The sequence below is a fragment of the Vombatus ursinus genome, unplaced genomic scaffold (genome assembly GCF_900497805.2).
Source record: "Vombatus ursinus unplaced genomic scaffold, bare-nosed wombat genome assembly UNPS02014801.1, whole genome shotgun sequence".
NCBI classification, from domain to species: Eukaryota; Metazoa; Chordata; class Mammalia; order Diprotodontia; family Vombatidae; genus Vombatus; species Vombatus ursinus.
Genome location: NW_020954579.1, coordinates 530,741 through 602,252, shown reverse-complemented (window position 1 = coordinate 602,252; position 71,512 = coordinate 530,741). Strand labels below are relative to the sequence as shown.

At 38.3% G+C, this 71,512-nt stretch overlaps 5 protein-coding genes across 6 annotated transcripts in view; all 5 read right to left on the bottom strand.

Annotated features, from left to right (window-relative positions):
- Positions 1–2,140, bottom strand: part of KRT25 (keratin 25) — a 14,475-nt gene extending 12,335 nt beyond the window's left edge. Inside the window, exons 1-2 of the mRNA XM_027873294.1 lie at positions 1,668–2,140; positions 339–421 (exon numbers count right to left, since the gene is read on the bottom strand). Of these exons, the coding sequence (XP_027729095.1) occupies positions 339–421; positions 1,668–2,090 (506 nt within the window). The 5' untranslated portion in view covers positions 2,091–2,140. The remainder of the gene's footprint in view (positions 1–338; positions 422–1,667) is intronic.
- Positions 2,141–8,558: 6,418 nt separating this feature from the next.
- On the bottom strand, positions 8,559–21,214 carry LOC114050803 (keratin, type I cytoskeletal 26-like). The gene is made up of 8 exons (XM_027872732.1): positions 20,728–21,214; positions 19,744–19,826; positions 16,160–16,316; positions 15,877–16,038; positions 15,657–15,782; positions 14,156–14,373; positions 11,097–11,164; positions 8,559–9,000 (listed from the first exon to the last, which is right to left on the bottom strand). The coding sequence occupies exons 1-8, from the start codon at positions 21,172–21,174 to the stop codon at positions 8,849–8,851; spliced, it is 1,413 nt and encodes a 470-aa protein (XP_027728533.1). The 5' UTR covers positions 21,175–21,214; the 3' UTR covers positions 8,559–8,848.
- Positions 21,215–26,498: 5,284 nt separating this feature from the next.
- Positions 26,499–32,205, bottom strand: LOC114050805 (keratin, type I cytoskeletal 27). Its single transcript, XM_027872734.1, has 8 exons — positions 31,722–32,205; positions 31,149–31,231; positions 30,608–30,764; positions 30,135–30,296; positions 29,690–29,815; positions 28,124–28,341; positions 27,294–27,352; positions 26,499–26,737 (listed from the first exon to the last, which is right to left on the bottom strand). The coding sequence occupies exons 1-8, from the start codon at positions 32,157–32,159 to the stop codon at positions 26,595–26,597; spliced, it is 1,386 nt and encodes a 461-aa protein (XP_027728535.1). The 5' UTR covers positions 32,160–32,205; the 3' UTR covers positions 26,499–26,594.
- An 11,660-nt stretch (positions 32,206–43,865) lies between these two features.
- Positions 43,866–54,976, bottom strand: LOC114050804 (keratin, type I cytoskeletal 28-like). The gene is made up of 8 exons (XM_027872733.1): positions 54,436–54,976; positions 53,764–53,846; positions 52,037–52,193; positions 48,983–49,144; positions 48,777–48,902; positions 47,223–47,440; positions 45,988–46,043; positions 43,866–44,176 (listed from the first exon to the last, which is right to left on the bottom strand). The coding sequence occupies exons 1-8, from the start codon at positions 54,898–54,900 to the stop codon at positions 44,034–44,036; spliced, it is 1,410 nt and encodes a 469-aa protein (XP_027728534.1). The 5' UTR covers positions 54,901–54,976; the 3' UTR covers positions 43,866–44,033.
- A 16,068-nt stretch (positions 54,977–71,044) lies between these two features.
- The window catches only part of LOC114051160 (keratin, type I cytoskeletal 10-like), a 6,764-nt gene continuing 6,296 nt past the window's right edge, over positions 71,045–71,512 (bottom strand). The window contains exon 8 of one of the 2 annotated variants that reach the window (XM_027873370.1): positions 71,045–71,325. In XM_027873370.1, coding sequence (XP_027729171.1) covers positions 71,213–71,325 — 113 coding nt within the window. In that variant the 3' untranslated portion in view covers positions 71,045–71,212. The remainder of the gene's footprint in view (positions 71,326–71,512) is intronic. The other variant, XM_027873368.1, reaches the window with a different exon arrangement.

The window sequence follows — 71,512 nt, the reverse complement described above, 5'->3', positions numbered from 1 at the left end:
TCCTTGAGGGCAGGGACTATTTTTCCATTTATCTTTGGATCACTAGTGCCTGGCACATGGTAGTCACCTAACAAATACTTTTCGGGTTGGGTTGGATTTTATTTTTATATTTATCTTATTTTTTGAAATGAGAGTTGGACTTCATGGTTCCTAAGGCGAACCTATGGCCCTATGATCCTATGAGTATACCATGAGTATCCTTATTTTATATACATTGCAAATTTTAACTTTTGTAAAATTTGGGAATAATGCAGCCAGAAATATTTAATGAAAGGATCAGCAAGGTGATTAACTTTGATGGTTTCGGTTACTCCTGGATATCTTTTCCCCACACTTACTTCAGTCTGAAGTCATCAGCAGTGAGCTTGGCATTATCAATCTGTAGGATAGCACTGGCATTGCTGGTAGTTGAAGCAATGATCTAGGAAATAGGAAGGTTGACAATATTCTGACAATGTTGTTGCATGGGTAATTATCGAAAATTCTATAGTTTTTCCCTTTCTTGAATTGAAAATGGAAGGACTTCACTTCTCTCATGGAGTACTCAGGTTCATATCAATGTGGACATTCCTTCTATTGGTGCAAATGCCAGCCCATCTAGGCCTTCTAATCCTGTAAAATCTCTTCCATTCATGTGTTAAAATGATGAAAATAATCATCAAAATTAGAATAAAGGTATATGATCACTAGGAAACATTTTCATGATGGATTAATCAGTTCAAGTTGATGACAACCAGTTATGTTTGTTGTTATATCAAAGTTTCCTCATTTGTTTTTAAACTTTAGTAAGGGCATTAAGGGAGCTTAGATGGTACGATGGACAGGTTGCCGTGTCTGTTGTCAGGAAGATTCATCTTCGTGAGTTCAAATCTAGCCTCAGAAACTTGCTAGCTGTATAACCTTGGGCAAGTCACTTAATCTTGTTTTCCCTATTTCTTCATCTATAAAATGAACTGAAGAAAGAAATGGCAAACCATTCCAGTATCTTTGTCAAGAAAACTCCAAATGGAGTCACAAAGAGGCAGACACAATGGGAAAACAACCAAACAATAAAGGGAATTAACTTTTTTTTAGAACCCTGCCTCCCAAAATACCTTTCTGGCTAGATTCTATGACTTTGTTTTGAAATAAAGGGTAACAGGATTATTGATCTAGAGTTGGAAATCAACTCAATTGAATTCAACAGGCATTTATTATTGTATTAATTGGAAAGGAAGTTATAGCTTACACTTACATGGAGCTTTGAAGTTTGCAAAACATTGTATATATATACATATTATATATATATATATATATATATATAAAATTGCATTTGATCCAAAAAATAATGCTCCCTGGTAAGTCCTATTATTATCCCCCCCCCACATTTTTTTTTTTACACAGACAAGGAAACCGAGTTCTAAAGAAATTAAATGACTTTCCCAAGGTAACAGTAGTAATGTCCAAGGCTGGATTCCAATTCCAATTCCCTGATTCTAGGTCCAGTAATGTCTCCACTCACTGCACCAAGCTGTCTCCATTTGGTCATATTTAAAGATGGGGAATGTGAGACCTTGAGAAGTTAAGTATAGAGCTGGGATTTGAATCCAAAGTCCTCTGAGTCCAAATTCATCACTCTTTTCATTACAATAGGGTCTCATAAAAATAACTCCAAATTATTTTCTTACCTGATTCTTAAGATCTTCAATTATTGGTAAGTATCGGCTATAGTCGTGATCAAGACCACGGCAAGATCCAGGACCAAATTTCTCATACCACCCCTTGATCTTCTCCTCCAGATCAGCATTTGCCTCTTCCAGAGCACGCACATTATCCAGGTAAGAAGCCAGGCGGTCATTAAGGTTCTGCATGGTCACCTTTTCATTGCCAGAGAGAAGCCCTCCTTCACTACCCACAAAGCTAGCACAGGAAATGCTACTATTTCCTCCAGTGGAGCTGCTCCCAAAAGCACAAGAGAAGCCACTTCCAATGCCAGGCACCCCACATGCATTTCCACTCCCAAAGACTGACCCTCCACTAGAGAGCCTGACAGAACCTGTTGTGGGCCGGGAGCAAGATCTCCTGGTACCACTGGAAAGACAAAGAGACATGGCTGATGGAGTGCGTGTGCAGAGCCTTCTTGTGTAGTCAAGGAGTCCAAATAGAGTGTTGGTGTTTGAAATTATTTGGTTTGCCTTTTTTATAGCCAATTCCTTAGGGTGTTTCTGCCTGAATTATGCCTACCAAGAGTAAAACACTGCTTGCCTATTCAGCAAGTTAACCTAATTAGATGCTTTTTTGTTTTCATAATTAGTAAATAACTTTGTTGGGTCTATTTCCATAGGTGGGTGGTTGCCCCTAGGTTGGTTGTTATCTCCAAAATGGTTTTGGGTGGAGCATTGCAGATTATTATTATACTTTTAATTTTGGATGAGTAATTCCTCTCTTATGATTTTTGGAAGCTTAAAGTCATCATTCCAAGGGCAGAATGAAAATTTGGCTTCATGGTCTCATAGAATCGAAGAAACTCAGAGCTAGATGGAACTTCAGCCTGACATCTGATGGAATAGAAATGACCTTGAAAATATCTCCAATAACTTTCAACTCCTGCTTTGTGATCTCTAGAGAAGGGAAACCGATGACCTTTCAAGACAACTCATTTCACTTTCAGACACCTTTGGATATCTGAAATTCTAAGAAAGGCTTTCTTTGTATCAAGTTTAAATCTTTCCCTAACTTCCACCCTTAGCTATCAGACCTTGTCTGTAGGGCAAAACTGAACAAGTCTAATCTATCTTATACATGACAATGTTTGTATTTCTCCTATGGTCTTTGACCATGTCTGATTTGCTTTTTTTTTTTTTTTGATAACTCAGGATTCCTTTCCCTCTATTTTACAGTTAAGATAGACATTCAGGGTCTTGTATGGCAAGCCTACCTTTCTCAGTGTGCTGTATAGATTATGCAAACCCAGAAGACTAGGACTTCATTTCCCTAGAGTCTTGTGCAGTAGTACTTAGTCATGGAAATCCTCTACATCCGGGTACCAACCTCTTGGGGAATGAAATCCCAAATGGATGGGTTTGTATCTGCTGCACAGCACATGGTAAATATCAACTTTCCCATTGTTTCCTCTCAACTCAATATATCAAATGGAATTTTTAGAATTGGAAGAGAGCTAAGAGATAATCTTCTCCAACCCCATCATTTTATAGATGAAAAAACTGAACACCTGAAAGGCCAATCACTTCTCCATAGAAGTCTTAGTTAAATGGATTTTGTTCATCCCAAGTTCCTCTGGTGGTGTCTTTTTGTTGGTTTCTCAAAGGGCATCAACTTAAAATGTGGTTGCTATGGGTGATGTATCCTGTTGGTTCCTATTCATGCCTTGTTTTAACCATATTGATAATGAAAAGCAAACCCATAATTGTCATTTGATAGGAATAAGAAAGGATTTGGGCAGCTAGATGGTACAGTGGGTAGAGCACTGGCCTGAAGTCAGGAAGACTCATTTTCCTGAGTTCAAATATGGCCTTAGACATTTACTCTCTGTGTGACCCTGGACAAGTCACTTAACCCTATTTACCTCAGTTTCCTTATCTATAAAATGGGCTGAAGAAAGAAATGGCAAACCACTCCTTTTTTTGCCATTATTTGCCAAGAAAACCCCAAATGGCATCATGAAGAGTTGAACACATTTGAAATGACTAAACAACAAGAAAAGATTTTATGTGAATACCTGATCCTGCAAATTTAGAGGTATCCTTAATAGCAAGTACTACATCTTCCTTTGCATGGTTGCCACTTAATTTGGGTGGGGAGTTGGAATCTTAGATTAGTTAAGCACTGGATGTAAATTCCCCTTCTATTTCCTGAAGAAGTAGAATCTCAGCCTCAAAATCAGGCAAATTTGTAATATATATAGAAATAGGCATATGTTCACAACTATCTCAAATATGGTTTCATTATCTTCTGACTTTTAGCAAGATCCTTCATTATTTCATGGTAAGCAGACCACTCCCTTTCCTAAAAGTTTATGCCTTTAAAATCATGGCTATTGACTTATAAGGAACTTTCAAGGGCCATCTAATCCAATCCCCTCATTTTATAGATGAGGAAACAAAGACACAGAGAACGTGTGACTTAGCCAACATCAGATGGGTGGTAAATGGTAAGAGTAGGATTTGAACCTAGGTTTCTGACTCCAGAGTCCCTCCAGAGTCACTGTTCTTTTTACTCTACCACCCTTTGCTGGAAACTGTCCTTTTGGGTATGAATGGTTAGAGGCACTTGCTATTTTTGTCATATTCTAAAATTTGCATAAGCTCCCTCTCTTTGAAAATAGAATACGTGTCAGCAAACCATCACTAGGTTAAACATGGAAGTTCATATGGATGTGGGAAATTGAACTGGCAGAGAGAGTAATGACATGGGTGAGATCCCAGATCCATTTGAGTCTTATATGAAGTAGCAGGGCAAATGGAGGGGGACCAGTCTCATCTATCATATGGAACTTGGGAAAGCTGGCCCTCATCACTTTTCTTGTATGCTCTAGTGATTTTGATGATCTAGGACAAATTAATCCCGTTGAGAATCACAGAATCATTGAATAGGAAGGGATCTTGAGATCTCATCTGATTTGAGCCCTTGCCTTTAGGCAGATGACTCCTTAAACTATTCAGCACAGATGCTTATCTCTTCTTCCCTCTTGCTGCCAATAGCACTATGGTCTGTCTGTGTTCCTATGTTCAAAACTTTGGTGTTTTCTTGAATTCTTTACCCCAATTCACCTCTCAGTCACATCAAAGAGTTAAGATGTTGAGTTGAAATTTTCCTCAATGGAATCTCCACTCACTATTTCTGGTTGTGCCCTTGGATACTGTCAGTCATGAAGGCTTATGGAAAAATTATGTCAATATTTGGTTGCCCTGAGGAGTTCATCAGCATTGTACATCTATTTCATGATGGCATGCTTGCCCAGATTCTGGATAAAGGACAATGCTCTTGTGCTTTCCCAGTAACCAATGGAGTGAAATAAGGCTGTGAGCTTGCTCCCATGCTTTTTAGCATAACGTTTTCAGCCATGTTGTCAAACACCTTAAATGAGGACAAACATGGTATCAAGGTCAGCTACTACATTGATGGTAAATTCTTCCATTTGAAAAGGCTACAGACTAAGACCAAAGTGGAGGGAGTGTTGGTGCATGGTTTTGTTTGCAGATGATTGTACACTCAATGCAGCCTCTGAAGTTGAGATGCAATAAAGTATGGATCGATTCTCTGCTGCTTGTGCTAATTTTGATCTAATAATTAACACCAAGATATACTGGTGTTCCATTGCCGACATGACATCATCCACATGTGGAACCATTGGTTACATACAGCAAATGGAGAAGTTTTGAATGCTGTGGATAAGTTCACTTACCTTGACAGTATACTTTCCAGGGATGTACACATTGATAATGAGGTAGACACATGCATTGCCAGAGCAAGCCAGTGTTTAGGAGGTTATGAAAGAAAGTGTGGGAGCAAAGAGGTATTAAACTGACTACCAAGCTGAAAGTCTACAGAGCCATTGTACTGACTTCATTGTTGTTTGCTTGTGAAACTTGGACAGTATACCAATGCCATGCCAGGAAACTGAATTCCTTCCATTTGAATTGTCTTAGGAAGATTCTGAAGATCACCTGGCAGGATAAGATACCAGACACTGAGGTCCTTTCTGAAACTAAGTTGCCAAGCATTCAAGCTCTGCTTCAGAGAGTGCAACTCTGATGGGCGGGCCACATTGTTCGAATGCAAAATATACGCTTGCCAAAAAGACTTTTATGGAGAACTTACACAGGGCAAATGTTCATATGGTGGTCAGAAGAAGTGGTGCAAGGATATTCTCAATGCCTCTCTTAAGAACTTTGTAATTGATTGTGTAACATGAGAGATACTGGCACAGGACCGCTCAGCATGTTGTGCCCACATCAGGGAAGGCGCTGTGCTCTATGAGCAAAGCAGAATTGAAGTAGCTCAAAAGAAACGTGAGATGCGAAATTTAGAGAATCTACCTCAAATGTTCACATGGATTATTTCTGCCCAATTATTTACCACCTGTATTTCTTGGTGTTAATTGTTAGAATATTTCAAGCTCATATTGGTCTGGTCAGCCACAGCTGGACACACTGTAACTTGAATCTAGCTAGCATAGTGATGTCATTTTGGTCTTCTTCGAGAACAAAGGACAACAACCAACCAACCAGTTCTTCATATGCTGAAAACAACCCAATCTCATCTCATCCAGTCCGGTCTAATCCAGTCCATTTCATTCCAATCCAGTCTAGTCCCATCCTATCCCATCCCATACAACCCAACAAGTGTCTGCTAGGTCCAAAGCACTTCGGTGCTAAGTGTTGAAGACATAAAGATATAAAGACAAATCAATACTCAGTTGCCCTCAAGCATCTTATATCCTACAGTGGGTGGGGGAGGGAGATACAAATAAGTAAATAGATAAATAAATGCCAGTTAATTGGACAGGGAGAAGGCACTAACAACTAGTTAGTATCAGGAAAGGTTTCCCATAGGAATTGGCATATGGATTGAGCTTTGAAGGAAACCAGGATTTCAAATCCTGAATAATATTGTCAAGAAGATCTGACTAATACTGAGCATAGAGGAAGGATACTCATCTGTCACATATATGTCATTCTGTCTTTCAAAAATCTGAGGTTCATTCTTAGATAGCTTGGGTCCAAAAACTCCCATAGGACCCTTCTACAGATCACAGAAACTTTATTGAGCTGGGAAGTGTGAGAAGGCTCACATGGTACATTTTTTTCACTTGGGCACTGTTGTTGTTGCTGCTCAATTGTGTACAACTCTGTGTGACCCCATTTGGGGTTTTCTTGGCAAAGGCACTGGAATGGTTTTCCATTTCCTTCTCCAGGTCATTTGACAGATGAGGAAACTGAGGCAAACATAGTTAAGTGACTTGTCCAGGTTCATACAGCTAGTAACTGTCTGAGGCTAGATTTGAACTGGAGCCTAGCACTCTGTTCACTTCACTACCCAGCTGCCCTTGGGCACTACAGTGCTCTTTTGAAATGCAGGTAGCTAGTTGGCCATGTGTCTAGTAGTAAACATCAGAAAGCCTAGAATTGAATCCAACCTTCCTGATTCCAAGTCCAATGCTCTTTTCACTAGACCACACAACCTTTCTCTTTGGGGCCAGAGTCCTCTGGCTGACTTGATTAGGACTTAAAATAACTTATTGATACTGAATTTTCTATTTATTGATTTTTATTCTTGAGAAAGGCATGGGCCTAAATCTATGATCAGGAAGTAATAGTCTTCATATTTTTAATTCTCTAATGTTATTTTGTTACTTGCAATAAATAAACTAGTAATTAACTCCTACACATTTTTGAAACACCTACCATGGGCAAGACACAGGGTGGAGATATAAGAGGAATAAAGCACTGCCCCTCCTCTTCAGGTGCTTAAGGTCTAGAAGGGGTAATAGCAGCCCTCAGAGATGTCCATATGTTATGACATTGACCAAAGCCTTCTTTTTTCATGGTGAGGAGACCTCTCACAGAAAATGGCAGATGACTTCTAGTTAGAATTTACCAGGGAAGGCTTTATCAAAGAGTTGTCACATATATTAGGCTTTGGAGGGTGGATAGGATATTAACAAAGTTTAAATAAAGGAGCAAAGGGTGAAGGTTGTGGAAGAAGGTCTTTGTTGGAATCAACATATTTTCATTTTGGCTTCCATGTGCCATGATTCACCTTAATTAGTCCAGGGTAAATAAGTAATTGCCATTTAATTGAAGTCTTTGTAAGTGATGTGTGTATGACATAAAGGATATGACTTTGCCAAATCATCAGTACGGTTGGAGATAGTTTTGGATTGGCCAATGGAATTGTTGGGATCATAAATTGTATCAACTTTCCATAAGCATGATCATGAAGTAGGCAGAATGGCAAAATTAACAGAGTAGAGGGCTCTGAGAGTTCCAGACTTGAATTTGAATTCTGTCTCTGACAATTATTGATTGACTGATCTTGGACAAGTCACTGGATTGCCTTCACCCTCCATTTCTTCATCCATAAAAGAGGGGGGTTAAATTTCTAGATGATATCTAAGGTCTCTCCCACCCAATGGACCCATGATCCTAAGAATATTCATTTATAGTTCAATACTCTGGTTTTATTTAAATGATGAGTAAATAGTTCCAAGAACTGGGCTCAATTACTACCATCATAGGTGCTAGAGAAAGGCAGCCATTTGTGAGTGATCATTCACTATTTTTAGTGCTAAGTCTCTGATGAGATATTGAAATATATGTTAGTCTTTCCAATAATATGAATGATACTAATGACATGGAATTAAGAAGAGTTTGAGAGCTGAGGTCCCACATTTATTTTCTATTATATCCTTGGTATGGATCTATTGAGATTTTTTTGGGGGGGGTAGTAGGGTAAGGGGATTTAAAATAGCCAGCATCACAAAAAGTGACTTGCAACAGATGAATATTTATTGAAATCAAAGCATAGAAGGAGTAAAGTTTTTATTACTCTAAAAAAAAAAAGTCTATATACCAAGAACAAGTACAAAGGAAGAACAGAGAGACATTTCTGGAAACATTTTTCAGGAGCACAAACAATTTCCTTGTGTAACTTTTGTTTGTTTTTAATTTTGTTTTTGGTTGACCAGATTGGTGATTTCACTGATATAGGGAAGCTCCTGCAGAGAAACTTCTACCAATGAAGACTGCCATCTACTCTGTAACTTCTGGTCTCAGAGTGCTGCCAGAGGTATGTTATTTCACCTATGAAATTTTGCAGAGGGAAGCTTTTCATTGACCTGTCAGCCTTATGGTGCTTTAGAAGGCACCCTCTGTTCCAGTGCAATGTTGCTTATCTTAGAGGACTTTTCTTCCACCGAGTGGACCTTCACAGAAAGGACTGGACCATTTGGATCTCTTTCCTGAACAACTGTTGTGACCACAGTGCTTTGTGCTGAGTCTAGAAATGAACCAAATACGGCATTAGTTCTCATGTAGCTCATGTTCCAATGAGACCACCAGATCATGGGGGGTGGGGGTGGGTATGACAGGCAGTCCTAGTTTTGTATCTGACCCTGGATATAATTTGGGATAGGGTATCTTTTGTCATATGTAAAAATACATTGATTTAAATTGATGCTTATTTAGATGCAGGACTGACTTTTATACATTGACAGTTTCATTTTTATTAGTAGATGTTTAAAAGTGCAGAATAAAGTGCCAGAGTCCCACAACCTCTTACTGCAAGGGTCTTGTGACCTCCCATGTGTGAACATCTGAACTAATGCAGAAAGATTCAAAAGGTGTTGTCAAGGCCCTTGGGACACAGAGTTATGATCTCCCTTCAACTACTTTTTATGTGGCCATGGACTCAAGGTCATTTACCAACTTGTTTACCTTTTTCTGCAATCTCTCTAAATTATCAATCTCTTTTCTAACTTATGGTGCTCAGAACTGAACAAAGAAGTGGTCTGAGCAGAGACCAGAAGGAGGATTGCATCCTTATTCCTGAAAATTGTGCTTCTTTTAATGTGCCATAAGATCAAATTAGCTCTTTTGGTCACCACATTGTGCTATTGACTGACTCTGAGATTGCAGTCCATTGAAATCCACAGATCTTTTTTAGACCAACTATTGTCTAACCATACCTCCCTTATCTTATGCTTTTTAGACTTACTTTGTTGAATCCAAAAGTAAAACATTACATTTGTACCCGCTGCATTTCATCTTGTTAGATTGAGTACAGTGGTTTTTTTTTTTTTAATCCTTACTGTCATCTGGCATGTTAGTTTTCCCTCCAGCCCTTGACTCTATTTATATGTGTCCATGTTGTTTTCCCTCAATAGAATATAAGTTTCTTGGGGTCAGGGATATTTTATTTCTGTCTTTGTATTCCCAGCACACAGCACAGTGCCTGGCACATAGCAGATGTTTAATAAGTGCTTGTGGATTGTGGATTGGATTCCTGCCCTTTGGTGTTCACTGCGTCCGTGATATCAGGCAGACCACATTACAACCTGCCACAAAAGTCTTCCCTGGGGACAAGTACAACACATGGAGAAAACCACCCAGGAGTACCAGATCCCTGCAGCTGTACTACTCTGCAGTGGGAAGTCTCACTTGGTTCTTTTGTTTTTCTTCCTTCCAGGACAAATGGCTCTATAATCATAACATAATAGAAATGTAATGTCTTATATTTGAATTCAACAAAGTCAGCTTAAAAAAGCACAAGATAAGGGAGGCATGGTTAGACAACAGTTGGTCTAAAAAAGATCTATGGGCTTCAATATGATATAGCTGTGCAATCCTGAGCAAGTCACTTAACCACATGGGGACAACTTCATAGGACTGTTGTGAGGATCAAATGAAATAATCTTTATAAAGTGCCTTGCAAACCTTAAAGTGTTATATAAATATTTATTGTCATTGTTGTTAATGGGCTAGCTTTTAACAAACCCCAGTTGGGTGTTCTGGATCTCTCTGACTAAAAAATACTACAAAACCATTGCTTGTAGGCAAACTGAGATTAGGGCTATTGAAAGTCTATTAAAAATCTGCCTGCCTCCCTGTCCCTACAGTTCAATCGCTCAGCCTCTCTGATTATGGCACTTGCAGGATTAAATAGCATTAGTGCTCTGTCAAAGATGGACCTTAGGTGATATGGATTTGAAACAAAGAAAGATAACTTCTTTGGCATCTCACCTTGTTCCCCTAATCCTATGGTTTGTGCTAAAATGATGTTTATATCAAACTTTGGCAAAGACATTTATATCAAACTTGGAAAATGACAAAGTCCTAGGTTAATAAGACTTTTATGTGAGATGCTGTTTTAGTATCTTTAGGATTTGGTCAAATTTGCTCTAACCAAATGCCCCTAAATAGATGACAAATAGCCAGACCTATAATAATGACCATCCATACTTCATTATAAAGATAAATTTACTGGAGGAAAAAATACTGTTTCCTGAAAATACAAATCATTTATTTTGACAAATACTTTGATGAGATCCACCTTAACTTTGAACACATAGTTATTCCTAAAGAAAACTTAAATACCTTTGACTTGATTTTCTGACTTTGTTGTTCCATAACCTTTTGATTTCAGACATGCAGTTTTGCAGGATCTGTGAAGGAAAGAAGCCCATGCTCTTTATTTCTTGTGTTAGGGAACACAAACCAGAAACAAACCTTGCAAGTAAGCAGTCTATATAAATTTTATTAGGACTTTTCCTGCTAGTCACTTTTGTGGGGGATTTGATCCACCTTTGAACAGGTAAATTGAATAACACAAGATCTTTTCTGACAAGAATGTTTATACTCAGAAATCACTATGGTATTAGAACTAGAGCTCATGCCTCATTGGGTGGAGCAATGGCTCAGCACTACAAAGTTCTAATTCCCTCATTTTGATCAATCAGTCAAAAAAATTGTTTAAAGCATAGTTCCTTCCTCTTGGCAGAGAATGGGGAATTATGTGGGCAGAATGTTATATGTATTGTCAAGTATGGTCTCTAAATAAGTCATCTTTACTTAAGAGCATCTCTTAGTTAGGGAAGAGGGTTCAATGAGAAAGTGCTGAGGGCTCACCTGGAAATGACTATGATGCAAGAACACAATATATCAATAAAACTTATTAAAATATTTGTTGAGTGCATACTACTATATGCAAGGTGGTGTACCAGGCACTATGGGAGAATAAAAAAGTGTAAGACACAATACCGATTCTCTAGGAAACTATAATCTGTTTGGGAAGGCAAGACATATACATAAAAAGACTACAATAGGGGAGCATTGTTAGCATAGCAGAAACAGCTATGGATTTGTAGTTCTAGGACTTGGGTTCTTATCCCAGCTCTGGTGGTAACTTACAAGCTGTATAAGCCACTTGGCCAAGTCACTTCCTGACTGCCTTCAAGATAGTTCAAATGCCATCTTCTATAGGTTTTTCCTAGCCCCTCCTCCAGCCCCCTTTAGCTGCTGGAGCCTTCTCATCTAAGATTACTTTCCTTCTGCTTTGTATGAGTTTTATGTACCTATTTATTTGCATTTTGTCTTCCTCATCAGAATGTAAATTCCTTGAAGTCAGGCACTGCTTTTGTCTTTCTTTGAATCCCAGGAGCTTCATACAGTGCTTAGCATATGCCAAGCTCTTAATAAATGCTCACTGATGTTTGACTAATTCTCTGAAGCTTAATCTCCGACTCTATATGATAAGACATCTGAGGTTCTTCGGGCTCTAAGTTGGGGATCTTGCAAACTTAATACAAGGTAGTTAACAATATAACAAGGAGTTTGCCAAGTGAATGAAGAGAGACACAGATGTTAGAGGAAAGAGAGAACACCGTGGGCTAATTAGGGAGGCTTGGGAGGCTTCCTAAAAGACTTAAGCCTTTAAGGAGTCCATTGGCCAACTGGGACCCCATGAATAACTTATGGAATCCCTCTCATTACCTATATTTTAAGTGGAAATAATAATGACCTACCAAAAAGAGTAGGTAGGTTAAGAAACTAATAAAATAGCAATAGAATATGGAATTTGACATAAAAATGCAATACACAGCAGAACATTTTAAAAAATCTTCCTTGTGATTAGGGTAGTTTAACTTTTTTACATCTGTATTTGAATATCTTCAAAATGCATAAAAACTAATATATCAAGGAAATTTGATTCTGCTACCTGCTTTTATTTTTCTTAGATGTGATAGCAGCTTTTAATAAGTTCTTAGTATACACTCATATATATTTGTTGCAAAAATCTTAGAGCAGTGTTAAGCTCTTTAAACTTAAAACTACACTAAGAATTTTGAGACATTCTGCATACATACATATATAATAGATTATATGTTATATATAAACAAATATGTATTTGTATTTTTATATTCACATATATTTACACATAATGTATGCAAATATGTATATACATATATATGCAAAATGTACGTATAGATTATATGTGCAAATATGTAAGCATTTACATATATGAATATTTATATATATGAAAACATTTATGTTTACACAAATATAAATAGCTGATACATATGGTATCATGGAAGGACTGCTAGATTTAGAATTGGAATTAAAAGACCTGGGTTCAAATCCTGGTTATATTCTGCATATGTACATATATAATAGATTATATTTATATATAAACACAAATTATTTGTGTCTGTATATTCATGTATATTTACACATATAGATTATATATGCAAATATGTAAGTATTTACATACATAAATATTTATATATAATGTATATATGAAAACATTTATATTTACACAAATGTGAATAGCTTATATACAGATAGATAGCTAGATAGCTAGATAGATATGATATGATATGATATCCTGGAAGGATTACTAGATTTGGATTTGGAATTACAAGACCTGGGTTCAAATCCTGGCTACACGACTCTCAGAAAGTCACATAACCTCTCTGCCTTTGTTTTCTCATATGTAATTGATACCTGCACTACCTACCTCACAGCTTTCTTGTGAGGATCGAATAAGTAAAACATTTTGTAAGTTGTAGTACATTATATGTAAAGGCCAACTATCTACATTGGCATCATCTTTTGATCGGGATAAGACAATATGGAATAGAGGCTCTAGCCAGTCCTGGAGTCAGGAAGACCTGGGCTTCAGCCTGCTTCTGACACATCCCAGCTATGTAACCACAAGTGAATAGCTTAACATCTCAAAGCCTCCCAGGGTACTTATTCTCTTAGATTATTTAGTTATGGATAAGTTAAATTACTTCGCCTAAGTGGAGATGCTTTCTATACAAGGAGTTCCCTCCAGCTCTGAGAACACAGGTCCAGAACAAAACAAACGTGCAATTTGATCAGGACTTATTTTATTTTTTTTTAAACAAGTCCTGTTGCTACCTAATAAGCCTTCTTCAGAGAGAGCATGTTGTAGGTGCTGATGCTAGAAAGAACTACCTCAGATACTCACAGGTTGTGGGACCTGCAAATAATTTAAATTTTCAGAGCCTTAGGCAACTTTCTTTAAGATTAGAAGTCACCCAGAAAGTTGGCAATCTGCATTGATAAGGGGAATTTCCCTCACTGAAGTCTCCAGACCCAGTCCCTATCTTCTATCCCTAAGTCTTCTTTACCCTTCTTCTCCATCGATCAAGCAGCAGTAGGTTTCGATTTCTTTTTCTAGGTAGATCTTCATATCTAAGAGCTGCTCATATTCCACCTTCTGGCTTTCAGTTTCGGTGCGGATCTGTCGCAATTGATTCTCCAGGGCCCCAATCTGGTCCTGGATCTGGGAGAGTTGAAGACAGTAGTTTCCTTCTGTCTCTGCCAGGGAGCACTCATAAGAATGTTTCTGAAATGAAAATAAATAAAATAACATGCTAAATGTGCAAAATGGAAACAACAGGTTTTAGATTTTCTCCTGTATCTTCAAATGATAACTATTTGTTTAATATAGGAAGACTAAATGTTTTCATTTCCATCAGAAATCCTGGTAAGATTTTAAATATTTTTTCTTTGTTTAAAAACTTTCTAAATTAAAATTTTCTACTTCCTTTTCATTATTTATTTTCCTTTGTGGCTTTGAGGATGCAAATATAATGGTGTTTGTGATCAGTTTTAAATATACAAGTATTAGCATGAATAATGAGTGGTTATGTATATTTGAATTTTCATTAATCAAAAGATGACACTTGGTTTCAACCCAATGTAAATAAGCTACATCATTCACTTCAGGGGATTCATTATCCACACTGATTGGGACCTAGTTATACTCTTTCAATCCAATGAATTTGTATTAAGTGCTACTTTGTGCCAGAAGTGGTACTAGGCACTGGGCATACAAGGTGCAGTGGATAGAGTGCTCAGCCTGGAGTCAGGAAGACTCCTCTTCATGAGTTCAAATCCAGCCTCAGACTCTTACCAACTGTGTGACCCTGGGCAAGTCACTGCACCCTGTTTGCCTCAGTTTTCTCATCTGTAAAATGAGTTGTAGAAGCAAATGGCAAACCACTCCAGTATCTTTGCCAAGAAAACCCCAAATGGGGTCATGAAGAGTCAGACATTACTGAAAAAAAAATGACTAAATAGCAAAACCATGTGGAGAGTATAGATAGAATTGGAGGCATGCAACCTGCATGTATGTGCATAAATAGAAAGTATATACCAAGAAAGACAAAGTAACTTGAAGGAGCAGAGAGTGGGGGTGGCATGTGAGAATCACAGAATTTGCGCATTAGAAGGGACCTCAGCAGCCTCCTAGCACAACCAATACACAAAAGGACTCCCCACTCTAACATGCCAAACAAGGAATGTTCCAGCCTCTGGCTGAAGACTTCCAAGTACCTACTGTCTCTTAGGGCAGCTCATTCCACTCTTGGGTGGCTCTAATTATTTGAAAGTTTTTTCCTGACATCAAGTCTAAATTTGCTTCTTTTAAACTTCCACCCATTGCTCTGGGTTTGACCTTTTGGGGCCAAACAGAACAAAGTCTAATCTCTAGAGGCAATGAAGAGCCATGAGGTTGTTGAGGTGGGGTGTGTCATATGTTAAGATCTGTTTTTGGAATATGAAGTTGACAGGTGTATGGAGGAAATCATTGAAATTAAAGTCATTTTGATGACAACACTTACATACCATGGCCATGATGGACTGGAGTTCAATCTCCAGGGTTTGGAGATTGCGTTTCAATTCAGTAAGTTCGTTTCGGGCTGCTGTGGCCGCACCGACGTCATTTGAGATTTGCTGTTGCAGTGACGCACTCTGAAACATAATCAACAGGGTCATTTATTGTCCATAATTAATAAGACTGCTTCAAGAGAACTACCACTTGCCATGTTCCCTGAAAGATATATACCTTTTCATTGAACCAGGCTTCAGCATCTTTACGATTCTGCTCAGCTAAATCTTCATACTCGGCTCTCATGTTGTTCAGCAGAACAGTGAGGTCTGCTCCTGGAGCCGCATCCATCTCCACTCTCACGTTTCCACCAGCAGAGCACTGCAGAACTTTCATTTCCTGAAACAGATGAAGATGCTCACGCTGAATGACTTGGGGAAATACATTTCTATCAAAGGAACTTCTTGCTTGAGGATGAGAATCAAGAACTGGGTAGAACTGTCTATGTAGAGCACCCTACCTCCTCATGGCTCTTTTTGAGGAAGGTTAGCTCTTCACTGAATGTTTCATACTGGATCTCCAGATCCGTTGTGCACAAGGTCAGCTCATCCAGCACCCTTCGGAGCCCGTTGATGTCAGCCTCCACGCTCTGGTGCAGGGCCTGTTCATTTTCATACCTTAGAGGATATTAAAGTACTAGAGTTTGGTGGGCAGAGAGGATTGCAAAACCCACCATTGGCTCCCCATGATATTTTACATGTTGGAATTTGTAGAAGTGAAAGCTCACTTTGTGAGCTTTCCTCAGTATAGAAAACCCTAAAGATAGTTTGAGATTCACATTGATCTATGGAAGAAAGAGAGAGGCAATGGAGCATAGTGGATAGAGAGCTGGCCTTAGAGCCAGAAAGACCTGGATTCAGGTCCAGCCTCTGATATGTATGTGCTTTGTGCCCCTGAGTAAGTCATATCACCTCTGGGCATACTAGACAACTCAAAGAATTTAAGTTACATAGAACAGAAGTGACCTGAATTGACAGAAGGAGTTAGTCTCCCCTTTTGTCTGTTACCTATAGCACTGAAATCACAGGTCTGGTCCTGATCTGGAGATATTATTTTTTTGTTCACTTGTTTTTCAGTTGTGTCCAACTCTTTGTGACCCAATTTGGGGTTTTCTTGGCAAAGCTACAGAAGTAGTTTGATATTTCCTCCTCCAGCTCATTTGACAGGTAAAGAAACTGAGGCAAATGGGATTAAGTGTGTTGCCCAGGGTCACACAGCTAGAAAATGTCTGAGGCTATATTTGAACTCAGGAAGATGAGTCTTCCTGATTCCAGGCCTGGAACTCTTTCCACTACACTACCTAGCTGCCCAATCCCTAGGTATACATTCTGGTAGTGTTGAGTGTAATATAGAGATTTTTTTTTTTGCTTTTGAATAATTTCTTCCTTATAGTAGAGTACTGTGAATAAAATGTTTTGAGGTCTTTAGGGGCCTTTTATGTTATGATTTCATCAGTGTAGGGAAATTCTGGTATGAAAACTCTGTTGCAGATCACCAACTCATATGTAATGAAAAATTAAATGACTTGCCCTAAGTAAAAGATCAGAGGTTCAAACCTAGGTCCTCTGACTCCAAATCCAGAGTGACTTTTAATACAATAAGCAGCTTCCTATTCATGTATTACTATTAGTATAACTATTAGATATATAATAATGGCGTGTGTGTGTGTGTGTGTGTGTGTGTGTGTGTGTGTGTGTTTTGGTTGGACCTTGGATTTCACTGATGCAAGGAATTCCTACCTTTGAGACATACTGGCTGTGTGACCCTATGAAAGTCATTTAACCTTTCAGGGTCACAGACAAATCTCCAAGACTATAGATGGCAGAACTATTTTTGATCTGTATTGATGGAGGGAATTTCCACTCTGAGAGTTCCTCAAATCAATAAAAACTCAAGTCCACCCTACTTCCTCCCAAAGACGAACTCCCAGTGTGGAAACTCCCTTCACTAATACAGAACATCTTTCTTCTACAATGTATATTCTCAAACCCAAATCACTCCGGCTCTCATTGATAGGTCCCAGTCCAAGTCTCATTTGGTCATTGTTTGGGCTCTGATGGTTCAGAGTGTGGGTAAATAACAATTGTTTCTAAGTACTTGAGAGGTTAAGTATTTACCTATGGTTGCATGGCTAGAAGAGTCAGAAAGGACCTGAACCCAGGTCTTCCTGATTCCAAGGCCCTCTTTATACTCCATAATATTGATTCTCAATAAAATGCCCAAAAATCACTTTTTAAAGACTTCATACCTCACCCAGGGTAGAAGTGCAGGGGCTACTCATGCCCAACCCATTCTGATTGGCTCTAGAGTTTGATCTGTCCTTTTAATGACTGGTACCAGTTTTCCCCTCCTTGGGCAACTTGGTATCCCCAGCTCCCAGAGGGTCACCAAACTTTGTTGTGGACACTGTATTGAAAACCCACTGAAGCCCAAACTCTCCAGCTCAAGTGATCCACTATCCTCAGCCTCTTCCTTAGCTAGAATTGTAGCTGTGTACTACTATACCTGGCCTTTAGTAAAGTATTAAACTTAAAAAAAGTACAGCCACATGTTATTGAATGTCAACTTTTAGAATAAGCCTAAATGTACTATATATTTCATATTCCCTTTTAAAGTCTACTATGCCTCAGACACTTATTAGCTGTGTGACCCTGGGCAAGTCACTTAACCCTGTTTGTCTCAGTTTCCTCATATATAAAATAAGTTGGAGAAGGAAATGGCAAACCACTCCAGTATCTTTGCCAAGAAAACCCCAAATGGGGTCACAAAAAGTCAGACATGATTGAAAAACAACTGAACAACAACAACAACTTTAAAATTTTTGTGGTTATTATTTTATGCCTTTTCTTTAGTCTTCATATGAAACTTTCCATATTTCTTTTTGTGTTTATTATTTCTCACAGCATAATTACATTCCCTCATGTTTATTTGCTATATTTTGTCCAGAGTCATAACTGTGTAATATGGATTATTTCTAATGGAGTTTTTAAAGATTGAAGACATTTATCATTCTTTAAAAAGTCTTGAATCTCATTCACCTGATGATCTAATTTGCTTTCCAAATAGTAATAGCTGTCATTTGTAGAAAGCTTTAAAGTCTGCAAAGCTCTTTATAAACATTAGCTCATTTGGGTCTCACAACAACTCTATGATGTAGGTATGACAGGTATCATTATCCTCATTTTACAGATAAGGAAATTGAAGCTCAGGGAGGTTAAATGACTTGCCCCTAATCACAAAGCTAGAAGCTGTCAGGGCCTGGATTCAAACCCAGTTCATCCTGATCTCATCTTCAGCATTCTCCTTTGCCAACTTGCAAAGGAGAACACCCTCATCATAGATAATGTAGAGGAGTAAAAACTTAAGTCACATGCTAGGTGGTGCAGTAGATAATGCACTGGCCCTGGAGTCAGGGAGACCTGAATTCAAATCCAGCCTTAGACACTTACTTACTGTGTGAGCCTGGGCAAGCCAGTTAACCTTTGCCTGCCTCAGTTTTCTCAGTTGTGAAATGGGGATTATAATAGCTAACATCTATATAGCACTTACTATGTGCCAGTTTCACAGTTAGGTGGTGCAGTGGATAAAGTACTAGGTCTGGAGTCAGAAAGACCAGAGTTCAAATTTGACCTCAGACATTTACTAGTTGTATGCTGGGCAAGTCACTTAAACTCTGATTACATAAAACTGGAGAAGGAAATGGTAAACCACTCCAGTATCTCTGCCAAGAAAACCCCTGAACTGTTGGTCCACAGGGTCACAAAGAGTCAGACGCAACTGAACCACTAAAATGTGCCAGGCACTGTGCTAAGCACTTTACAATGATTATCTTATTTGATTCTCACAACAACCCTGGAAATAATAAAGCTATTATTACCCCCGTTTTATTGATGAGGAAACAGATCATAATAACACCTATGTCGAATGGTTGTTGTGAGGATCAAATTACATATTTGTAAAGCACAGTGCTTGGCACATAGTAGGTACTTAAAAAAATACTTGTTTCTTTCCTCCCCTCCAATTTCCTTCTGTGTCTGCACTTACTTCAGTCTGAAGTCATCTGCTGTCAGTCTGGCATTGTCATTTTGCAGGACAATGTTGGCATTGTAGGCAGTGGCAGAAATGATCTAGGAAATAATTGAGTAGATCAACTATCTATTTACAGACTTGATATGTTGAAGACTTAGGAAATAAAAGTCAAATCGCTTTCTAGAGGTCAAAGCCATTCTTAGTTTTCTTGGTCTTTGAAATAACTTTTTAGTAGTTAAACTTTTTTTTTCATTTTTGCACAAAACTGGTGGATATTTCTGCAAACAATATATAAACAAAGGAAAGATCTGTGATTTTGTCAGCATTGGGAGTTGGGGGGGGGGGCAGCAGGGTCCCTGTACCAAATGTCTAAGACTTAGTAGATAAATGTTAGCAAGGTATCTTGCAACTAGGTGGAGCAGTGGACAGACTACTGGGTCTGAAGTCAGGAAGATTCATCTTCCTGAGTTCAAATCCGGCCTTAGACATTTACAAGCTCTGTGACCCTGGGCAAGTCAATGAACCTTATTTTCCTCGGTTTCCTCATCTATCAAATGAACTGGAGAAGGAAATGGTAAATCACTCGAGTATCTTTGCCAAGAAAAACCCAAATGGGGTCATGAAGAGTAGGACATGACTGAACAAAAACAACAACAACCTCTGATTTCAAATTCCAGGGTTCCTTCTATATCATAATGCCCTTCTCACACTCTTCTCCTTTTATACTTGGGAAAAATAACTCCTAAAATAATAATAGCTGACATTTACACAGTGCATTAACTTTTGCAAAATATTTCACATGTATGTTCTCATTTGATCCTAGAAATAATCTTGCTATTATTATTGCCATTTTACAAACAAGGAAACTGAGGTTGGGAGAATGAGTGATTTGTTTGTGATTAGAAGCAGGATTGGAACCCAGATCCCTCTCGACTCCAAGTCCCACACTCTACAACCTGCCACAATGAATGGAAAAGTACAGGAATGTTGATTTCTTACCTGACTTCTGAGCTCTTCAATTATCAGGAAATATCTGCTATAGTCATGATCAAGTCCCCGGCTGGAGCCAGGGCCAAATTTTTCATACCATCCTTTTATCTTCAGCTCTAAATCTGCATTTGCTTCCTCCAAAGCTCTCACGTTTTCAAGGTAGGAAGCCAAGCGATCATTCAGGTTCTGCATGGTCACCTTTTCATTGCCAGAGAGCAGCCCGTTTTCATTTCCCAGAAAGCCCGCACAGACACCACTTCCCAAGCCCCCACTGAGGTTCCCACAATAGCTCCCTCCAGATGAGGCTCCCACCAGCGTACTAGAAAAACTACTCCCCACACCAGAGCCACCACCACATGAATTTCCAGCACTAAAGCCAGCTCCACAGCTAGAAAGCCTCACAGACCCAGGGCGAGAGCAAATCCGCCGGGGGCCACTAGAAAGGCGAAAGGACATGGTATTTCAGGATAGATGTGCAACCCTTTCCCAGAGAAGAGCGCAGAGTCAAAGTACGCAACGTCTGGTGTCATTCGCCTTTTTATATCCAGTTGGCAAGACACCAGTCTTAATTAGACCAATGTCTAGTAAAACGCTATTTTTTACCTAATTATCAGTTTCCATAAATTGTTTGATTTTAAATGGTGTCCCCTTGTAGGTGGAAAGATGCCTTGAGGGTATTTTTCTGTGTTTAAAAAGGTGCCAGGTGGAGTAATTTTAGATTATGGCCTTAACCTTCAGACTTTAAGATGAGTAATCATATCTATTCCTACACCTCTGCAATATTGTTTCACATGAAAAGAAGTAGGAGCTGGAAAGAGAAATGTTTGCTGCCTTTTCCCATCTTCCCAACAAAGATTCCCATTGCCTTCTCTTACTTACATTTGCTTTCTTATAGAAAGTGTGGTGAATTTAGGGTTAGAAGATCTGAGTTCAAATACTGTCTCTGCTATCTGACTTGTCTGACCTTAGGTAGGTCTCTTAACTTCTATGGGTTTCTATTTTCCTATCTGAAAAATGAGGGAGAGGCTACAATGCCTCTGAGATCCCTTTGAGCTTTATTTCTGTGATTTTGTGGTTCTAATCTGTTCAATGACTTTTTGCTCTTTTGGATTGATATCCTTAGTGATTGCTACTTTCTCCCCCCTCGTTTTGAAAATTTGCATTTTATTATTTTCTATATATTATTCTGTATGCCAGTTTTAACCTCCTCTCCTCCCAGTAGAATGTAAGCTCCTCAAGAACAAGGATTGTTTTGTTTTTTTTTCCCTTGTATTGCTAGCACCTTCATTACAGGAAACTGAGGTCTAGTGAGGTTAAGTGACTTGTCCAGTATCACAAAGCCAGCATTAAGATTTAGGTCTTCCTGGCTCCTTCCAGACATGTTCCTGTAGAGTCCTGAAATAGTGTTCATTTAAAGTATCTTACACACACACACACACACACACACACACACACACTCACACCATAGTCATTCATTTTTCCTACTTTTCTAACTCCAAAGTACTTTTACTAGCTCAACTAAGCTTTTTTCTTCATTTTTAAAAAGGATGTTATGACCCATGGAGCTCATTTGGGTGGACTGATAACGTCATGATAATAAGCATAACATGAATAAAAGGATCCAAATCTTTTTTTTTGAATACTACTCCCAAGTCCATAAGTTCTTATGTCTTGAAGAAAAGTCTGATTATCACAAAAAGATAATATTAATTTTGGGCTCCCCACTAACTGGGTGGCCTCTGGTTAATTTTTTTTTTCAAATAGTAAAACTTTCAATTGAGACAGAGTAACAAGGAAATATGAAAGGAAAAAAGACCATCCCACAATGGAAAATTGCATGAGCAAAGGGCACAATTTCCCACAGATTGTCCTACCATTGGCGAGAGAAAGAATATTCCACAGAAAATTTAGTCCTACAATTGAGTCTTAGCTGAAACATGTGGTTAATTATTTAATCTACTGTTTCAGACTCCTTGTTGGTCAAATGAAAATAATAATATTGAGTAGCTTCAAATGAACCTTGATTGGGTTCCCTAATTAATGCCCATAAAGCCATTTGAAAGGACACAAACATGATATACATATTAATTATGTAAATTACTATAATAAAGTTGGCTCTGTCAGATAGTGACCAATCCCCATCAATTATCATGAAATCACTGCTATTGTTTGTTGATTAGAGGCCTATGTCTTTAAGAAAGTACCATTTTTCTGAATGGGAAATTCAGTGTCAGAGGTACAAAATGCTTTGAAAAGAAGCTCTGACTTTTTGGTACTATCAAACTATCAGGAAATCTTTGTCAGAAAGATCACAAGACTTAGAGTGAGGAGGGACCTCAGATGACATCAGTCCAACTATTTTATAGATGAGAAAACTGAGGCCCGTAGAATTTAAGTGACTTGCCCAAAGAAACACACTCACATTTATAAGCTATTTCAGGATGTGAAACTACAACCAAGCATGTGAATTTTCAGCCTTAGCTCTTGTATAAAAATATTTTACTAGAATTAGCACTACAGAATTAATTTTTTGTTTGTTTGTTTAGATACGTGGTAGAGCGAAGTGTTACAGAAACATGAATGCCAAGTTAAGACACCCCGGCTCAACTCTAGCTCTGCTCTTAATTTAGTTTGTGACTTGGTCCAGTGATTTATATTTTTCTGTTTCCCAAGAGTAATACACACACATATACATATATGTATATAGAGAGACATACACACACATATGTTCCCTTCATGAGAGTGTTGTGAGTATGAATGTGAAACTTTATAAATTACTTTGACATTCCTAGATGAAAGGTGTTCCAAAGACACAGAGTATTATTAACACAGTAATCTGTAGATCTCTATGAATATTGTAAGCATGAGTTAACTCATGCAATCTTTCCTGAGATAAGGGAAACCTATAATTTTCAAGAGTTTTGAGACAAATAAGCAGAGATAATGTTAAGAACCCACACAAATCACAGGCCATGCTAATGTCAAGATTGGCCTGAACTTTCTGATTTTTAATCCTTATTCCAGTATTTATCCATAAGCAGAGCCATAACTGGTAATTTTGGTACCTGGGGCAACTAACACAAAACGGGGCTGTAAATCAACATTGTAATTCATGATACCAACATATTATTCCATGCAAGACAAGCTCAGTTGAGGGAACAGAGATTCTAGAGCCCTGTCAGTGGGGCACCTGCTTTCCAGGGTCGGGGGCTGGGAGGGGAAGGGCATGATTGTACTGGGAAGGAATTTATCTGAGAGTGTAAACAGTTGGGAAGGGAATACTTCATCTGCTACAATCCTATTTAATTTTTCTAATCTAGGCATTAACTTTGATGCAAATGTGGTCAAAATATAAATGCAGCAAAATTTCAAATTGTACAGTCTTTTAAAAATCATTATTTTAGACATTTGTATCTTCTAAATTTTATAGGCCTTAGGGTTATCAATGGTTCTTGAAGTATAGTCTGGGAACCCCTAGGGGTCCACAAGGTCTAAACTATCTTAATAGTAATACTGAGATATTTAAATTTCTAACATGGTAAATATTGATAGATGCAATCCACGTAAACAAAAGTTCTTTTGGGATTCCTGAATAATTTTTAAGAGTGTGAGAGAGTCCTGAGACCCAAAACTATGAGAACTACTACCTTAGACAAAGTACCTTTTTTCCCACCCTGGTTACTGGTTTGTCCATATTGAATTTTCTAAATGAATATTTAGATATTCAAATGATTATTTAATCAAACTCCAGTATCCTAATGAATAGTTAAATAATCTAAATGAATATTCTAGGTGAATGTTTTAAATCAGATGATATTAGAGAATACTCAACTAGACCATGATTTTGTAGGAAGGTCTTTATTTTTCTCTAGAATGATTTTCTCTTCTTAATTGCTCTTTTCCCTTCTGAACTAAAGCTTGCCAGAATGTTTTAGGTAGGTTGTTATGGGAGAATTTTTTTTGTGAACATTAAAAGCAGTATATAATTATATATCATATTATTATATATAACACATATTATAAATATTGTATATTATTGTTATTCTTGTGGTTCTGATAATTAAGTAATAGCCCTTCCTAGAATGGTGGCAGCGAGGATTCGGAGGGACATGGCGACTTCTGAGGACACCTTTCATTCCTTTAGCTATTCACTGGTTGAAGTTGTTGTATCCTCTTAAATTAAGTTGTATTGAGCGATTTGCATAGTCCTCATATCATGGACATCACCAGCAGCAGACATTTATTCAGTGCTTACAATGTATAGGACCTTCTCCACCAAAGTCCTTCTATGATGCTTCACTGTGGTATGGAGGTGATCTTAGTTTCTCAAAGACTGTGCTAGTGCAACATATAAGCTCTCACAGGCCCTACTAAGCTGGAATACCTTTGACTATGGGTCCAGGGATGGGCTATATTTCTGCTATCTGAGAAACACTCTATTTAAATTAGACTCATTAACCAGATGGGCCACAGTGGTGATTTTTTTTTTTAAACAACCATTCATGTGGTTTAATGAATAGAGAATATGGGACTTAAGAAGACCAAGTTAGGAAGCACTGGGTTCAAATTCCACCTTTGACCGTGCTAGCTTCACCTTTCTGCTGAGCCTCTATTTCCTCATCTGGGAAATTGGTATAATAATACCTGTAGTCTCAGGTTATTATGAGGCTTAAACCAGATACTGTATGCAAAGTGTTTCACAAACCTTAAATCACTGTTTAAAAGTGTCAGTGGTCATTATTATCTGCTATGATTAAGAGTAGGGCAGCTAGGCAGTACAGTGGATAGAATGCCAGGCCTGGAGTCAGGAAGATCTGAGCTCAAATATAGCCTCAGACACTTACTAGCTGTGTGACCCTGGGCAAGTCACCTAATCACTATCTGCTTAATTTCCTCAATGGTAAAATGGGGATAATAATAGCACCTACTTCCCAGGGTTATCTGTGAAGATCAAATAAAATAGTATCTTATAAAGCACTTAGCACGGTGCCTGGAACATAGTTGGCACTTAATAAATCCTTCCTTCCTCCCTTCCTCCCTTCCTCCCTTCCTTCCTTCCTTCCTTGCTTCCTCCTTCACTTCCTCCCTTGCAAGCTGACCTCCCGTAATTGGCCTGGGAAGAATGACATTGAGATAACCTTGTGAGCCTAATCTTTCTTCCTCATTCTATGGATGAGTAAATTGAGGCTCCGAGACATTCAAAGACATGCCTAAGGACATGTTGGCAAGCAAATGGCAGAGATAATATTTGAAATTCACCCCCCAATTCTAAATCCAATGCTCTTTCTCCAGTACCATGCTGTCTCCCTTCCCAACACTTAGGGTTGCATTGAGATAATCTTTATTTCATCAGTGAGATAATGCTCCTGAGTTACAATCATCACATCAACCAATGGACCTGAAAGTCCAATTTCAGCTCTCCTTTGGGCAACTTTTCTGAAACAAAGGTCATAGGAACTAGTTAGATGGTTTGCAACAGACAGAACTTTTATTGAGACACCACCAAAGAAAAACAGAATGGAATGTTTGCTATTCCAAGAAGATTTTGTCTTAACTTGCTAAAAGAAAAATAGAAAAAAAAAAGAGAAGCCTTTATTTTCTGTACTTATTTTAATTGTGTATTTGAACTTCTAGGCTTCTCCTTAGGCCAGGGGTGGAGACACTGTGGCCTGGAAGCTACATGTGGCCTTCTAGGTCCTTGGGTGCAGCCTTTTGACTGAGTCCAAGTTTTACAAAACAAATCCTTTTATTAAGAGGATCTGTTCTGTGAAGTTTGGATTCAGTCAAAGGGCCACACTTGAAGACCTAGAGGGCCACATGTGTCCTGGAGGCTGCAGGTTTCCCACCCCTGCCTTAGGCCTTGTCTTTGAGCATGTTTAGGAAGGCACTCTCTGCTCGGTCTTGATGGTGTTAGTTTTGGAGGATTTTTCTTCAACTGAGTGGACCCTGGAGGAAACAACTTTGCCCCGAGGATCAATTTCTTCCACAACTGTTTTAACTACAGTGGTTTTGGATGAATCTAAAATGAAAGAAGACTTGCATGAATATTCAGAAAGTATAGATAATTAAGTTTATAAATGTGGAACGATTCACTCATCCCTTTGTATTTATACACACATGCACATTATGTGTATACATGTGCATATGCTTGCATACATGTATATAACCACATGCCATTGATACATGTGTGTGTGCATACATATACATATATTAACACATGTTTACATATAAATGTGCATATGCACATGTATATCTAGATAATTTTTATCCAGACTACCTTTCCATGTATGCATATAGGTATATGTATATAAGTATATGCATATAGTGTATATATGTCTATGTATGTGGACAATAAACATACATATCTATGCAAAACATATACATGCACACAATATGTGTGTATGGGTGATATATGCATGTGCTTACATGTGTGTGTATGTGCACATGCATATAATCGATGCATTGTGCACCTAGGTATACACCTGTGTACATGCATCCAATCATATGTATACATAGAGACATACACCAAATACAATAGCAATATATTCTGAAAGATGGAAATTGTACTTGCTTACCTTTTATCTGATTTCCTGGTCCTCCAGATACATAACCACCTTTGGATTTGTAACAATCTCTATTAATTTAAAAAACACAACAACAAAAAAAACCAGTCAACCCCTTGAAGGCAGGGCTTGAGTTTCACCTAATTCAGTTTAATTCAACAGCTATTTACTTAGTGACTACTCTATGCCAAGCATTGTGCTCAGTGCTGGTGATACTAAGGCGCCTAATCCCATGTCTCCTCCAGTGACTGGTGCAGCGTCAACATGTAATCAATGTTTTTTAAGATTGTTATTTCTCTCTCCCTCTCTCTCTCTCTTTCTCTCAGCAAAGTTTTATGTGTATCTGCCCACAATCCAGATCAGACATTCCTTGACCTGCTTCCTTTTCCCCCTCCCTCCAACATGATAAACATTTATTTAGTACCTACTGTCTGCACCACTCTACACACAGGGAGAACCACATAGTTTATCTACAGCCCAACTACTACATGGAACTTACAGAAACAGGGTGATAGGAATTTATAATTAGAACAGGCCTAGCTGGTGCAGTGGACAGAGTCCTGGGTTTGGAGTCAGGATGGACAGAGTGCCCTGTCCTGCCTCAGACACTTACTAACTGTGTGACCTCTGGCAAGTCTCTTAATTCTCTCTGTACCTCAGTTTCCTCATCAGTAAAATGAAGGAGTTGGATTCCATGGTGCTTAAGGTCCCTTCCAGTTCTGAAGCTATTGCCCTAATCTGGTCTACTCCACCATCTTGCTTTATTTTTCATTTTTCCTTTTTTTGAAAGTAGTTTCCACCCTTCAAAAGCACAGTTTTCAAAAGAAGTTGCACTCACTCACCCATCCTCTCCATCAATGAGGGAGCAGTATGTTGCGATTTCTTTTTCGAGATAAACCTTAATGTCTAGCAGCTGCTCGTACTCCAGCTTCTGGCCCTCGGTCTCAGTCCTGACCTGCTGCAGTTGCTCTTCCAGGGCCCCGATCTGGGCCTGGATTTGTGAGAGCTGCACACAGTAGTTCCCTTCTGTCTCAGTCAGCGAGCATTCCAACGAGTGTTTCTATGGGGGTGGTAAGAGAATTGATGGTCTAATCGAAAATGAGACACTCGGTAGAAATAGACTCGGTTGTTTGTGGGGTTCCAGAGAACTGCTCTTCTGGAATTTATTTCTGGTGTCAATCCAAAATTAGCATTTCCCCAAGAATTTTCCAGGATCAAACTCTTCTCCTTGCATTTGAAGATGGTACTGATAGTGACAATCTTTCTAGGACATTGATGCATTTAAAAAGGTCTAGTCATGCCCCTTAGCCATTTTTAAACTGGCTATATCTTAAGACTCATTTTCAAGGGAAAAGTGTCCCTGGAGTCAGATTTTCTGAAACCCACCTCTGATACTAATTACCCGTATGACTTTGGGCAAGCTACTCGACTTCACTCGGTCTCAGTTTACTCATCTGTAAAATGAGCAGATTGGACTAGATGGCCTCGAGGGTCCCTTCCAACCCTAGACTGAGTACTCTAGGGTCCTGTGGCCCACTGGTTGGGGCTACAGCTTCTCTTGCTATAGCTGAGAAGCTCCAGTTCTTAAGAGTCACATTCGTCACTCCTGTTCCTACTGCCCCACTTCCAGTTTCTCCAAGCCAGGCTGATCTGATTGCATTTAGATACACTGTATTTAGAAATAATTGGAACATTTTAAGGAAAACCAGTTGAAACATAAAACACGTCCCATAAATAGACCTAGCAAAGGGATTTGCTCTTTAGGTTGAAAATCTTCGGCTCTGTAGGTTAAAAGGCATCAAGGCCTTGTATGATCCACAGAGAGAGACACCCTCTTTAAGTCCGCACGATGTATGATGGAAGGGGTAGGTGAGGGGTGGGGTTTATGTCAATGGTCCAGTCTGCCTGATCCATTTTGGCCATGGCAGATGGCTATATAGAGAGAGTGACATTCTGGCATTTCTTTTGTCTTTGTGTCTCCCACCTGATGACTGTCTATAACACTTAAAAATAGCTTTGTAGGAATGCTAGAGCCTAAGGCTTATGACGATGCTGCCAGTGTAGATGAATGTAGGAACTGGTGTCTAAGATCTTCTGTTCTCTGTAATATTGGAGCACTCTCTATTAAGTTAGGGTAGATCAATGTTAAAACACATGCATGCAACCATTTTCTCATTTCAACATTACATAAATGATATCTGAAATATATCCTAATTGTGAATGTATGTTAATGAGTAAGTCTTAATAAGACACAGAGGGCTCTAACGAGTGAAATGCAAATGTACTTTACCTTGGGGGCCTAACACAGATGAAAGCTAACATTATGAAAGAAGAAAGGCACCATTTTAAGTGCCGCTCCCCCCACCCCCAATCCCTAATGGAAATCTATTTCATAAGTCTTCACATACCGTTGCCAAGAGGGACTGCAGCTCGATCTCAAGAGTTTGGACTGTACGTTTCAGTTCTGTGAGCTCATTCCTGGCTGAGGTAGTGGCCCCTGCATCATCAGAGATCTGCTGCTGGAGCGTGGCGCTCTGGAATAAACAGCATCATTAGCTCAAGTCACTTTTTAAAATTCAAAGGATAAGAACTGAAAACCTGCAACCAAGAAGGATAAAAAGGGAAGAAAGATGAATGGATGAAGAATCTTGGAGACCTGCAAAGAGGGACTGAAAAGTCAATGTACTATTTTAGGCCCTGAATTTCATTAAGTTAAATTTAAATAGTTACCAAGCAAATTTAATGAGTTGTATTGATATTCAATGTTAAGATTATGTTTGGTCATTTAAAAAAACGTCTCTTGTTGACAAGTTAAAACCAAGGGCCAAATACAAAGGTGACCAGTAAAATTACCTTTTCATTGAACCAGGCTTCAGCATCCCTGCGGTTCTGCTCAGCCAGGTCCTCGTACTCAGCCCTCATGTTGTTCAGCAGAACGGTCAGATCCACCCCCGGGGCTGCGTTCATCTCCACATTCACGTTCCCACCTGCAGCGCACTGGAGGGCTTTCATTTCCTGAAGGAGAATATTAATTTAGGCTAAAGAAATAAGGTTCTGCATCTTTTTGAAAGAGCATAATGGCCACCATCTCTAGGTTTAGGGGTCTGAAATTTTTCAAGTTTAGATCATGAACATCTCTTTATTAAAAAAAAAAAAGGAAAAAGCAACAATGTAATCTGTTTTTGGAAAACAAATCTTTTTTCAATGGACTGGGCAGAATTTGGCTAGTTCTTCCTTGGATTGTTGTTAAAGACTTTACATTTGACATGCGGCAAGGGGAATGTCAATATTCAGAGGGAGGTAATTGATGCAATGGCAATTTCTACCTCTTCATGATTCTTCTTTAGATAAGTCAGTTCCTCATTCAGTGTCTCAGCCTGGATCTCCAGGTCTGTTCTGCACAAGGTCATCTCATCCAACACTCTCTTCAGACCATTGATGTCAGCCTCAACACTCTGGTGAAGAGCTAGCTCTGTCTCATACCTCAAAGAATAGTAAAAAGCTTTTTCAGTGGGAATCCTGATGATTAAAGGGGCATATAAAACATAAAACCAAGCTGAAATAGGTAGAGATTAAACATCTTAATTGGGTTCTGGGATAAACATACTGTGCTGATCACTTTTCTTAAAGGAATGAGACTAATAGTAAAGAAAACATTTTCTTATATACTCCAGAATTTAACTTTTTGCTATCATGATTTAGATGCAAATTTTCACAAATATACTGAGGTTTTAAGATATTTATCCATTCTTATATTCATTTGAGCTTAAAAACAAAATACTCAACTCCTTAAAGTTATTTTAAATACAATGAATGGGAGAGGGAGATGCTCTATGAGTTGGTTTCTGTTCTCAAAACTTCACTTACTTTAGTCTGAAGTCATCCGCTGTCAACCTGGCATTGTCATTCTGCAGGACCACACTGGCATTGCTGGTAGTTGCTGAAATTATCTGGTAAAGAGGGAGCAGGTTAAGAAAAGAGAAAATATTTCCATGGATCATTTATAATTTTTCTGAAGCCAAGTCACTTATCACATTATAGTAAGACATCTGTTGCTCTCTGGCATCAAAGACTGGCTTTTGATAATTTCACATTATGCCTTTGAATCAGTAAAGACTTGTGCATGGAGAGACTGCTTTCCAGTGAAATAGCCAAAAGATGCAAGTACATCACTGGAGAATTTTGCATTCTTGTGCTGTTTTGGAGACGTGAAGGTGGGGGGCTACATGCTCAGTTATTAACAAACATATCCGTAGAATACCAGTGGATATGTCCTACTCAGATATTTAAATTTCCACAAAAAAAAATCTCCTAATGTCTAGTAAACAATGATGGAAATTTGAAAGCCTATAGAATGAAGTCACATTATATATTGTGCAACTATTTTGAGGGTTCAATATGTTTTAGAGTTCTAAGCCTTATAAAATTATGTTCTCTTACCTGATTCCTAAGATCTTCAATTATTGGAAAATACCTGCTATAGTCATGATCAAGACCCCGGCAAGAACCAGGACCATATTTCTCATACCATCCTTTAATCTTCTGCTCCAGATCTGCATTTGCTTCTTCTAGAGCACGCACGTTATCCAGATAAGAAGCCAGGCGGTCGTTAAGGTTCTGCATGGTCACCTTCTCATTACCAGAGAGGAGCCCCGCTTCATTTCCCAAGTAGCTGGCACAGGAAGAGCTTCCCCCACCCAGACCATAGCCGCTTCCAGATGAGCCGCTGCCAAAGGCACATGAAAAGCCACTTCCTATTCCAGATATGCCACATGTATTTCCAACCCCAAAACCTGCTCCCCCAGTTGACAATCTAACAGATCCAGCTCCCCCATATGAACCAATTCTTCTGGATGAAGAAGAGAATCGGAGAGACATAGTGTCTGTGTGGAAGGGACCTCTGCTTGGGTGGTGAGGTTCAGCTGCAGCGTGTCAGCCTCCAGCAGTTTTAGTTGGCTCTTTTATACCCAGTGATTAGGGTGTTTCTCACTAAGTTTTGCCTACCAATCGCTCAGTGGTGTTTGCCAGCTCATCATGAATTATGTGTAATTGGATGATTTTTCTTAATTAATGTCTTACTTCGTCCAGTTCTGTAGGTGGGTGGTTAGTTACTGGCTATTTGTTATCTCTGGGATGGGGTGGAGTATTTTCAAGGTCATTTACCATATTACATTTTAAATTTTAGGTGAGTAATCCTTTCCTGAAGTCATTGAGACTTCAGGAATATAGGAGCAAAGTCAAAGTAAAATGTTAAGTGTATGTAACTCTTGTGTCAGAGGATCTCAGGACACGGAGGGCTTGAAAAGGAGAAGGGTGCTCCTTGTTCTCTTGGCTTATGCCTCCATACTCCATACAGGAAATGTGGGGAAATGTATGGTAGCATTCTGGTATTAAGCTACATCTAGTAGTTCTCCTTCCCCTCATCTTGGCAGGATGCATTTTATAATATTATACAATGTATTTGTTTTTTAAAAAGGAGAAAGATGAAAGAGAGACTCTTGAATGAGTTACCATTAAGCCTAAGGGGATCTGAAGAGTGTGGAGGCACAGTCCCAAATGAGAAGATTCCTCTGGCAGAAAATCTCTGTCCCTTTAAGTTCTAGCTTGGTTTTTGATATTTGAAGGGGAGTGGGGTGACTTTCTGTCTCTGTCCATCTGTGTCTCTCTCTCTTTCTCTCTCTCTCTATCCCTCTTTGTCCCCTCCTCTCTATCTATTTCTCTCTGTATCTATTTGTTTCTCTCTTTCTCTCTCTTTCCCTTTCTTTCTCTTTCTCTGCTTCTCTCATCTCTTTCTCTTGTTTCTCTGGCTGTTTCCTTCTCTTTTTATTTGTCTCTGTCTCTGACTCTGTCTCTCTCTGTTCTTGACCCTCTGTCTCTGTTTCTGATTCCATGTCTCTGATTGCTTCTCTCTCTCTGTTTCTCTTAACTCCTGGATCTGTATTTCTGTCTCTGTCTCTATCTCTGGGTATCTCTGGTCTGTCTTTTTAACTCCCTGCTTCCTAATACTCCTATGAAGGCAGGGGAAAAGTCTGGCAACAATCTTTAATGCTGTGGCATATCCACCAGTCTTTTAGAAAAGGTGAAGCCAAATATCTAGATGTCTGCAGTCTTTCAGTACCATTATCTCAGCATTAGGTGAGCGAGAAGCCTCCAGAGCCCTTTGTTTTCTCCCTAGGATTCCATGGCTTTCCTTTCCTCTGTCATCTGTCTTTTTCCCTTTTCTTTTTTTATCCTTTTAGTCTGTAGTTGGGGACTCTTAACCTGAGGTCTATGAATTTTTTTAAAAAAATTGATAATTGTATATCACTATAATTGGTTTCTTTTGCAATCCTATGTACTTTGTTTTGTTCATTTGAAAACATTATTCTGAAAGGGGGTCTGCAGACTTCACCAGACTGCCAAAGGAGTCTCATGACATAAAAAAGCTTACATTCATACTGTTCACCAATTGCACCTTTCTGGCATATGTACCACACCTTGGGCTGATGTCACTCGTTTCCTTAGTCTCTCATAGGGAGATATTAAAGGGGAAAGGATTCAACATCCGTTGCATTCTTTTCCCTTTTCCTGACCAATCTGATTTTCTTACATGCATTTCTGTTAATTAAGAAACATTGTTTGCTCAGGGGAGACCACAATCTTCCCCCTCCCCCCAATACATTAAATGCAGTGAGGGCTTTCTGACCTCCTGGTCAATGAGGCCAAGATGCCCCATCACATCCAAAATGGTCTCCAGGTTGACAGTGGAGTTGACAATGAAGTCTAAACTGGAAATAGAGAAATTAAAAGACAACAACAACAACAATGTAATTGGTTTTGGGGATAGAACTCAACTTTAATCATCACAGGAAAAGAATATTATATGGTATCTTAGAGAACATAGCATTAAAGATTTAGAGCTGGAAGAAACCTTTAGAAGTCATTAAGTCTATATGTACCTTTTTTTTAAGATGAGGAAACTGAGTATGAGAGAGGCTAAGTATCTTTCCCAGGGTGATACAACTAGTAAATGTCTGAGGCAGGGTTTAAACCCAAGTCCTCCTGACTCCAAGTCCAGTGCCCTAATTATTAAACCATACTGAGAAACCAAGAACAAAAAACAAACACAAAACTTGATAAACATAATTTCTGCTTGTTCTGTGAACACTGGTGAATCTATAGTGATGACCCCTGGATGTCATTTTGCAAGAAAACTTATCTGGTGATATGTACAGAAACTCCCCATTTTATAAGTTCAATTCAACAAATTCCATTTTAAAACATTGGTTGTCTACTCTGCACAATGCTAGGCTCCGGAAATATAATTATGAAAGAGGGCCTTATCTTGTTCCTTCAGGAAATTACAACTTACAATGTGACAAGTGAACAAATAACTATAATATACATTATAAGTGTGTAGGAGAGGTTCAAAGAGAATGGTATGAGGTATGGGAGAAGGGAGAGGTTGTGAAGAGGTTAGGGAAGACTTGTTGGAGGAAGGGGCTCCTGATTGAGTCCTTGAAGGAAAGGAAGGATATTAATAGATGGATGTCACTGGGGAACAACTCCAGACATGGGGAGCAATGCACACTTAAGAATGGTTCCATATATATAAAAGACACATGCCTCCTTTTCCATTTCACCTACTCAGAGGTTGAACCATATCTTCTCACTCTCCCCCAATGAGTTAACAAGACAACCAGAAAGTCAGTTCCAAGAACTAGGTGACTCAGTGCATAGAGTGGTAGACCTGGAATCAGGAAAACCTGAATTAAATAAATCTAGCTTCAAGACACTTACTAGGTAAGTGACCATGGCTAAGTCACTTAACTTCTGTTAGTCTCAGTTTCTTTGACTGTAAAATGGGGATAACAAGAGCACCTACCTTCCAGGGTTGTTGTAGGGCTCAAGTGAGATAATATTTGTAAAGCTCTCAGCCCAGTGCTGGGCACATAGTAGGTACCACATAAATGGTAGCTATTATTATCTTCTCTATCACTTAGAAGTTTAGATCTGGAAGGGAGCTTACAGGCCACCTCAATTATTAAAAATATTTTTCTTCTAAACTTAACAATGCCAAATAAGTGAGCATTTCCATATTTAAAGTAGGAGCAAAAAAGAGGATTGTACATAAAACTGTAAATATGATTCATGGTTTACTTTTCCTTCACTTGAAATTGTACCTGCAAAGATGAGGTCTGGATTACAATTCTAAGGATGTATTGGAACCAGGATAATTCAGACTAGAATGAATTTAAGAGACCAAAAAGTTACCACAATCTGCATGCTCCTCTTAGAAAGATTGATTTTTGCAATCGTTTAGAAGATGGATGAAGAGGAGAGAAAATGGAGGCAGAGAGACTAATTTAGAGGCTTTTACAGCAGTCCAGGAGATAAGTGATGATTGAATTAGCAGGTGTCCGATTTGAGTGGACAGATGCAAAAGATGCTGTGGAAATGCAATCAGTGGCACCTGATTGGGGATGGAGTCAATTCCATTTTCACAACACTCCCACCCAGCTCCTTCTCTCCATTTATATCACAACCTCCTTCATTTGGGCACTCAGCATCTCTTCCCTGGGCTATTGGGATAACTTCCTAACTTTGTTTTCTATGAATCCATTCTCTTTCTCTCTGTAATTCATCCTTCACATAGTGGTCACATTGTCATTTGTATGGCACAAGTCTGACTGAGTCACTCCCCTACCAAAGAGAGCTAGGTGACTTCTTATTCACTCTAGGATAATGAACAAACTCCTGTTCTAGGTAATTAAAGCCCTTCTCAGTCTGGTTCTCCTCTGCCACATTACTCTCCCTCACACGCCCTACCCTCAAGCCAAACTGTCCTACCTGATGTTGCCCATATATAACATTCTATCTCTCATCTCCATACCTTTGCACAAGCTGTGCCCTTTGCCTGGCAATCTCTCCTTCCTGGAATACCTAATTCTCTTCATGGCTCAGCTCAAGAGTTATCTCCTTCAAAATGCCTTTTTTGATCCTACCCACATGACACTTTGTAATTACCTTGTATCTATTCTGTGATTTGTTGTTGTTGTTGTTGTTGAGTTGTTTTTCAGTCATGTCTAACTCTTTGTGACCCCATTTGTGGTTTTCTTAGTAAAGATATTAGAGTGGTTTGCCATTTCCTTCTCCAGCTCATTTTATAGATGAGGAAACTGAGGCAAACAAAGTTAAATGACTTGCCCAGGGTCATATACCTGGTGTCTGAATTTGAATTCAGGTCTTCTTGACTCCAGGCCTGGCACTCTATCCACTGTACCACCTAGTTGTCCATGTCACTCTCCCTTACCTCATTCAATAAACTCTAGGAGCTCCCTATTACTTCCAGAATCAACTATAAAATCTTCTGTTTGATTTTTAAGGTCCTTCATAATGTGGTCCCCTCCTACATTGTCTACATTGTCGTTCTTCTTATACCTTACTCCCCATCACTGACATTTCAATCCAGTGACACTGGTCTCCTTTCTGTTCCTTGTAATGTTTATAAAAAGCATTTGGCACAGTACTTGGAACATAGTGGGCACTATATAAATGCTTATTCCCTTTCCTTTTTCTTCTTCCCTTGCACAAGACACTGCAGGCATTTTAGCTGGCTGTACCCCATGCCTAGAATACTCTCCCTCCTCATGTCTTCCTCCTGGCCTCCCTACCTTCCTTCAAATCCCAGCTAAAAATCTTACCTTCTGCAAGAAACCTTTTCCAACTCCCTTTAAACTTAGTACCTTCCCTCCCCAATTTATCCCATCTCTGGTTTATTTGTCTGTAGTTGTCTGCATGGTGGCCCTGCCATTAAACTGACTTCCTTGAGAGCAGGGACTGTCTTTTGGCTTTCTTTATATCCTCAGTGCTTAGCATAGTGCCTGGCACATACCTGCTTCTTGACTGATTGACCCACCTCTTTCACCCAAGTGGAGGGAGACTGAAGACCCTGGGCTGCCCTGGAAAAGGCTGGGCCAAGTTGAATATCTACTCTAGACTGGGGAAATCTGAGGTTTACAGCTTTACAAATAATCTGGTTCATACATCAACAACCTATGGCAATGATTATTAGTGGCATATCAAACTCCCACTAGGATCAAGGGTGAAACTAAAAAAGAAATGAAGATTGCTTTGTTTGATCCCTGCCTCCATCCTCCTCTCTCTCTCCCCCCACCCCTTCTCCAACCCATAAGTCTACTTTTACTGAATTCTATTTTAAATCATGGCTTCTTTCCCCAGACACTCACTCAGTGAACTCCTGTTGCTCTCTGACTGTCTGATGTTACCCAGACTGCCCATGTGGACAAATTATATCCCCCTTATCCTTACTGGAGTCAAAACTACTTCCTCAATGAGCAGCTAGGTGTTAATCTGATAATCTGATTAAAGTAATTCACACCAAGGTATGAGAGGCTTATTGGGAGAGGGGTATTAGCATTTTTTTTAAAGGTAATTTGTTAACCCAAATTAATCTCTAATTATCACTTGCAGGACTCACGTGGGGGCAGGGGAACCTTTAGGTGCCGATCTCCTATTTTGCTATCTCTCTATGGTCTTACAGTCTTCTAGGGAGTAAAATAAATAAATAGAATTGGTATTATAGCCCCATCCTATCCATGCCTTCACCCTACCCCCAGCAGTACACTTGACTTTGCAAATGGCTTTGATTCAGTGAAACAAGAGTCACACAATCATAGAATTTCAGAGCAGGAAAGGACCTCAGAAGCCCAAATGTGGAATAGTGGTCAGAGTGCTAGACTCAGAGTTGGGAAAACCTGTGTTTGAATCCTGCCTCAGAACCTAGGCAAGCTACCTCGCTGTTCCCTGCCTTACTTTTGAAACGAGGCAGAGTTGGACTCAATAGCCTCTAAGTTTCCTTCCAACTTTAAATTTATGCTTCTATGACCATATAGCACAGTTTCCAGTTTTCTCATCAACCTGACTATCCTTGTCTGGGTCTATCAATATTCTTCATAAGCTATATGGTTTTTGTTCAGTCATTTTCAGTCACGTCCAACTCTTCATGACCCCATTTGGGGTTTTCTTGACAAAGATACTGGAGGGGTTTGCTGTTTTCTTCTCCAGCTCATTTTATAGATGAGGAAACGGAAATAAACAGGGATAAGTGACTTGCCCAGGGTCATATAGCTAATAAGTATCTGAGGCTGGATTTGAACTCAGGTCTTTCTGACTCTAGACCCAGTGCTCCACCCACAGTGCCACCCACCTGCCTAAACTATGTATGATACCTGGAAATGAACCCAACACTCCAGATGTGGCCAGAATACTTCAGTGCAATCACTTTTACTTAATCTGGCACTGTGGTCTTTTTAAGCCGAACTATGATTATATTAACTATTATGGCAATGACATATTGTTGACATATTCAATTTGTAGCCCAATGTTTTACTGTCATTGAGTTCATCAGCTCCCTTGTGTTCAATTACTATCTCTTCCACATGTCTCGCAAATCCATATATAATGTTAATAGGTAGTATTTGTATAATACTTTAAGGTCTGTAAAGCTCTTACAAATGTTATCTCACTTGCTCCTTGCAACAACTCTGTGAGGTAGAAGCTATTATTATCTCAATTTTTGCACATGAGGAAACTGAGATTAAGTGATTTGCCCAGGTTCACATAGCTATTAAGTATCTGAGATAGGTCTTCCCGATTCGAGGCCCAACACTCTTATCTACTGCCTAGTTTCCTGTCCTGCCCAGTTCCCTTTCCTGAGCTCCACTCCAACACCACCAACTGCCTGTTAGACATCTCCACTGGCATGTCCCGTAGGTATCTCAAACTCAACATATCCAAAACGGAACTCGTTATCGCTTTCCCTTTATACTTTCCCTCCTTTAAGTTTCTCTGTTCTTGTCACCTACTATACTTCCAGGCACCCAAGTTTGTGACTTTACACATATCTTTTACTATTCACAACCTGCTGGGGAAAAATCTCACCAATTTGCCGTCAGATGGGATGAGCCTGAGAGAAGATGCATAAAGTCTGAGCTGGAGTTCCTTTCTCATTACATACAGTCTTTCTCTTTTCACCGTGGCAATAAGATATCTGAGCCAGAAACTCTCTTGTTACATTAACATTCTCATACACTATCCTTATTCTTTTTTTGTAGACTAAAAGTTCTAGAAGATTTTTTTTTACCATTCTTTCTTCTCTCTGGAAGAAAATTGTGTTGTACATCTGTGCGACTTTAATCTTCCACTCAGGATCAATAATGTAAGTGGGAACATGCTGGTCCTTCAAACATGAACTTGCACATAGTAGGTGCTCAGTTAATAGTTGTTGAATGAATGCATTTAGATTTCACTCTGAAGAGTTTGGGGTCTTTTTATTGAGTCATAGGATATACATGGTTGCAGCCTGTATCTTCAGGTTTTTATAAAAGCAAAAGATTCACTATGTTTCTCTTTGTTTTTTTATATGTTGTAAAATGTTTTGGTTTGTTCCTCTGCCATTGAATTAACAGAATATTCGCCTCCTTTGATGGATTTTGGCTGAAGTTTCAGTCAAACTTGCTGTAATTATCCCATTATTCAGTACTTCTTTGAAGCTGAAAACCCACACGACTATAGGTTTTTTTCTTATTAGCCTGATGGTAGCTTAAGCCAAAAGATGTGAATCATCTCGGTTGGAGTTCCTGTCTTTTTCTAGTACATGCTGCTGGTTTCCAGCCCTACACTGTACAACTGCTTCTGTGTTCGCTGAGGTCTAAAGGAAAAAGAAGCTATGCTTTCCTGCTATTAGTGTATATAATATTAGCTGGAAATTCTCAATCTAGGTATTGAATCAAAAAAGTTGGCAGACCTAATGATACAATTTATCATCTATTTATATCTCTCTATATCTATATCTATGGGGACATAGTTGTCCACCTGTCTTCTGACTCACGAAATTGTGAGCTCCTTGAAGATAGGGACTATGTTTGTTGTTGTTTTCCATATCCCTCGTGCTTATAATAGTACCTGGCATATAGTTGGTACTTACTAAATGCTTGTTAACTGGATCTGGATTGATCAGGATGGAGTTCTAGCCAAAATCTTATAAATCCAAAACCTTATGCTAAATATTCATTTAAATTTTTTATCCCACCTACTTCTGAAAAAAAAAATTAAGGCATCTATTTATTGAGACATTTTGTTTCTATATTACCTATATTTCCCAACATATTTTCCCTACCCTTTCCAGAGTCCCCTAACAGAATAAAAAATAGAACCCCTCTCCCCAATTCAGCCAAACTAACCAAAACATAAAAAAATCTGATGTTATACTCAGTGATACACACTCATATTCCTCCACCTTTGCAAAGAAGACAGGGAGGCACCTTCTTATATATCTTCTCTGGGGCCATATTTGGTCATTGCACCTTCACAGTATTGAGTTTTGATTGTTTTTTATTTTCCATTTACAAAGTAGTAGTCATTGTGTATATTGTTTTTCTTGTTTCTTATTTCATCTTCTATCAGTTCATATGTCTTTCCATGCTCCCCTGGGTTAAAGGACATGGACATTTTAGTCACTTTCTTAACCTAATTGCAAATTGCTTTCCAGAATAGTTGAACCAATGTACAACTCAAGCAACAATTCATTAGTGTACCTCTTTTTCTACAACCCCTCCAGCATTGACTATTCCCATCCTTTATCATTTTTGCCAACTTTCTGTGTACAAGATGAAACTTCAGATTAGTTTTGTTTTGCATTTCTTTATTATTAGGGATTCAAAACAATCCTCTGTGTGATTTGTAATTCTTCTTTTGAGAATTGTTTGTTTATGTTTTTTGATCATTTATCTATTAGGCAATGCCTTTTGGTTTTACTTGTATCCTAGAAATCAGATAACACCCCCCTCCTTGCCTTTTGTTTAATGTTTTATTTTTTCCAATTACATGTAAAAACAATTTTTGACATTTGTCTTTTTAAAGTTTTGCATTTCAAATTCTCTCCTTCCCTCCTTCCTCTCTTTCCTCATTGAGAAAGCAAGCAATTTGATATTGGTTATATATGTACAGTCATGCGAAACATATTTCCATATTAGTCATATTGTGAAAGAAAACACAGACCAAAAAAACAACCCCAAGAAAAATAAAGAAAAAAATTTTTAAAAAGCATGCTTCTATCTGCATTCAGATGCCATCAGTTCTTTCTCTGGAGTTAGTTAGCATTTTTCATAATAAGTCCTTCAGAATTGTGTTGGGTCATTGTATTGCAAAGAATAGTTAAGTCATTCATACTTGATCATTATACAATATTATTGTTACCGTGTACAATATTCTCCTGGTTCTGCTCATTTCACTTTGCATCAGTTCATGTAAGTCTTTCCAGGTTTTTCTGAGAGCATCCTGCTTATCATTTCTTATAGTACAATAGTATTCTATTATAACCATATACCACAATTTGTTCAGTCATTCTTCAATTGATGGGCATCCCTTCAATTTCTAATTCTTTGACACCACAAAAAGAGTGGCTATAAATATTTTTCCACATATAAATCCTTTCCTTTTTTGGGGGATACAGATGTTTTGGGATACAGATAATTGGCACAAAAAAATTTCCTCTCAGTTCATTCTTCCTTTGTTATCCTATTGCATTATTTCCTTGTTTTATTAATTTTGTTCATGCAAAAGCTTTTCATCTCCATGCAATAAATACCATCTGTTTTATTATCTGTGGTTGCCACTATTATCTGTTTAGGTACTAGTCATAGTTGTGAAAGTTATCTGATCTATTTTTTTGGTGATATGACCTATAATATTCAAGTCATATATCCATTTTGAATTTCTTGTGGTATATAGTATAAAATATTGCTGAGGTGTGTATTTTCCATACTTAATAACTGAGAGATAAATGATAGGGTTACTTTAATTAGACATGGGATATCCAAAAGAAATTGGTTGAAAAATCAATATAGAAAAAACCTATATGGGTGAAAAATTACAATAGTCTATACGACGAACATGATCATAGCTGGAAGGCCAATTCCCCTAATGTGAAATGAACTCCAACTCCTCACATTCACCTCTAAATCTCTAGCTTCTTTTAAGACTTACTTCTAACCTTTCCTGAATTTCCCTACCCTATTATTAGTACTACTACTGTCTCTCTTCTAAAATTATTTTATATTTACTTCTCTTGGTATAGGTTATATCCTCCCCTATATCATTTCCCCCTCCTCCAGAAGAATGGATACTCCTGAGGGAGAGTACTCTGTCACTTTTATTCATGTCCCCAGAACCTACAGTGAGTGACTTGTACATAGTAGGCATTTAATTCATGTTTGTTGAGTTGACATTGAATAAAGATCATTATCATGGCAGTTTTCAGAGTTTTCTAGAAATGTTATTTGTATTCTTAACAAGACTCTGGAGAGCTGGTAAATATTGTTAAATAGGATCTGAATCCTCAGAAAAAGAGTACCCATATTTAGTATTATCCGCAAAAAGCAAGACAGAGGACTGGCCAGACTTCTAATGTTCTCCCCGTCTTTTTCCCCATGCAGATACAGCTCAAAGATGAATTGTGAACAGTAGTGCTACAAAGCTTAAGGCTCCTTGAATGTGATTTTGGCTATTACCTAACACCTAATGTAATGAGAATGTGTTGGCGAATGGAAAGTAGGAAGGGGGAGGAAGTCCTTGGAGTATTCCTAGATACTCCTTACCTTAGCACAGTGCCTAACACATAGATGGCACTTACTAAATGCTAATTGTCTGACTGAGCTTAGCCTAAACTTCCATGTAGTTCCTTGGACTCTATCCAAGCAGAGAATATTTAAACATGCTCCAAGGTCTGTTGCACCCATTACCCAGTCCAAACACCTCCTCTTTACCCAAACATGGCTGGGCAGAGAAACAGAAAGTAGGCAGCTTAGGTGGTGCAGCAGATAGAGAGCTGGACCTGGAGTGCGAAAGAGACTTTAGTCAAATATGACCTCAGGTGCTCACTAGCTGCATGACTGTGGGTAAACTGTTTAACCACTGTCTGCCTCAGTTTCTTCAACTGTAAAATGAGGGTAATAATAGTACCTACCTCCCAGGGTGGCTGTGAAGATCAAATAAGATAATATTTGAAAAATGCTTAGTAAAGTGATTGGCTAAGGGTAGATGCTATATAAATGCTATTCTTATTCTTATTTTTACTTTTGGTTACACTCTTTTGTTGTTCAGTCCTGTCTGACTCTTTGTGTCCCTGTTTGGGGTTTTCTTGGTAAAGATACTGGAGTAGTTTGCTATTTCCTTCTTCAGCTCATTTTATAGATGAGGAACTGAGGCAAATAGGATTGGGTGACTTGCCCAGTCACACAGCTAGTAAATGTCTGAGGCTGGGTTTGAACTCAGGAAGAGGCATCTTCCTGATTCCAAGCCCAGTGATCTATTCCCTGCGCCACCTAGCTGCCCTCTATACTCTTTCTGTTTACAGTGATACCAACTGGTTATATTAATATGAAAAACAAACTAACAAACAAACAAAACATCCCAAGTATTTCCTCTACCCATTTGTCCAAGTATAAGCATGAAATATCAAAAATGACATGTGAAAGAAATGATGATTAAAACACTCAAAAATAGAAACACATGTATATTTGATTCTTTATTTAACAGCAAAAAAGCCCCAAACCTGCTATTTGTGGAAAGGAAAAAGCATAAGCAGAGATTTGTACTAAGTACTTTAAGAACAGAAAATATTTCTCTTCTCATATTTAGAATCATGCATCTTGGGAGAATCCTTTGCCCTCCTTCTCTTGCCTGGGTTCCCTAGAAAGGGACCCTTTGTTCTGCTTTGCCATTGCTCAGCTTAGAGCTCTTTTCTTCAATGGAGTGAACCCTGGTTGAGAGGACCTTGCCTCGCTGATCTAGCTCTTCAACAACCGTCTTTACTAGTGTGGTTTTGGAGAGATCTAGAAATGAAACATGTGCAATACAAATTAAATCAATCAATAAACATTTATTAAGCTCCCGTTATGTATCAGTTACTAAGTGCCGGGGATACAAGAAGAGACAAAAGACAGTTCTTGCCCTCAAGAAGATTATAATTTAATAGGGGGGACAACATGCAAACAAACATATACAAAATAAGTTATATACAGGATAAATAGAAAATAAAAGGAAGGCACTAGGATTGAGGGGTTGGGGAAGATTTCCTATAGAAGGTCAGATTTTGGCTGAGACTCAAAGGAAGCCAGGGAGGTTAGTAGCTAGAACAGAGAAGGGAGGGCATTCCAGCATGGGAAACAGTCAGAGAAAATGCCCATAGCCAAGAGATGGAGCATCTTGGTCACAAAACAGCTAGGAGGTCAGTATCACTGGATCAAAGAGTATTTGCTGGGGAGTAAGGTGTAAGAAGGTTGGAAAGGTAGGAAGGGGCTAGATTATGAAAGATTTTGTCAAACAGAGGATTTTAAAATTTTGCTCCTGGAGGCAATAGGGAGCCACTGGAGTTTATTGAATAGGGTGTGGTGACATGGTCAGATTTGCATTTTAGGAAAATCACTTTAGTGGCTGAATTGGGGACAGATTGGAGGGGGGAGAGACTTGAGGCAGGCTGACTCACAAGCAGGTTATTGTAATAATCAAAATGGGTGGGGGTGATGAGGGTCTGCCCTGGAGTTGGGGAGAGGGATGGAGGATGTATTCAAAGGTGTTGTAAAGGTGAAATTGGCAAGCCTTGGAAACATATATATATACACACATATGTACATATGTATAAATGTGTGTATATATGCATGTATGTATATATGTATGTTTATTATATATGGAATAATATAATATATGTGGAATGGGAATTTAGCACATACATGTTTCATATGCATTTACACTTAGGATGACAAGTCTTGCTTCTGAGAGCAGAACAGATAGTTCTTTAGGAGACATGTACAGCATTCCATTTTCCAACTCCATGGCTTTATATAGTACCACCCCTCCCCCAGCCCAAGGCTGGATGCACTCAATTCTCAGTTCTGCTTGTCAGAATCCCTAGCTCCTTTCAAAGTTGGGCTCAAGGGCCACCTAAAACATGAGGTATTTCCTCATCTTTGAGGCCATTTCCCAGCAATTTTTACACATCTTTCTACTCCCCTCCCCCCTTCTGGCTCCCCACAAGTGTTCTCTTCTCTTCATTAAAATGTAAGCTCCTTGAGGGCAAGTGTTCTACTTGTTTGTTTTTGTATCCCCAGCATTGATAGCACAGTGCCTGGCATATAGTAGGGAAGAATGCTCTACCTATTTACCCATCTGTTTATCTATCTATTCATCTCGATTTTCTTTCTCTTTCTTTCTTTTTTCTTTTTTCTTTCTGTCTTTCTTTCTTTCTCTTACATTTATTTAATTTATTTTCTTGGCAGAGATACTGGAGTGGTATGCTATTTACTTTTTCACAGATGAGCAACTGAGGCAAATAAGGTTAAGTGACTTGCACAGCTAGTAAGTATGTGAGGTCAGATTTGAACTTAAGAAGATGAGTTTTCCTGATTCCAAGTCTAGTGTTCTATCTACTTTGCCACCTAGAGTCAGAAAGACCTAGAGTCAAATTCAGCTTCTGAGCCTTGCTAGTTGATTATTTAATCTCTATGTTCCTGAGGAGACTTCTTAGGATTTGTTTCCTAAGTCTTAAGGATCTGGGGTCCTTAGGATCTGAGAAGGTTGGATAGCATCCTTTTTTGCTAGATGGATGGTTACAAGAAACAGTAAAAATAGGAATGCATTTTAGTACCTTTAGTTGAATTTCCTGGACCTCCTGACCCATAGCCTTTTGTTTTGGAGCATGAACTGTGAAAATAAAAATAAAGATGACTTTTCTTTTTCTTTTTCTGCTTGGTGTGATAGCAAGCGTATTTAAACCTAAGTGAACTTTGCATCAAAGACCAAAATCAGATCTAGGTTTGCTGTAGAAGACACTAAGGCCTATATATTTGGAACCTGAAATTAAATGACATTTAATCTGAAATTAACATTTATTTAAAAGACCAGAACTGTCTTTCACTCATGAATCTCAACATTCTAAAGTAACAAGGTAGACACATAGAAATGTAAATTCACTTTTGTCCTTAGGGACTTGGGGAATTGCTCTTTCTAGCTTTACTTCAGGCCAACAGACTTATCCATTTCTCTCTACCTTACTCAGTTGCTGATGAGTTTACTTATCCCCCTACCACCAAAACCTGGACTCTGCCTGTGCCACAGAGTTTTATCTTACAGGGAACCAGGCCTCTATGCCACTTCCAACAGTACTATGTATCAGCCCTCCCCTGACTTCCAACTCAACCTTTATGTATTTTCTTTATTAATTAAAATGTAAGCTCCTTGAGGGCAGGGACTGTCTTGCTTGCTTATATTTGTATTCCTACTTGTTAGCACATTGTCTAACACATAGTAACCACCTGATAAATGCTTTTAAAAATTAATTGCATTCATTCATTCTTAACAGATTAGCCAGAAAGAAGTTTTTAGGTAGGCCAGTCAAGAAATCAGGGAGATGAGTCTGGGATGGGCAGTTTGATGTTATTTAGGGAGAATAGACTGGTTACAATGCTAAAGCGAGAAATGGCTACTAAATGAAGTTATTTGTTTGGAGTGTCAGAAGTAAGGAGGAGAGACAAGGGAAAGAAGAAAGAGAAGCGGGAGTGGAGAATCATGAATCTAGTAATAATCAATTGACATGAAAAGTAGTAAATGGGAGCATGTGAAAATAACAATGATATTGATTGGAAGGGCAGGTAATAGAATTATTGTGAGTATAATACTATTACAGGCAGCATGGCATAGTAGCTAGAGTAGCTAGAGCTAGGAAAGACCTGGATTCAATCCTACCTCTGATCTGTGCAACCCTGAGCAAGTTACTTAACCTCTCATTTCCCTAGGCAATTTGGTGACAATTGGTTGTGGTTTCCAAAAATCTTGTGATCATGAAATTGAATAAAAACCACATTTTCTAGTGGACTTCCCTACCTTCCATCCCCATCAATCAGTCGACAGTAGGTCTCAATTTCTTTCTCCAGACGAATCTTGGTATCAAGCAGCTGCTCGTACTCCAGTTTCTGGCCCTCGGTCTCAGTCCTGACCTGCTGGAGTTGCTCCTCCAGGGCCCCAATCTGGGCCTGGATTTGTGAGAGCTGCACACAGTAGTTCCCTTCTGTTTCACTCAAGGAACATTCCAGTGAGTGTTTCTGTGGGTACAGGAGAAAGGCACATCTGAGATTAGAATTAAGTTAGAGGAGTCAGGCAAATGAGTCAAATGGTGAAAATTGGCCCAGTGGATCTAGGGCAGGGGTTCTTAATCTTGTTTTTTGGGTCATGGCCCTTTTCTGCAGTCAAATCTGCGGATGCCTTCTCAGAATGATGTTTTTAAAAGTACACTCATGAAGTCATCTCTCAGGGCTGATGCCCTACATTTATGTGAATGGACACCTGGTCCATGAGTATGGTGTATTTGGTTTCAAGCTCATTTTCCTGAGATATGTTGGCATGACGGACATGACAGAGTTAGCATTTAACACTTAAAAAATGCCATATGTCATGCACTTCCTTTCCCTCCTGCCTAGTGAAAAGGAAAATGTGTCTCCACACTGTCCTCTTTCTTCAAACACAGCAAACAGAAGGCTAAGGCTGAATGGCTTCCATTCTTTGGTCATAATGGGATTTGGTTTCTGGTTTGTGTGTTACTAATAATTCACAGGCAATGTGGCTCAGTGGAGAGAGGACTGATCTCAAAGCCAGAAAGACCTGACTTTCAGGTCCTGCCTCTGAGACATATTAGCTGTGTGATCATGGTAGAGTGACTTAACTTTTAGTGCCCAAATTTCTAAGTTATACATGAATTGCTGATCTTCATTGGCAGAGGGAGTTTTCACAATGGGAGTTCCCTAAATCAACAAAATCACAGCTATGTATTTTTTTTTATTCCATTACGTTCATATACCACAACTTGTTTAGCCATTCTCCAATTGATGGGCATCTCCTCAATTCCCAATTCTTTGCTACCACAAAAAGAGCTGCTATAAATATTTTTGTATATGTGGGTCCTTTTCCCATTTGTATTTTTTAAAAGTAGTTTGAGCATTATTTTGTAAAACTGGATAAAGAATTCAACATAGCACATTGGTGGAATAATTATATTAATTTCTTAGTTAAACTGAGCTGGACACATATAATTTATAGTTGTTTAAAAGGCTTTTGATAAGCCCTCCTGAAATGACCTTGTGTTGACTTTGTATATATTCTTATGTTTGCATAAGATTATGAAGCTAGAGCTTGAATGCACCAACCAACCAAGCAGATTACATCAAAAAATATGAAAGTAAAATGCAGCCAGTGTGTACAAAGATGCTACCTATGCAATTTTAGGAAAACCATTTGACCTCTCTTAACTTCAGTTTCTACAAATGAGGTCAAACAAGGTGGTTTGAATTAGAAGGTCCCTTCCTGCTCTGTATCTGAGGACGCATTTCTTTTAAAGGTCTTTAAATCATGCAAAAGCGCCTGACCCACACAATTCTCACCCACCGTTGCCAGGAGGGACTGTAGCTCGATTTCCAGGGTTTGGACCGTCCGCTTCATTTCCGTGAGCTCGCTCCTGGCGGAAGTGGTGGCCCCAGCATCGTCGGAGATCTGCTGTTGGAGGGTGGCGCTCTGCATCAGGAGACAGGTTAAGTCAGCTTGGTGAGTACCAAAGAGCGCGGAGTGATGAATATCAGCTGTGATTGACCTACCTTTTCATTGAACCAGGCTTCAGCATCCCTGCGATTCTGCTCAGCCAGGTCCTCATACTCCGCCCTCATGTTGTTCAGCAGAACGGTCAGATCCACCCCTGGGGCTGCGTTCATCTCCACGTTCACGTTCCCACCTGCAGCGCACTGGAGGGCTTTCATTTCCTGAACGGGAAACACCAAGACTGTCAAAGTGAAGTCTGATACCAGTACATAGAAAACCAAAGAGCTGCCTTATCAGGTTTGATGGCTGAATACTTTTTTTGTATTGGATTAAAATTCATTCTGAATCCTTTCTTTGATGAGATTTCTTGCCTTTTTTAAAAAAAAAAAAGTTGTTAACAGTTTGGCATAATGCGGGAATTCCTAACCTGGGATCCACGAACTTATTAAAAATTGTTTTGGCAACTTTCAAAATAATTTATTTTCTTTGTAATCCTGTGTATTTTATTTTATACATTTAAAGATTATTCTGAGAAGGGGTCCATCTATAGGCTTCTTCAAATTGTCAAAGGGTTTGATGATGCAAAGAGGTTAAGAATTTCTGGCTTAGGAAGGCGTGCAATCAAGTCTTGTCCAGTGACAATACACACTGATACAGTGTTACCCTGGGTTAGTCACTGAACCTCTCAGTGCCCCCAGACAATTTGCTAAGACTAAACTGCAGAACTCTATCAGTCTACTCTGGCCACTTTAATGGAAGCTCAATTTAATAAACATTTATTAAGTGCCTACTGTGTGCTAGGCACTGTGCTAAGTGCTGGGGATACAAAAAGAAGCAAAAGACAGCCCCTGTCCTCTAAGAGTTTATAATCTAATGGTGGTGGAGGGGAAAACACACACACACACACACACACACACACAGCGTGTGAACAAAAATATACAGAACAAGCTATATACAGGATAAATAAAAACAATAATTCGAAGAGGGAAACCACTGGAAATTCACTAATACCAATGAAATCATAGGTTTGATTTAAAATAAAAAACCAGCCCCCTCAATAAAAAAAACAAAACAAAAACTCTTCCAGACTCCTAACATTTATGGAGAGCTTGTATGATGTTGGCTATTGTTTTAAGTTCTTTGAGGTAAGAATTTAAAGAAGATATTAAACCATGTGACTGCACCTTTCCAAGCTAGGCAAAGGCAGTCCATGCTGGATTTAGAATTAGTAGACCTGGGTTTGAATTTAGAGTTGGCCATTTGCTGTGTTGGACAAGACACTGAGCCTCTCTGGGTCTTGACTTTCTTTTCTGTAAAACGAGGAAGTTGGACTAAATTATGTCTAAGAACCTGTCCTGTTCTAAATCTATTTCTGTATCATCTCAAAGATTCTTTAGAGACCTTATTAAATGAGATCATATTTGTAAAGCTCTTAGCTCAGTGCCTGGCACATAGGAGGTCTTAATAATTGTTCCCTTCCCTTTCCCTTCCTCCCTTCTATTTTAAACATTTTTTGGTGAAACTGTATAAAATGTACTCTATACTCTCCTGCTCTTTTAAACATAGAGTACCAAATGAATATGTTTCATTCAACAAATACTTATTAAGCAACTATTAGGTGCAATGCACTGGAGCTGGAGGAGACCTCAGAGGCATCTAGGCCAACCTTCTCATTTGTTAGATGAGGACATTGAAGCACAGGGAGGTTTAGGGGCTTGTCTGTGGTCACACAGGCAGTGGGTATCACAGACAGGATGTGAACCCAAGACCTCTGACCCTACGACCAATGCTCTTCCCCCTTTACCACAAAAATGGCTATGATGTAGTCCCAGATCTATATTGTTGTTGGTCCTTCATTCTCAAAGAGGACCAATGACATCAGGAGGATGATGTTTTAACTTGCAAGTGCATTGGATTTAAGTGAGATGGGGCTGTGCAAAGTCATCAGCCTCATTCCAGCAGCAAGACATAGATCAAGACAACTGATGATGGCCCGGCATGCAGTGGGAGATCTCGGCCTTTCTAAGCTAATGTCTTTCCCAGGTCTCAGTTTGTCTGAGGCAATGTCCATTCAGTAATTAAAGGTTAGGTAAGAACTGAGGCAAAAGATGGCCTAGTTTGCCTTCATAAGAGAACCAATCTGGGAGGGGAAGATTCTCAGAGCTTCTGGCCAGAACAGGAACAATTGCTATTTACTCTCACTCTGAGCCATCAAAACACAAAAATGACTCTGGAGAAGAGAGTGAGGCTGATGACTTGCTCAGCTCTGCCTCACGTAAACCCTAAAACCAGATCTATATTAATCAAAAAGGAACAATTGACTCTGAGCCTGGGGCTTACAAAAGGACTATGAAAAATTATTGGCTTCTTTGTCTACCTCCTCCCCTACTTTGTAATTTTATGATAAACTGTAACAGGTCTCCCTTCTTAAAGAAATAAATATCTATATAACAAAGAGAGTGAAAAGTATAGATGTAAACTCATCAATAGCATCAGAGTTTTTGAATGAATAGAACACCAGAGATGAATTTTTTGAGATTTTATGGTATTGTAAATTTAGAGCTTGGAAGGGACATTAAAGATCAAAGAGTCAAACTCCCTAATTTTATAAATGAGGAAAGTGAGGCTCAGAGGGGTTAAATGACTAGTCCAGGATCACACAGCAAACAAGTGTCTGAGGCTGGATTTGAATCCAGATCTTACTGTCTAAAAGTCCATCAGTCTTATCTACTATGTTGTCCTTAAGGCTACTATGTTATTATTGCTTTTTCCCCTCCTTAAATGTCCTATACTTGCTTATATTTACATATATTACATAATAATAAGACTACAAAGGCTTCCTGGTAGATTGTCTTTCTTTCTTGTTTTTGTTATCCCCAGAGGTTGGCTTTTAATAGAATTTATTGGATTGGATTGGAATAATCTACCTTGAGCATACTAAGTTTTATTCCTCCCTGTTCTGGCCACGGATGATTCTGCCCCAGAACTGGGCCATTAAAGATGGGAGAAGTAGTCTGGCAGAAAGGTGGATCCTGCATGATTACTATATTTTTAACTGACCAGAAGGAGTTTAGTTGGCCCAAGAAGGCATGGGGCTTTCCTTTACTTCTCACCTCTTCATGGTTCTTCTTGAGGTAAGTCAGCTCCTCATTCATAGTTTCATACTGGATTTCCAGGTCTGTTTTGCAAAGCGTCAGCTCATCCAGGACTCTACGCAGACCATTGATATCCGCCTCAACACTCTGATGAAAAGCCAGCTCGTTTTCAAACCTTAGAGAGCATTGCATTGATTTTCAGGACAAAGTAGGTCAGCATAAGGTAAGATAAAAATAAAACCAAATTCCTTTTAAGTTGAAAATCAGAATGGACCAAGATAGGAGTAGGAATAATTTCCTCTGGGCAATTATTATTAATATATCATTAACAGTATAAATTATATATATATACAATATAAATTATTAATAATAACTTGCTCTGGAAAATTATTATTAGTACCACAAACTGTTCTTGTGGCAAGTGGCATAAAATGTGGTCTCAGTTGTGGGTGGAGTAAGACAGAGAATCCTCACTTTACCCTCTAGGACACCGGTAGGAGACCACTGCTTGAGAGGTTACGTTACAGTGGGGAAGGAAGGAGCAGAGCAAAGCAGAGGTGGAGCTCATTCCTGCACAGTGCCTGGCACATAGTAGGCGCTTAATAAATGCTTCCTCTATCTATCATTCCAACCCATCAATTGGTAGCTTCCCATTTTAGTGAAACGCTTTTATATTTATGTTGGAAAAACATACAACAACAACAAGAAAAACAATGAGTTAAAGGACTGCATATACTATCTGGTTGTTCAGTCCTTTCAGTTGTGTCTGACATTTGGGGTTTTCTTCGCATTCCTTCTCCAGCTCCTTTTACAGAGGAGGAAATTGAGGCAGACAGAATTAAGTGACTTGTCCAGGGTCACATAGCTAAGTAAACGTCTGAGGCCGGATTTGAACTCAGGAAGATGAATCTTCATGGCCCTCTAGCAACTCTACCACCTAGCTGCCGCAAATAGCTTCAGTGTTCTCTAAATCTGGCAACATTTCAGTCCAGCCTCCTGAGAAAAACCCCAGTCACTCCACCCTAGTTATGACACTAACAACTAGGTCTTTGGTACACTTAGGGAAGCATAAGGAGGTTTTTTGTTTTTTTTTTTTACAATTCTATCTATAAATCAATCAACAAACATTTACTAAATGCTAGGCACTGTGCTAGGCACTAGGATAGCACGTATCCTACTCACAGTAATATCTCTTGCAACTTATTTCATTGGAGTAGAATTCCAAAGACATATTCAAGCTTTTTTGGTCACATTTTTAATTTAATTTAATTTAATTTAATTTTTTACTATAGGCAGTATTTTGTTCATAACCATTTTATAATCATGATTTTGGTTGGTAGTAGTATAATAGGAATCCCTTTTCCACATTTTTTGCTATCATTCTTGTCATCGCTGTATTTATTGGGGACTGAAGCATATTCAATCAAAAATTAATAACAGCTAGCATTTATATAGCACTTTATGCTTTGCAAAGTGCTTTACAGGTATTATCTCATTTGAACCCCTCAACATCTTGTGAGCTAGATGCTATTGTTATCCCCATTTTACAGATGAGGAAACTGAGGCTAAGTTTAACCAACTTAACCAATGTCACAGAACTAGTAGATGTCTGAGTCAGTATTTAAATTCAAGTCCGTCTGACTTGAAGTCTAACACTCTTTGCCCTGTACCACACAGCTGCCCATAAATGCAAAGAAACATTTCTCCCTTGAACATCATCCCTAGCATTATTGTATACCCCTTACTTCAGACGGAAATCATCCGCAGCCAACCTGGCATTGTCAATCTGCAGAACAACATTAGCATTGCTTGTGGTGGAAGAGATAAGCTGGAACAGATCAAAAGAGAGAGAAACTCATAACATGCATTTACGAGCCAAATTCTCATTTCACAAGACCAAATGTGTTACAAAACTAAATGAACAGCTTTCTTAAAAAGCAATTAAAATGCTTTTGACTTAAAAAAAAGTACTGGTGTAGTTTTATTTCATTAAAGATCACAGATGTCAATCTGGATTCTGGTTAACAGGTTATCATTCCAGTCTATTCATTTTAATTTTTGAGTGAGAGTTGGAGACTTGTCCATGGTCATACAGCTAGTAAATTGCAAAGCTTGGGATTTGAGCCACAGTTTTCTAATTTCAAATTCAGTCCTCTTGAATATTATTGTATAAAATATTATTGTATAAATATTGTATAAAATAAATCATAAGATCACAGCATTTAGAACTGAAAAGGACTTTAAACCTTTATGACTTAAAAGAATAAGAATTGCTAATTAAAATTAATTATAACAATCCATCATACATGACAAATAACACAAGTTTGGATATCACCTTATTGTAGAGACGTCTGTAGGGAATTCATAGTTTCGAAGCCAAGCATACCTGGAATTGTTTCAAACTTGGGATTTCTTACCTTATTCTTAAGCTCTTCAATTGTCAGCTGATATCTGCTATAGTTATGGTCTAGGCCACGACAGGAGCCAGGACCAAATTTCTCATACCAGCCTTTAATTTTTTGCTCTAGTTCAGAATTGGCCTCCTCCAGAGCTCGCACATTGTCCAGGTAAGAAGCCAGACGGTCATTGAGGTTTTGCATGGTGACCTTCTCATTGCCGGAGAGGAGGCCTTCATTCCCCACAAAGCCAGCACAAGAAGCACTGCCAAAGCTACCACCAACAGGGTTCCCGCTGGGGGCTCCCCCTGAGCTCCCACCGAAGCAGCTTCCATAACTTCCACCAGTTAAGTTTCCACCTCCTACAAGAGAGCTGCCACACATGCTGTTATTCCCAAAGCTAGTGCTACCGCTGGGTATTCTGACTGACCCAGCTCCAGACCATGAGCAGATGAGCCTGGGTCCACTAGAAATCCGAAGAGACATGGCCTTTGAAGAAAGCTCAACTTGTCTGTGGGTAGCTAGAGAGTCAAAGTAGAGAGACTGCTTAGTTCAGATGGTTTCTGAGAGTTTTATACACAATGAGTAGGGGTGTTTCTCTTTGAATTCTGCCTGAGAAAAATGATGTTAGAAAAAAATCTGTTAAATCAGCATGAATTATCTATAATTGGATGATTTTGGAGGGGCAATTAACATCTAACTCCTATGGGTCCCCTCCATATACATGCTAGCTATTATTATTGTTATTAGGAAGGCACCTACCTTTAGGATATTTATTATCTTAAAAATAATAGGGTGGGGCTAGGTTGCTTTAATTATTTATCTTCCAATTTTTGGATGAGTAATTCTTTACTTTCATCCAGACCGGTGGACTATAATTATCATCATCTAGGGTAAGGTATTATCATATTTCAAAGAAAAAGTAAAAGTTTGATATGGATCCTGTTTGTCTTTGGAACATCAGTCGATACTTGAGTCAATTGATTTGATTCAGAAAACCCTATGGTATATAACCACTGCATCTTGGACTTCATGCCATCAGCACAATAACATCTATAATTGGAAACATCAGGAGGACTTCACTATCTTTATATAAAGAATCCTTCTTTCTTTTGGATTCTGCAAAGACTATCCTCTCTGACAATAGACGATCTTTGGCTAGTATGTTTCCTTGTTTTATGCTTTGTTTAATACTGATTCACTCTATTCCTCTCTGCTTTATGAGATGATACTCATCATAACTGTCAATCATCCTTCTTTGTAAGATTTTTATAGATAAGTTTATGATCTAAACTCTTATGACTTTTGGCAGTCATCTTTCTCCATCTGGGAAACAAGTTAAGTTTTTACTAAGATGCTTTCTGGGCTCTTTTGATCTTCTCTTTGTGGCAATTACTTTATATTGTTTAGAATTCTGAGTAGCATTATAGTTGGTGTCAGTGTCATTTCTGTTGTGCTTTTTTTTTGTTGTTGTTTTGGTTCTTAGTAACTTACTTAAAGAATTCAGGATTAATCCATTTTAGTTGTATGCCTTATATTTATCATTATTTCTCCTCCTTCTCCTTTACCTCCTTCTCTTCTCCTCCTCCTCCTTTTCCTTTCTACTTCTCCTTCCTCTCTTTCTTCTTCTCCTCCTCCTCCTCCTCTACTTCCTCCTCCTTCTCTGTCTTCTTTTCTTCCTCCCTTTCCTCTTCCTTCTTTTTTTTTTAAACAAATTTTGACAACTTTGACGAATTGACTGTACACAGACAGGTGACTTAGGGATAACTCCCACATCAATAACAGATCTTTTCCTTTATATGGAGACATAGTTAATTTCATTTTTCTGGTGGTATTTGGTATCAATTCTGTTTTATTTCTGTTTTTGAAGAAAGTGGTCATGGAAAAGTGGTGCAGTGGATAGAGCAATAGACCTAGAATCGATAAGAACTGAGTTCCACTGTTGTCCCAGATACTTAATAGCTGGATAACCCTGGGCATATCACTTAGTCTTTGTCTCCCTTGGTTTCTTCATCTTAAAATAGGGATAATAATAGTAACTACCTCCCAGGGTTGGCGTGAGAATAAAATGAGATAATATTTCTAAAGCTTTTTGCAAACCTTAAAGCAGTATATAAATGTTAACTATTATTATAGAGGTGTAAGGCTCCTGTCTAATCTACAAATCTCAGTTCCTTCTCCTCAATCATGATTTCCCATATATCGAATGAATGAAGTACTTATTAAGTGCTTGCTATATGCTTAGCACTGTGCGAAGTGCCAAAGACACAAATAGATGGGTAAAACAGTCTTTGTTCTCAAGGAGTTTGCATTCTAAAAGGGGAGACAATACATGTAACATATTTCTCCCTATTCTCACCCTTTCCCCCCTTTGCAGTGAAATACAATATGTCTTGATTGCATTTGAAGAATCTTATCAAATTCTTTGTAGAATTTCTCTACCACATTATCCTTAGCAACTGATGTTGGTACATAAGCTACATTTATTTTCATGGGAGTCTTTTTGGAAATACTTATCATTACTACCATGAAATAACATAAGGTGTCCCAAAAGTCTTCGTGCTGTTTTAACCTTTAATAACTTAACCCTTCCTGACCCTAACCCTCTAATAGTTTAATATTGCTGAGATTTTTGGAACATCTTGTCTTACTTTTAACCACTGGGAAGAAAATACCACCCACTCTACCAGCTCCTTGCTTTGCCTCTCCAAGGAGTACCTGTGAGCCATATTTCCTTTGTTCTTCTGGCTTCATTAATTGAAAGAATGTCAAAATTGCTATGATTTAGCAATTCCAACAATGAATATACTCATTGATCATTGGACAAAGAGCTCACATTTAAAGGACCAATAGCCAAGGCATTTTTTTGGTTATCTAAAATAACCTGTGTGATTCTTTAAGTCCTCTGTCTTCTTTCTCACCACTCAGTCACCATCACTGTACTTTTGTACATCTTACAACTTTCCTTTCCCTTGTCTCTCACAGAGAAGGAGCAGGTAGGACACAACAACCCTCAGAAGTAGGTACTATTATTATTTCCATTTGATAGTTAGGAAAACTGAGGTAGCAGATGTTGTGTGACCTGCTCAGGGTCACACAGCTAGTTAAGTGTTTAGAACCTTTCCTTCAGTGCTTCATAGTTCCTTGTCTGTTATGTATTGCAACCTGTTCACACGTACCACGTACTTTCCCATTACTCTCTGAGTAATAGTTAATTTTATTCTTTGGAGACTGTTGTGTTCAATGACTCATTTTGATTATTAATCTCAAGTGGGGCATTAAAAAAATATTTTCTAGTGTCATGGAGGAGATCCAGCACAGTGTCCACATTGAAGAGGGATGGTGGGGTCTTTTGTTTGTGGATAACATTGTTTAGCATCATTCTTGACACATTAAACATTTAATAAATGCTTGTTGACTTACTGACTTGACCTGACTTGTATATTGTATCAAAAGGAAGGAAGAAAGGAAAAAAAGAAGGAAAGAGAGAGGAAGGGAGGGAAAGAAGGATGGAAAGAAAAAAGGATTTTTAGATACTTACTATATTCCAGGCATTATGATAAAGCGCTTTACAAATATTATCTCACTTGATCCTCTTAACAACTTTGAGAGGTAGGTGCTGTTCTTATCCTCATTTTATAGTTAAGGAAGAGCAGCTAGATGGTACAGTGGTTAGAGCACTGGGCCTGGGATCAGGAAGACCTGAGTTCAAATCCAGCTTCAGACACTTACTAGCTGTATGACCCTGGGCAAGTCACTTAACCCAGGTTGCCTCCGTTTCTTCATCTATAAAATGAGCTGGAGAAGGAAATGGCAAACCACTCTAGTATCTTTGCCAAGAAAGCCCCAAATGGGGTCTTGAAGAGTTGGACACAACTGAAGAACAATAACAAAATGGTTAAGGAAACTAAGGCAGACAGAGGTTAAGTGACTTACCTAAGTTTACACGGGTAGTAAGTATCTGAAGCTGAATTTTAAATTCAGGTCTTCTTGACCCTAGGTGCAGCACTATATTCACTGTACCACCTGGTTAAAGCTTTCTTGATTACACACTTGATCGATTAAAAAAAAGCATGTACCTCTAATATATGCATATTTTCCTAATTATAAACAGATACTAATACATTAATAATTTTATCATAAAACTTACAGAAAAATAGAAATTAAAGAATATGACATAAAGAAATATTGATTCTAACTTATCTACTGCTAAATCTTGTTAAACTATTCATTCACTACATCTATAGGTAACAGGTTTAAAGGAATATCTATGTTAGCTTAGCTCTTAAGGAAAGGAAACTTAATCCCAAGAGAAATCAAAGTAATTACTATTAACTGATTCAGGGATCACTTTTTTCCAAGGGATATAAGGATCACATATGCATCTGCCTCTAATCTTTAAATATTTATTAAGATTATATTTATTATTGTATTATTTTTTACTCTGAAATACAGGAACACATATGCATATGTATACATTAAAATATATATATGCACATTGGTATTTCTATATTGGGGTTCTTATCTTGGGGTCTGTGGACTTCTTTCTAAAATATTTTGATAAATGTATTTCAATATAATTAGCTTCCAGGGCAGCTAGGTGGCACAGTGGATAGAGCACTGGCCCTGAAGTCAGGAGGACCTGAGTTCAAATCTGGCTTCAGACCAAACACTTGACACTTACTAGTTGTGTGACCCTGGGCAAGTCACTTAAACCCAATTGCCTCACAAAAAATATAATTAGCTTCCTTGCTAATCCTATAAATTTTATTTTGTGTATTTCAAAACTTTATTCTGAAGAGAGATCCACAGGCTTTATCAGATAGCTAAAGGGGTCCATGACAAAAAAGATTAAGAACTCTTGATTTATATCTATACATAATCCATGTATCCATATCTGTATCTAAATCTATCATTTACACCTGTATCTTTATCTTCTCTTTGTCTCTTTCTCTCTCTATCTCTCTCTGTCATCAAACCCTATCTATCCATTTCTCTTTCCTCTCTCTGTCCATCTCTATCTTTCTATATAACTATGTATCTATTTATATATCTAAGTGATATATCAATCAAGCTTTGATAAAATGTTTTTTTAGTACACCACAGCAATGTTCTAATATACTCTCTCTACCTCCTCCACCCCACTTGAATTCTTTTTTGTTCCAAAATACAGCTAAGCAAAATCAACTGACAGTGAATCCTCTGACAACATATACAACATTCCTTCTCTGTAGTACTCCAATCTCTCTCTAGAAAGGAGGGAACATGTGTTTCGTGACCTTTCCTCCAGGACCAAAATTTGTTGTTGCGTTTCATCTGAGTTTGGTTTTCCTTTACTTTATTGAAGCCACTGTGTGTTGAGTATCACTTGCTTTCTATTTCCAGCAGGTGGCAGGATGTCTCAGTTCTAGTCTCAGAAATCTTGTCTAGGAGTCCTGTTTTTAGTGTCCTGAAATTCCATCAAACTCCTTGTCTGGCAAACCCTTAGCTGGACTAATAAACCAAGGGTTCTTTTGTTAGAAGTGGCCACAAAACTGGTCTATTAACAGTTCCACTGGGGCAAAGAAAATGAAAACAAACTAGAATCAGTCAATAAGCAGCTAAAATTTTTTCCCATACTTTTAAATTTTTTAAAATTGAGATTATTTTATTTTAATAAATGTTTCTCAATTACATGTGAAAAAAAATTTTAAACTTTTGAGTTCCAAATTCTCTTTCTTCCTCTCACTTCTATTCCCTCCTCTCTCTTTGAAAAGGCAAACATTTTGATTTCAATTATACAGTTAAGTGTAAAGAAACGGATCAGTTCTGTCCTGATTATGCCAATGTAAGGACACACACTGTCCAAAGGTACATTCCCACTGTAATGGGAAGGTATTGACACTGAAGAAAGAAGGGCAATCCATGCCAGCATGAGGATATATGTGTAGCTTTATTAGAGTTTATTGGATTAATTGGGGGAGTTTACTCATAAGATTACTGCTTTGTAATATAGTTTGAATTCTGGAACTGTTAGGTCAACTTCCTAGACATTTAAAAAAATTGATTCACTTGATATTTTTGACCTTTGTTCTTCCAGATGAATTTTGTTATTATTTTTTCCTAGCTCTATAAAATAGTTGCTTGATAGTTTGATTCAGTATGGCACTGAATAAGTAAATTAATTTAGGTAGGTTTGTCATTTTTATTACATTGGTGTGGCCTACCTGTTAGCGATTGATATTTCTCCGATTGTTTAGATCTGTATTTGTATGAAAAGCATTTTGTAATTGTGTCCATGTAATCCCTGGGTTTGTCTTGACAGGCAGAATGCCAAGTGTTTTATATTGTCTGCAGTTATTTTAAATGGAATTTCTATCTCTTCCTGCTGGATTTTGTTGGTAGAATATAGAAATGCTGATAATTTATGTGGACTTGTTTATATCCAGGAGCTTTGTTTAATGGTTTCAACTAGCTTTTTAGTTGATTTTCTAAGTGTACCATTATATCATTTGCAAAGAGCAATAATTTTGTTTCCTCATTGCCTATTTTTAATTCTTCAATTTCTTTTTCTTGTCTTATTGCTGTAGCTAATGCTTCTAGTATAATATTGAATAATAGTAGTGATAATGGACATCCTTGCTTTGCTCCTGATCTTACTGGAAAGACTTCAAGTTTATTTCCATTATAAATAATGCTTGCTCTTTGTTTTAGATAGATACTACTTATCATTTTAAGAATGGCTCCATTGATTCCTATGCATCCTAGTGTTTTTAATAGGAATGTGTGTTGTGTTTTTTCAAAGGTTTTTTCTACATCTATTGATAGAACCAAATTATTTTGTTGAAATTGTTATTTATATGGTGAATTATGCTGACAGTTTCCTTAATATTGAACAAGCTCTGTATTATTGGCATAAATCCCACCTGCTCATAATGTATGATCTTTGTGATATATTGCTGTAATCTCTTTGCTAGTATTTTATTTAAAATTTATGCACTAATATTCATTAAGGAAATTGGTCTATAGTTTTCTTTCTCTTTTTTTGCTCTCCCTGGTTTAGGTATCAAAACCATATTTGTGTCAGAAAAAGGAATTTAGTACAATTCCTTCTTTAACTGTTTTTTTTTCAAATAGTTTATATAGTATTGAGAGTAATTGTTTCTTAAATATTTGGTAAAATTCACTTGTGAATCCATCTGGTCTTAAAGAATTTTTCTTAGGAGCTCATTATGGCCTGTTCAATTTTTTTCTAAGGTAAGGTTATTTAAGTATTCTATTTCCTGCTAATCTGGACAACTTATATTTTTGTAATATTTATCCATTTCACTTAGATAATCAGTTTTACTGATATATAATTGGCAAAATAACTGCTAATAATTCCTTTAGGTTTATCTTCATTGGTGGTTGGTTACCCTTTCCATTTTTTATACTAATAATTTGGTCTTCTTTCTTTTTAAAAATCAAATTAACCAATGATTTATTTTATTTTATTTTTTTTATAAAATCAGCTCCTAGTTTTATTTATTAGTTCAATTTTTTTTTTACTTTCAATTTGATTAATCTCTCTATTGATTTTCAGGATTTCTACTTTGTTTTTTAATTGGGAATTTTTAATTTGTTCTTTTTCTAATTTTTTTAGTTGTGTGCCCAATTCATTGTTCTGCTCTTTCTCTCTTTTACTGATTATGCCTTTAATGATATAACTTGTCCCTTAAGTACTACTTTGACTACATTCCACAGATTCTGGAATGTTGCTTCATTGTTGTCATTCTCTTTAATGAAATTATTGTTTCTATGATTTGTTCTTTGACCCACTCATTATTTAGGATTAGATTATTTAGTTTCCTATTAACTTTTAATCTATGCTTCCATCATCCTTTGTTAAATGTAATTTTTATAGTGTTATGGTATGAAAAGGGTGCAATTAGTATTTCTGGTTTCTTTTTTTTTGCATTTGGTTGTGAGGTTTTTAATCTCCTAATACATGGCCAATTTTTGTGACAGTACCATGTCCAGCTGAGAAAAAGGTATAGTTATATCTATTCACATTCCATTTTCTCCAGAGGTCTATCATATCTAATTTTTCTAAGACTCTATTCATCTCCTTGATTTCTTTCTTATTTGTTTTATGGTTAGGTTTATCTAGCTCTGAGAGGAGAAAGTTGAAGTTTCCTACTAGTATAGTTTTCCTGTCTATTTCCTCCTGTAATTCAATTAACTTTTCCTTTAAGAATTTTGATGCTATACCATTTGGTGCATATATGTCTAGTAAATATATTACCTCATTGTCTATGGTTCCTTCTAGCAAGATGTAGTTTTCCTCCTTATCCATTTTAATTGGGTCTATTTTTGCTTCTGCTTTGTCTGAGATCATGATTGCCATCGCTGCCTTTTTTTTTTAAACTTCAGCTGAAGCACAATAGATTCTTCTCCAGCTTGTTATTTTAACTGTGTTTCTCTTTGTTTCAAGTGTGTAAGCAACATATTTTTGGATTCTTATTTCTAATCTATTTTCAATCCATTTCCATTTTATTTGTGAGTTCATCCCATTCAAATTCACATTCAAGATCACTAACTGTGCATTTCCCTTCATCCTATTTTTTTCTCTCTATCCTTCTCTTTCTTTTTTTTATCCTGTCCCTCCTCTAAAATCTGTTTTGCTTCAGACCATTGTCTTTTTTTAATCTGCCCTCCCTTTTATGACCTTTCCTTTCTCTTATTCCCTTCCCCTTCTATTTCCTTGTTCAATATGATAAATTTCAAATAGCAATTGAATATGTATATATGTTTTCCCCTTTAGAACCAATTTAGATGTGAGTGAGCTTCAAGTATTGTCTGTGCTCTACTATTTCCCCCTCCACTTTAAAAGCTCTCCCTTGCATATTTCTTTTATGTGAGATATTTTCCCTATTCTTTCTCTCCTTTCCCCTTTCTTCTAAGGCATCCATCTTTCTTGTTTTTCCACTTTTTTTACATCATCCCAACATAATTGACTCACTCTTACATCCTCTTTCTACATAGAATCCTTCTAACTGCCCTAGTAATGATAAAGTTCTTAGAAGATACAAGTATCATCTTCCCAGATAGAAAGACACACAGTTTAACCTTATTGAATCCTTTATGATTTCTCTTTCATGTTTACCTTTTTATGCCTCTCTTGGGTCTTGTATTTGAAAAGTCAAATTTTTCTATTCAGTTCTTGTCTTTTTGTCAGGAATTCTTGAAAGTCTTTTTTTCATTAAATATAAAATTTTTTTCCCTCGAGGAATTATACTCAGTTTTGCTGAATAGTTGATTCTTGGTTGTAATCTCAGCTCTTTTGCCTTCTGGAATATCATATTCCAAGACTTCCACTCCTTTAACATGGTAGCTGCTAAATTTTGTGTGATACTGACTGTGGCTCCACAGTATTTGAACGGTTTCTTTCTTGCTGCTTTAAGTATTTTCTCTTTGACCTCAGAGCTCTGGAATTTGGTTGTAATATTCCTGGGAGTTTTCATTTTGAGATCTCTTTTGGATGGATTGGTGGAATTTCTTCTATTTTTATTTTACCCCCTGCTTCTAGGATGTTGGGGCAGTTTCCTTAATAAATTCTTGAAATATGATGTCCAGGATCTTTTTTTTTATCATGGCTTTCAGGCAGTCCAATAATTTTTAAATTGTTTCTCTTTGATCTTTTTTGCAGGTTAGTTGTTTTCCCAATGAGATATTTTACATTTCTTCTATTTTTTTTCAGTCTTTTGACTTTATTTCATTATTTCTTGATGTCTCATGGAGTCATTAACTTTCATTAGCCCAATTCTAATTTTTTAGGAATTATTTTCTTCAGTGAATTTTGTACCTCTTTTACCATTTGGCTGATTCTGTTTTTTGTTGAATTTTTTCTTCAGGGAATTTTTGTATATAATTTTCTCTTTGGCCAATTCTGCTTTTTTAAAGAGTTCTTCTTTTCAGTAGATTTTTTTTTGCCTCTTTTACCATTTGTCCTATTCTGTTTTTTAAAAAAAAATATTTATTTTTAGTTTTCAACATTCACTTCCACAAGATTTTGAGTTCCAAATTTTCTCTCCATCTCATCCCTTCCTCAACCCCAAGATGGCATGCATTCTGTATACCCCATCCCCTAATCTGCCCTCCCTTCTATCTCTCTCCCCCTTCTCTTATCCCCTTCCCCTTCCATTTTCCTGTAGGGCAGGATAGAATTTTATATGCCATTTCCTGTATATCTTATTTCCCAGTTGCATGTGAGAACAATTTTTTAACATGTGTTTTTAAAACCATGGGTGCCAAAATTTCTCCCTTCCTCCCTCCCCACCCACCCTCATCGAAAAGACAAGCAACTCAATATAGTTTATACATGTGTAGTCATGCAAAACACTTCCATAGTAGTCATGTTGTGAAAAACTAAGTGTATTTCCCTTCATCCTATCCCATTCCCCATTTATTCTATGCTCTCTTTTGACTCTGTCCCTCCTCAGAAGTGTTTGCTTCTGATTGCCCCCTCCCCCAATCTGCCCTCCCCTGTATCATCTCATTGCTGTCTTGTCCCCTTCTCCCCTCCTCCAATTTTCCTGTAGGGTAAGATAGATTTCCATACCCAATTGATTGTGTATGTTATTCTGTCCTTAAGCCAAATCCTATGAGAATAAGAATCACTCATTCCCTCTCCCCTTACCCCACTTCTCCTCTACTGTAAAAGCCTTTTCTTGTCTGTTTCATGTGAGACGATTTACCCCATTCTACCTGTCCCTTTCTCCTTCTCCGAGTATAATTCTCTCTCACCTCTTAATTCTATTTTCCAGACATCACCCCTTCATCTTTGACTCACCCTATGCTCTCTATCTATCTATCTATACATAATATAATTTTTTTCCCTCCCACTACCCTAATACTGACAAAGGACTCATGAGTTACAAATATCATCTTTCCCTACAGGAATGTAAACAGTTCAACCTTAATAAGTCTCTTATGAGTTCTCTTTCCTATTTATCTCTTCATGGGTCACTTGAGTCTTGTATTGGAAAGTCAAATTTTCTATTCAGCTCTGGTCTTTTCATCAAGAATGCTTGAAAGTCCCCTATGTCACAGAATTTTTTCCCCTGAAGGATTATACTCAGTTTTATTGGGTAGGTGATTCTTCATTGTAATCCTATCTCCTTTGCCCTCTGGAATATTATATTCCATGCCCTGTGATCCCTTAATGTAGAAGCTGCTAAATCTTGTGTTATCCTGATTGTGTTTCTGCAGTACTTGAATTGTGTCCTTCTGGCTGCTTGTAATATTTTCTCCTTGACCTGGAAACTCTGGAATTTGGCTACATATTCCTAGTTGTTTTCCTTTGGGGATTTCTTTCAGGAGGTGATTGGTGGATTAGTTCCGTTTCTATTTTGCCCTCTGGTTCTAAAATATCAGGGCAGTTTTCCTTGATAATTTCTTGAAAGTAGATGTCTAAGCTCTTTTTTGATCATGGCTTTCAGATAGTCCAATAATTTTTAAATTCTCTCTCCTGGATCTATTTTCCAGGTCAGTTGTTTTTCCAATGAGATACTTCACATTGTTTTCTATTTTTTCATTCATTTAGATTTGTTTTACAGTGTCTTGATTTCTCATAAAGTCACTAGCTTCCAATTGCTCCTTTCTAATTTTTAAGGAAGTATTTTCTTCAGTAAGCTTTTAGACTTCCTTTTCCATTTGTCCAATTTTGCTTTTTAGGGCATTCTTCTCCTCATTGGCTTTTTGAACCTATTTTACCATTTGGGTTAAGCTATTTTTTAAGGTGTTATTTTCTTCAATTTTTTTTGAGTCTCCTTTAGCAAGCTGTTGATTTGTTTTTCATGATTTTCTTGCATCACTCTCATTTCTCTTCCAAGTTTTTCCTCTACTTCTCTTACTTATTTCTCAAACTGCTTTTTGAGCTCTTCCATGGCTTGGTACTGATTCATATTTTTCTTGGAGGCTTTGGATGTAGGAGCTTTTGACTTTGTTGTCTTCTTCTGGTTGTATGTTTTGATCTTCTTTGTTACCAAAGAAAGATTTTATAGTCTGACTTTTTTTGGACCTTTGTTTATTCATGATCCCAGCCAATTGCTTGAGTTTTAAACTCTTTGTTAAGGTAGGTGTCTGCTTCCAGTGTGCAGAATGTACTGTCCCAAGCTTTGGGGGTTTTGTGCAGCTGTCTTCAGAGATACTTCTAGGGACCTGTAAATTTTCAGTTCTTCCAAGGTGGTATGATAAGGGGTGAGGTGTTTACTCCTTTCCTGGCCTCTGCTCTGGTCTATGAGTGACCACAAGCACTCTTTCCTGCCTTGGAACTGTGAGGAGGATTTCCTCTCCACCACCAGTATAAGCTCCATCATGCCAGCCCTCCTCCTCACCCCAGAAATGCCACCCAGAGCTGCGACCCAGATCCAAGCAGGGCAAAGCAAGAGATTCCTGCCTCAGCACTGGCAAGAGATTCCTACAATCCCCCTCCGATCAACCACTCAATTCCCCCTTAGTCTGTGGACCAGAAGCTTGGGAGGCAGCCATCACCCCAGGGTTGCAGCTGGGACTGGGGGTGGGGCTGGGACCGTGCTTCTCTCTCTAACCCCAGTCACAGACTTTTCCCACTGACTTTCTAAGTTGTCTTTGGCATTCGTGGGTTGAGAAGTCTGGAAACCGCACAGCTGCCCATGTTTCAGTCCTCTGAGACCTGCCCCAGGTTCACTGAAGCCTGTTTTGCCTGAGCAGCCATGCCAAACTGTGCTGCCCTCCCTGCCTGGTGCAATATACCTTTCTGATCAACCATCTAGGCTGTCTTGGGCTGTAAATTTGTTTTACTCTGTTTTTTTTTGTGGGTTCTGCTGCTTTAGAATTTGTTTAGAGCCATTTTTATAGATATTTGGAAGGGTTTGGGGGAGAGCTCAAGCAAGTCACTGCTTTTACTCTGCCATCTTGGCTCCGCCCACCCTATTCTGTTTTTTAAGATGTTATTTTCTTCTTGCATCACTCTCATTTGTTTCCTCCAATTTTTCCTCCACCTCTCTTATTTGATTTTAAAAATCCTTTTTGCACTCTTCCATGAGTTCTTTTTGGGTCTGAAATCAATTCACATTTCTCTTTGCAACTTTGCGTATTGCTATTTTAACATGGTTGTCCTCTTGTGAATTTATGTTTTGATCTTACCCTGTTACTATAGTAACTTTCTATGGTCATTTTTTTTTGTTGTTGCTTGCTCATTTTTTAGCCTATTTCTTAACATTTAACTTTATGTTAAAGTTGGGCTGTGTTCCAGGGGTTGAGGGGGCATTGTCTGAAGCTTCAGGTTTTTTTTTCAGAACAGTTCTGGGAGTCTGTAAGTTTTCAATTCTTCTGAAGTTGTTGGTCCTTCATTTTTGAAGAATATCAATGACATCATAGGGTGATTTCTTAATTTGCCCCGAATTGGATTTAAGTGAGATAGAGTTGCACAAAGTTGTCAGTCTCATTCCCTTTTCCTGAGTCATCAAAGTCCAGTGGCAGGACAAAAGTCAAGATGACTAGTGGTGGCCTGGGATGCAGTGGATGACCTTGGCATCAGATCTTGGTTTGAAAAGTGCTCATTACTCCACAGTGCCTACTTCAGCTGCCTTTATGGCTATTGTAACAAATTAATCTCATCTGCCCATTCCACCAGGGGAAGTCTTCATATGCTTAGTATAGACATCCTTCAACTCATCAATAGGTCTGAGGCTTGTCAATTACCCTCAGCCTAGATTAGCCCATCTGCCAAGATGGTTTACTGGGTGTAGACACTGTGCATGCTATAGCTACTTGCACACACTGATGAGAGTTGGGTGAATCAGGTAAACACCAAAGGTTGGTGAATAGCCCTGAAAAGGGCTTGGCAAGACCTTATACCAGAGGTGCTAGTCTTCCTGAACACTTCATTAACCCTGAAGTGGTATGATCTAAAGAGAGGTGTGGTCACTGCTCTCCTGGTCTCTACTCTGGTTTGTGAGTGACCACACACATTTTCTTCTGCCTTGAAACTGTGGAACTGTGATCAAGGTGTCCACTATCCTGTAGCCAGGATCTCTAGTGTGCTAGTGCTCCTGCCTGCCCTGGCACTGTGATCTGGAAATGAACATTGGCAGTGCAACAGAGTCCTACACCTCATGCCATCTAATGTAATCTTCTTTTAACCAGTTGTCCAACCCCTTACCATTTGTGGGCTGAGAGCCTCAGAAGTAACTGCTACAGATTCAGTTATCCCCAAGGCCTGCTGCTGGCTTGCACCAGGTATGGCCCACTACTGGCTGCCTGAGGCAGGGTCCGAGATCTCAGTGCTGGGTTGATGGTCACAGCATGCATTGGACTTCATTCTGCTCTTATCCCAGTGAGAAAGATCTTTCTTTCTGACCTCCTAGGCTTTCTTCAGCTGGCATATCATTTTACTCCATTCTTTTGTTTGTTTTGACACTCTAGAGTTCATTTTGAACCACTGTTTTAAAGTTGTTTGGAGGGAAATTTGAAAGAGTTCAGGCAAGTCCCTGAGTTTACTCCTCTATCATCTCTTCACCTCCTATCATTTCCTTTCTATTGTAGCAGCATGCCCTCTGAAGATTATTCCTCCAACTTGCAATGGCATTGGTTGGTGGGATGCCCAGAGGAGCAGTTGCTACCTTGGTTTCCAGGGGTGACCCTGTGGGAGACCACATCCATCACTGTAGCTTATGAGACCTACTACTGAGTGCCTCCCTTAAGCACTTGGATGGTTCTTCAAAAAGACATTTATTCAAATGACGTAGAAAAAAATTACAAAGCACTCCAAGTAGACACACACTACAGTACAATAGTTGTGAGGCACTTGTGTAGGAAACACAAGCGCCTGAGGCAACTTATAGCTTCAGAACTGTGGACCTTCCTTGTCTTTTCTTTCTTTGGAGAGTTCTCACAAAGCTCACTATGGAGCAGGTGTTGGAGATCGGTGAGTTGCTCTGCTGTTAGATGGGCTTATTCTCCATGGGAATCCCAGGAGTCTCTAATAAATAGGCTGGTCTGCTGCTGGGCTGTCTTCTCACTGGGAACAGCTGATGCCAGTATGGGCTGGTACAGGGCCATGACTGCTGCCATACTGTGCCATGAAATTTGTTGGCAGCTGAGCTTGGCTAATGCTAGCCTGGGCTAAACTGGTTATTTGGCCATTGGGATGGGTTTATTGAATGGATCAATCTACTTGAATCCCTGGGCCAACTGTTTGATGGATAACTGTACTTCCAACCACCTCTAGCCCCTGGCTCAGCTGGGTGTTTCTGTGATGTTTTTACTTGGATGTTACATTGCTTTTTTCATTTGTATTGCAACTATTCTTTTTCAGAAAGGTCAGAGAACCTTATCCTAGGATAGGCAGAGGGCTCTCTTATTTGAATCCTCAGATCTTTGGCCTTGAAGTTTGTCACCTCCCAGGCAGGAGTTATGGCTCTCTTGTAAGAGTTTTCTTCCTCTCTGAGAGTTGGTTTATTTCAGTGAAGTACCCCCACCCTTCCTTAGAGTGACAAGCAAGTTACATGCAGTTCCCAGATTCCTATTTGAGCTTTATGAAACAAGCAGCTGGGGACAAAGGTATTGAGATAGTGCTGCAGTTTAAACGGGACAAATCTTTACACCAGAAATTTCTTGTGGGGCTTATTAAAACACTATCCAGTGTAAGATCTCCCTCCTACAATATTGAAGTGGCATTTACCTAGAAGACCTATCCCCTTTAGCCTGTTCACTTATCTCAATTATCTCTTCGTCTTAGTGGTCATTAGTTAGAAGGGTTAGTAAATTTCAAACTTCTAGGTATGACTTCACTGGAATGCTGAAGGACAAAGATATACTGGAGACTCAGCCCATATTCTTTCCTAAGTCGCTATACAATTTCCACACCAACCAAGCAATAAACATTCTGACCATCTTCCTCATCTCTTTTTCCATTGGAGAAATGACCCTCCATGTTGCATATGTGATGAGGTGTTCATATTTTTGACTACAAGGCAAGAGGAGGCAGGTAAGCAGTGCCCAGGTCATTGTGACTTATTGTAATGTCCAATTATTTTAGTCATATGGCCAAATTTCTGCCCATTGATTATCATGGATTTCCAGAAACCATGTAATTGGATCCCAGAGAATTAGAAAGCTACTACATAAAATTGGCAATATGTGGGCATTGTTTTAAGGAGAAACTGCTTTATACAATCTTAGGATACTAGTCTGAAATAGGACAAGATTTTTATCTTAGGAAAATAAGATATGCTTGCAAAAAATTTTTGGATAAACCATTTTAAACATAGAGGCTCACTATCAATATGTTGTTGTTTTTAGAAAAGTCCTGGGTTTAGAATCAGGTGATGATCCAGGGTCAAATCCCAACCTTAGGACTTACTAATTGCGTGATCTTTGAGGAAGCCACTTCCTTTCCCTGAGTCTCAGTTTCTTTGCCTGCAAAATGATTGCGCTAGATTGGTTGGTTTCTCTAAGATCTTACTTTGACTCCTATGATACTATAACCTCTCCTGTTAAGGCTATTAATGTCTCATTCAAAAAAGAAAGATAACATGGACACAATTACATTGTTTGCATCAGTAAGAAAGTTTATTGAAATATATCAGTAAATAGGAACAGAAAGTTTCTTTATGAAAAGTTTTCATAGAAGAATACTCTCTGGTAAAATGAAAAGGAATAGGAAAGAAACCACGGGAAACCTTTTAGACACCTTATATTTAAAGAGAGAAAGTGTCCATGACCATTAGGAAGGATGGAGATTTTCTTTGCCCAATATTGATATGTTGTAGTTTAGGGAAAGAGATTTTTCCATTTAATAGAAGTGCCTCTTGGTCTCTGATTCCACTCTGGAGGAAAGGACTCTTCCATCAGGGGCTTCCTCCTCGATGATGGCCTTGATCAAATAACTTCTATTAGAATCTGTAGGTGAAAAATGACCAGCATTGGTATTTCTACTATATAATGAAGAGTGTTCCTCTTCAATGAAGTTGAGAATTTTAGAGGCCCCCCAAAAGCTGCACTTGAACAAGGAAAATTAACAAGTAGCTGTGAGTGAAATAATTAACTTGAATACCCTCCAATAATCAGAGAGATTACAGTTTAGTCCTGGAAA

Coding starts and splice junctions, on each gene's coding strand:
- LOC114050803 (XM_027872732.1), bottom strand. CDS start 21,174: ATGTCCTTTCGCCTTTCTAGTGGCCCCCGGCGGATTTGCTCTCGCCCT. Junction 19,827..20,727: donor TTGAAGAGCTCAGAAGTCAG/GTAAGAAATCAA, acceptor ATTATTTCCTAG/ATCATTTCTGCCACTGCCTA. Junction 16,039..16,159: donor TCAAAAAGAGCCATGAGGAG/GTAGGGTGCTCT, acceptor CATCTGTTTCAG/GAAATGAAAGTTCTGCAGTG.
- LOC114050805 (XM_027872734.1), bottom strand. CDS start 32,159: ATGTCTCTCCGATTCTCTTCTTCATCCAGAAGAATTGGTTCATATGGG. Junction 30,297..30,607: donor TAAAGAAGAATCATGAAGAG/GTAGAAATTGCC, acceptor ATTCTCCTTCAG/GAAATGAAAGCCCTCCAGTG. Junction 28,342..29,689: donor TGCAGTCCCTCTTGGCAACG/GTATGTGAAGAC, acceptor CCACCCCCATAG/AAACACTCGTTGGAATGCTC.
- LOC114050804 (XM_027872733.1), bottom strand. CDS start 54,900: ATGTCTCTTCGGATTTCTAGTGGACCCAGGCTCATCTGCTCATGGTCT. Junction 49,145..52,036: donor TCAAGAAGAACCATGAAGAG/GTGAGAAGTAAA, acceptor TTTCCCGTTCAG/GAAATGAAAGCCCTCCAGTG. Junction 47,441..48,776: donor TACAGTCCCTCCTGGCAACG/GTGGGTGAGAAT, acceptor CTGTACCCACAG/AAACACTCACTGGAATGTTC.